Source organism: Astatotilapia calliptera, chromosome 18 (genome assembly GCF_964374335.1).
Source record: "Astatotilapia calliptera chromosome 18, fAstCal68.1, whole genome shotgun sequence".
NCBI classification, from domain to species: Eukaryota; Metazoa; Chordata; class Actinopteri; order Cichliformes; family Cichlidae; genus Astatotilapia; species Astatotilapia calliptera.
In genome coordinates, this window is record NC_137439.1 from 16473119 (window position 1) to 16543080 (window position 69962).

A 69962-nucleotide genomic window follows, 5' to 3' on the forward strand; every position below is an offset into this window, starting at 1 on the left:
CACTTACAGAATATAATGGACCAAATGACAAATGTTCAGTTATCTGGTGCAAGAAAACTCCTTTTTGCTCTTTGAGAAATCTATAATACTTTTGTTTGATTTCATTTAAACTGAGCAGCCTGCACTCTTCTTAAAATCGCCAAAATCAGGACGTTAATATATAGAATAAAACATTTAAATAAATAAATTAAAGCAAAGTGAAGTTTAAAGATAAAATATTTGTTGAAACAGTCAGAGATGTTTGTCACAGTGAGCTTAAGGAGGAATGGAAATTCATCTTCTTTAAGCTTCCTGTGTTTTTCATTTAAAATTATAGCGCTTGTCTTAACTCAGTCTTGCTGGCCCATAAAGACGTTTGTTTCTAACCGACCGACTGGCAGGGGTGCTGTTGCTCCTTATTGGCGACAGGTAAAAAGTCTTAAAGTTATTCACTCTGAATCCCAAAGGGAACCTAGAAAAACAAACCACCATGTTTGACCTTTGCAGAGACTCTTGTAGCAACAGGCTCCTCTTACAACACATATCAGCTTCCATTGAATTACAAACAAAGGCTCAGTAATAGTAACCAAATAGACAAACGGAGCAGAAGTCTGGCATGGGCTGGGGAACATGAACACGAGGTGAATCCAAACTTTATATTATAATTATAACCAAGCCCATGGCAAGTATTTGGGGTCTTTTAGGATCACTAATTTGATATTTTTCATTAAAAGCTACCTTTTCTTTTCTTTTTTTGAGGGTACACTCTGATCACATTTGATGCCAAAAGTCACAACTTTCCACAGTAACTCAGGAGAGGATGGTACTGCCAGGGGAGTAGCCCATTACAACTGATTTTATAAATATTTAGGCTTAGTCACATTAAGCTGATTTTGGTACTTTACTCTGCTGGTCTGCTGTGAACACTTGAGTATAAATCAGCTTAATTTGTTCTGTGCCACTCCGCGCGAGTTTTACATTCTCCTGAGATAATGTGAATGCAGATTTTCCAGTTATGTCATAACGCGTTTCTACTTATTTAAGAAGAAATTACTCGATGTTTTGCGACTTAATGATTGACGACATTTGCGTAGAATTTGATCTGGTGTTTTTCGAGCCTCTGAATAGAAAGAAAGGCTTCCTTCATCGAATGGGAAAGTCAGAGCAGATTTGCGATCATAGATTTGGGAAGCAAAGACCCTAGAAATGCTGGCAGTTGCGAGTTCTGGGTGGGTAAGTATCCAATACCAGGTTATTGTGGTGAGACAGCGGAGATGTTGCGGTCCAGGGCTAGGCCAGGCTCTCTGGGTGAAGAGCAGTGATCCTTGCGGTTGACTGAAAGAACAATTACTGGAAGATTAAAAAGGCCTTCAAGAGAAAACATGATCAGCATTATAAAGAGCTGAAATAGAGATGTTTGTTTTTCCACTGAATCGTCTGCCCCGTTTTTAGATTTTAGACATTTTTGTGGAGCTCGATCAAAAACGAGGATGCAGACGAGAAGACTGTGGTTCATCTTTAACCCCTGGTCTCAAGGTGCTTGCTTTGACCACAAGGCAAACTTATAAAATTAACCCAAAAGGGTGTGTTTCATACCAAGAACCTGACATCAAGTACAGTAGATATTAAAATACATTTCCCAGGGTAAGTTAAAACTTTGGCCTGGTCATGGCATTCAAGGTAAAAGCTAGATTCGATACTTTTGCATCTAAAGCATGGAAATCTGCATCAAAAGGCCGGACCAGCAAGCAGGTAGCCAGCCCAGCATCACTTTGCAATCAAATATTGCATGTTTGTCTTCCTGCAAAAAAAGGCAGCCAAAATATTTACAGTGATACCCATCAAAAGCCCCTCCTTTTCTGTGCATCAGTACTGTGATTTGATCTGCGGAGAGCCTATTAGCCTCGCTGCTCTCTCCCTCACTGAACCTACTATCTTGGGCAAAATTCTTAACACAGCCAATGACAAGCTGGTCACACAAGTATTATGTTTTATGTTTTCCCCATTGCTGTCTAATGTTTCACATTGAGGTTGGGACCATCAAGCAAACTACAGCTCACAAAAGAATGGGCCCATTGATTCTCAGAGGAATAATTTTAGTGGAGGGAGTATTTAGCACAGACCCAGCTAGAGAGACCTATTAGCTGCTTCTCCAGCGCTGTGATCCATGACTGGAGAGGCTCAGTGTGAGGAGAGAAAGAGGACCCTCGCTTGGCACGGCCTCTGCACTTGTTTCACCATGCAGCCACTTTGCTGAAGTCACGTTTCGTGGCTTATCTAAGTCATAAAAACATGGTTTCGGTTACATATTTTTTTTATCTGATTGCACAAATAAACATAGCTTTAAATTTCCAACATAATTTAAAAGCACTTTTATCTCTTGATATGATGGTAAAAGAAAAAAAAAATACTTGTAACGCTCTGTTGCACCTGAATAGCAAATTTGCATAGATATGAAATAAACACAGTTGTTGTTCAGGAAACCAGTTCTGCGCATAAACTGACCCTCTGAGATTGGGTCTGAATTCCTTGTTCTCAGGAGAAACCAAAGTGGTCCATCATTACTGCCTCCTCCCCTTTTCCCATTTCAGCACCACACTGAGCTAAGATATCAGCTAACACATTATCCTCTTAGCCCCGGAGACTGATAGCCAGCGAGGGCCTCGAGCCAGGAGCAGCCACACAGATCAGGGAATAAAACTGGCATTGCTGTTACGGCAACAGTAAATTTAACACAGATCAGATATTGCTCACTTGTTGATCTATTGAAAAGTTGCTTTAAAAAACCAAACAGATTCGTTTTCAGCCCCGTGTACTGTAAATACATCCCTCTTACAGTAAGAAAGTGAAAATTGGACTTTTGCGTTCAATAATAGCGCTTGGATTTATGAAAGCGGTAAAAATGCTCAGTTAGAAGTTAGCAGTGGGACTTTAAATGTAAAGCAGAAGCATTCATGCTGCAAAAAGTATTTTTCTAGTATTTACTCGTACACATGAGCCCCACCCTGCCCCTTGTAAGGTTACACTACCACAACAGAAAGACCATTAGTATCAGCGAGTAACATCAAACCATTATCCCAATATCACCGAATATCAAGTGACATTATCCTGTCTGCATTGCCCACCATGACTGGCTTTTTCAAGACCATTTGATTGTATTTCTTGGCCTCAGGCATCTCTGAGTCAACAAAGGAAGCCAAACCCACCAGGTTTTTACGATTAAGTGGACAAAGTCAGGAGGGTTTTATTCCAGGAAGGTTGCCAAGTCATTTTATATCAGTAAAACAAGCCAAAAACTGAACATATGAAATTACATTAATAGCTGTCAATGTAAAAGAAACAAAAGCTCGTAAGAGTTGAGGGATGTTTTACAGCAAATCCAGCATTTCTCAGGCACCGTGTTTTTATCATAGCTCAGAGGCATTTTATGTAATAGCTCAAGCCCTTAAACAGAGATGTCATGCAGCTAAAAAACATTACAGCAGCCACACATGCTGGCAGTGGCCCAAGATGCACCTGCATTGTCAATTACTCATCGAGTAGACTTCTCCCTGCTAGTCTAGACACCTGCTGCACATTAATCTGTAATGGTCTCCACTGCCGGATATTTCCAGTTAACAAGACAGCATTTGATTGCCACACCTTTCCCACCTGCCCCTCAGGACCACGCTGCTCTTTAAAGGGCCGCATGCTCAGCTTAACCAACTGATACTCATCACAGAGCGTGTGGTTCGGGGCTCTGAGGGGAAAAGCCAGGAAGGTGGCAGATCCGCTTCACGTGAATTTGCCTTTTTGGCAGCAGGATCGTCAGTTTGAATGAAACCGAACACCTCCATCCAGATTCACTGGAAGGTTACAGTGTTTCTGGAAGCGATCCATGGGTCTGGTCCTCGCCAGCCACCTTCTTCACCATCCACACAGTGATGTCATTATTCCCTGTAGGCAAAACTGAGAGCTACAAATTAAAAGCAATCACAATCTGAACTGCATACTCATATTTTAATGACCTCCAGTTTTTAAATATCACTAAACTCAGCAGGTATTCAGGTTTTGCTCATATAATTCATATTAGCGGTTCCAAGCAAGTGAAGTTTACTTTTATAAAGCTGATCTATATATATATAATATATATGATTACACACACACACACACACACACACACACACACACACACACACACACACACACACACACACACACACACACACACACACACACACACACACACACACACATATGTACATATAATATATAGTATATTTAACTTCTTGTTTTAAAGGCATAAAAACTCTGCAGGGATACAGAGTTAGATAAAAAAAAAAAAAAGGAAGAAAACAAACTTAGAACAGCACACTGCTGAAGAACGTAAAGCTCAGCAAGATCTCAAGTGAACAGCTGTGCACTTTTACAGGAATCAACACATTACTCTATGCGACTTGTATGAGCATTTTACCCAAATGTCATAGGTCACTTTACAGAAAATACACCTGCTTTATAATTAATTGTATTTTTTGGCCACATGAACAAGTGGAGTGCCCGAAGCTTGCAGCATCAGCGAAATGTTTAATAGCTTTAAAAAAAAAATGTCTGACTCCGTTTCACTTCCCTGGACTTCCCTGAATCGCAGTTGTAACGTCTGAGAGGATGCACTAATAAACAAATATACACATGCACACTGAACTAAACTAGCAGAATACTAATTGATCCGACTATATTAAAGTTCCAAGTCTCAGCTTTCATTTGAGAAGGTTTGTGCCACTATTGAAAGAATTTTGTGGGAAATATAGCCTTGGACGTAGCCTTGGCTCATGCACAACAGAGCTCATGTGTCTCAGAGCTGACTGAGACATGAAAGTTGCCCTTTAGAGTAAGGTGGAGTTGTCAGTAGGAAAAGTTTAAAGAGGTCATCGTACAAGTGAATAAGACAACAGCCAATTAAACCATTGCATTTGATTTCCACCACAAGGCTAAAAATGACGAGTTGCAGTGGAGTGCATGACTTGCATTTTAAGCATAAATACTGTAGAGATAGTGAAGATCGCTCTTTGTATTGTAGGCGTCCATGGCTTCTTGTCAATTCCAAGATCAATACGTCATGCACTCAAAAAAAAAAGATTCCTTGGACTCACAAACATGATGCAATAATTTGGAGTAAAGCGCATCTGAAATGTATCAAGTAAAATGTTTATTTATTCAAATAAATAATCAATTAAGGCAAATATAAAATTTACATGTAATCAGATAACTTTAATATTTATGCATTTTGAGCAGAAATATTTTTGGGGGAGTTCGATGGTATCTCAAAAGATGCATACCTGTGGTATGTCTCAAAACCAGAATAAAAAGAAAATGAAAAAATGTTTTATGAGCTGATGAAACTACAAATCAAATTTTATTAAAATTACACAAAGAGGAAGCTGTGGAGAAAAAACAATGAACAGCTCATTACCCAAAGTGCCACCCAGTCTGTCAAAAACAGTGGCGACCTTGCTATAGCTTGGGTGTGTGTGGCAGCTCGAGGAAATAACAAATAGATGATATCACTAATGATGAAAGCAAAAGGGTGAATGCAGATCTACACAGAAGAATTTGGTCAAATTAATAAAAACTCACCCGGTTACATTGCATCATTATGTAGGAAAGCAGGCCCAAAACAAACAACCAGTACAAGAGAGGTGAAATATCACATGAGCTGTGAGCCTGACCGAGCTGACCAGAAGAGGCCACAGAACAAGCAAAAGCTGAAATGGTCTCTTATAATTATCATTTGGAAATGTGTGCCTTTAATGGGGAAAACTGGCTTGACCACATTGGCTTGACATACAAAAGGACAGTATCAGTGCTATTTTTCTAAAAATTATATTATTATGAATAAAAAATAAATGGTTTGCTTTTTTCCTATGAAATAAATGTAAATATAATAGTTGTTCAGTACAAGGGGATTAACAGAAAGTGATAAAGCTCAACATATAGACCTTCTTGTTCTTGACATAGTGTAATGTTGGCTCTCTAACGCCGCACAGAAAATAAGAGTGACTGGCATGAACATCTGACAGCAAAACCAGAGTTGGGATCATTACTCACAAAAGCAATTAATTAAACTATCTAAGTTACTTTTCACTCCCATGAGAAATAAATGTGTTGCACTTCTCATTACGTTACTTTTGCATTTTTTTTACATAGCCTTCGATGTGCTGCCATTTAAAAAATATCTTAGGGTACAGTTCTACAGAGTGTGTAAGCAGTAAAACAAAGCTGGCAAAAAAATAGTCCAAAGAGTGTGTCACAGTAATCACTAAAGTGATTCTACTATAGAAACAGCCTGATTGCTGTTTTTGTTACCTGGAATCAGACTCCGGCTGCTTTGCTTGGGTCTGCATAGACTCAGCTTTAAAATTATTACGGGTTCTTCACTCTTAGCTTGGTGTTAGTATGCTGTATTAGCAGATGCTTGCAAAGAGTCATTGTTGTGTTAGCAGCAGTTGTCTTTTGAGGCAGTAAAAATGAAAGAAACACCTACATCTGCACATCTCAAAAGTTGTAGAGTTCTCATGCATTTTCCTCCTCCATGTATACATAAGACCCTGATCACATAGGCCTGTGAGCAATTGCTGGCTGTTTCTGAGTGAAATCAATTGTAAAGAATGCTCTGTACCCAAAACCTCCTTGTGATTGTATATTGTGCTCGCATATTGCCACAGTCGCCCATAGTTTGCATGGTAGACACTGACTTGTCTGACTTGCTAACTTACCACTGACCAGTAGGGAAACTTGTAAAAAATATAACACAAATGAGAAACAGAGAACATTGAAAGTTCTCTGAAACTTTGAACCAAAGTTTGGGCACCAGCTAGCAATTTGCCAGCAACCAAAGCAATCACAGAAAGTTTTGGTACACCACTGTGTATCTCTTTGCAACCAATTACACAGCAACTGCCAGCAACTGCTTGCCAAACCATTTGGGTGAATACACATTTATTCATGATGGCACTGATTTTAAGTCCTGTTCTTGCATAATTTGGCATTCCTCTGGCTTTTCTCCCCGTTTCCCTTCTTTAAAAGTGACTTCTTGATAGCCGCCCTTCCACTGAGATCATTTCTGATGAGATTTTCTCAAACAGGAGACGGACCAACTAAAAGGTCACAAATATCTCTCAGGTCCTGTGTGAGGTCTTTCCCCCCTTTTTTTGTAAAGAACTGTTCATCTCCTGCAGACAGTTTTCCAGGTTACTACTTTCTCTTTTGTCCTTCACTTTCCACAGATATTTTAAGCACACACTGCACACCATGTTGAGAAATGTTAAATTTCTGGCTAATAGCTCTTTCAAAATCTGCTTGCTGGTGCAAGAACAAATTGACTAAAGATCAGACATGGGCAGTTACAAGTAATGTGTTACTGTAGTCCGATTACTTTTTTCAAGTAACAAGTAATGTAAGGGATTACTATTTTCTGCTGCTTTATTTGCATCTATTTAAGTGAGTATAAACACAAAAAAATATTAAATTGTATATGCCAGAATATGCAGAAAATAGGTTTAAATGTTAAACAAATTTCTTCAAATCAAAGACTCTTGCATATAATTCAATTTTTGCTTGAGGCAATGTGCATAAAGTTAAAAGATTAAAACTCATAAAACAATTTTAAAAAATAGACTTTTTCACTTGATTACATTTTATATGATGGATTATGCAAAAGAATAGAATTGGGCTGAAAGGTCTATTGCTTTATTACCTATTCAGGTTGCGTATTATGTTTTTAAAAAGCAACTAAGTAACTAATTACTTTTGAAAATTAGTAATCAGTAATTAGTTATTAATTACTTTTTTTCAAGTAACTTGACCAACACTGCTAAAGATACAATTTAAAATTCACAGTTTTTTGCTAAGATGTCAGTTATGTGTAGAAACAATGCTGGTTTATCCCTTCACTGCAAAATCTCCAGTGTTAAATTGACACTAGAAAGTGTCTATATGTATCCACTCTTTTGAGTGTGAAATTAACACTTTTGACAGTGTTATATTTCTAACAGTAACCTAGTCAGTGTTAAAGATTAACAATGACTAACATTAGCAGTGTTGTTTTTCTAACACTGAAACATTACTAGCATTTTTAGTTATTTTCCAGTGATAGAAAATCAGCACTGCTCAGTGTTAGTCATTGTTAATCTTTAACACTGACTAGGTTACTGTTAGAAATATAACACTGTCAAAAGTGTTAATTTCACACTCAAAAGAGTTAATTTCACACTCAAAACAGTGGACACATAGACACTTTCTGGTGTCAATTTAACACTGGAGATTTTGCAGTGTTGAGTTAGGTGCCTTTTTTATGCTTGAATGACTCATGGGTCAGCGTTACGTGGTTTAACAAGCAAAAAGAAAGCAAAAAGAAATTCCTTTGAAAATAGTCAGTTTAAAGAACATGACTAAAAATGAGTGTAACAGCCAATGTCCAAAGACCTTCCAAATGCCTGGGGAACTATTGCTCAAGACTGCTTACAACAAAGCCTGGCTCCTTGGAAGCAAAACATAAAGTAACGAGTGGTGGTGCAAGACTTTTGCACAGTACTCTATATTTTCCTGCACTATTCCTTATAACTGCTTTTACCCATAAAATCAGATCTTCTAAGATTTGATAGACTGCGTTTTAGCTGCACTGTAAAACCGTCCACTGCATTCACTCAAAACATAGTAATGTGTAATTTAATACAACATATTTCATTGATGTAATTTTAAAGACGAACACCTTATCTTTCAACAGTAATTTAGACAAACTCCTCAGGTTCATGTTACATGGCTTGAGCAAACAAACAACTTTGTCACACAACAATCTAGAAAAAAAAATCAACTAGCTGGAGTAAATTAAACTTTTGTCTTTGGCCAACCAAAAAAAACCTTTTTTAAATCGATCTATTATTCGTGTCAGCAGGTGGATATCCATGTGGGCGTCTCACCCACAAATGAAAGCACATGAGATCTCCCTTAGTCAAAAGATTTAAAGCAGCCCGAGGCTTCTGCTTACATGGATTTCTTGCACATTTCCTACATTGTTTAAAACTTTAAAATGAGTATCCACCACTGGTTCCCGGGTCTGCCGTCCAACAAGATTCATACAAATATTTCTAACCACTACCTACATAAAGAGTCTGCTACTTTCTGCATTAAATGTTGGTGTTGGAATTATATCATAGGTGCCAAATTACAAAAGGATACGTGGGCATGTTTCTTGTGTCATTCAGCTGGTCAGGAGGAGAGGGGTGAACGATAAAGACTTGGGGTCAATGTGATTTGAGACTGCAAGGTGCAACCTTCTACCCTTGCTAGCTGCAGCCAAGTAATGGAGCACACACTGACAGCTGCAGCACAGTGTTGAATAAAGTGTATGCAAGGAAACACAGAGAGAAGGAGACAGTTGCTCAACCTGTCGACAGCTTCTCCATAATTCAATAAGTCAAGGTGGAGGACCATTCCTGAGAAGCTACAGCAGCTCCAGAAATAGCTGTCTAGTATGATGGGTGTTTTTTTTCCATGGTAATCTTGCTTGTCTCTCTCAACAAGACTGCTAAGATAATTGAAAACACACACGTGAAAAAAACACAAGTATCACTGACACCAGGAATGTTTCTTTGTCCTGAATGGTTCTGCTTTGACTGTCCTGTTTTAACATGTTCCAAGAATCTCTGAATCTGTCTACAGGTCAATATATTTGACAATGCAGCCCTTGTTCCATTATCTTTAAAATGAAATTATTCATCACTATTTTCATGCATGATGACAATGTGTCTCATGTTTGCATTGCCAACGAAATACTGGCCTGTCAGTGCGATATAAAGCAAAACATTTGTGTAAGATTTTTGGCATTGATTGTGAAGTTTTTGCAATTTGTCTTTTCAATAAGTCTGCCTAAAAAATGTACATGTACTTCCAAATGTGGCTGGCTGTTTTGTATTTCTGTTGTGAAATATCAAAATATTACTAAAAGCAAATTACAAAGTTTAGTGTAGAAAAACAGTAAATGACTTTTTAAGAAACCTACCGCAGACTGTTGCTTCAATTTCCTCTTCAAGTTCCCTCTTTTTGTCAAAGAAAAGCAGTATTTCAACTTTCCCACCATCTCCTCTCAATATATCTGCCCCGCTCCAATTGTGACTTAAGTCTCTGTTGGACCCCGGCCAGCATGTTAACTCCAGCTAAATCAGTGGATTAACAGTTTAGTCCAACCTCATCTCACACACACACACACACACACACACACACACACACACACACACACACACACACATGCACGCACCTTCAGCACCACCAATACTAATCTTAAGGAGCTGACCTCAGCCAACAAATGACCAAATTCACACAAAATGAAGACCCGCCCCCGTCACCAATATGGTCTTTCCTTTCTTCTGTCCTTATGAGAGGCTCCTATTGAAGCAGCCAACCACACTTGTTGAGATTGTGGTGACAGATCCTCAAGTGCCTCTCTCTTAAACTAAACCCCACTATCCTTTGGGATTCAATTTAGTTGGCAAATGCTTGTCACAAAAACAGCAAGGGTGGGAATCCAACTAAAGCAAACTATCTTGCATTTATAGACGGGATTACTATCTCCTTAGCTCATATTCCCACACCAAATTTGTCGTTTGTGGCATAACAGTTGAGGCGATGACTGAATGAATGATCGGCCTTTCCATATGCCTCGCACTTTTACCCTATTTGTGCTACTCTGTCTTAATTTGTATCCAATAGCAGCGGCTTCACCGCCTGCTGTTAGCAGGCTACGCTGGTTGTGACCCATGAGGTCAGCGTTACTGTTGAACCCGTGCCACAGCGTCTGGTACAGTCAAGCGGGCAATGTGCAGCTGTGTAGGACTCTGGGCTGGAGAGCCACTAACACACACCATGCTGTCACACTGTTTGTCATTCCACATGTCTGTCATACTGAGGTCTCTGAAGCCAACAGGAACACATTTTAGTAAGATGATGCAAAAGGAGAAGCACTGAGTCTTCCTGTGTCTGCATCAGTGTTTCCCATAGGCAAATACTCCAAGACCTACTCTAATGACACAGAATACATGCGGTTGGTTAGGCTTTATAGCACACGCAAAACCATTATGGCACCTGTTCTGACATAAACGGTAGTAACCAGACCAAAAAGCAGCGCACATTTCGGTGCTTTTTCGGTGCTTTTTTTTCCCTGAGATGTCATACACTTTGGATTCTAGCCAATCATTTTACCTTTACAAGGATAGTAGGCGGGCCCAGGTAGGTACGTTCTTTTAGAGCAGAGCTACAAATTAAAAATGCCCAAGGCGAAGCGGTCAGAAGTCTGGCTGTACTTCACAGCAAAAGATGCAAACTCAGCAGCCTGCAACAAGTGCTTTAAGGTGATACTGTGCAAAGGAGGTAAAACCTTGATTCTGACGACGAACCTGGCGACGTATAGCGTTTTGTTAAAAGCCAAGAAATGCAATGTATTTGATAGCTTGCTGCGAGACCTCACACCGGCACATCTACTGCGGGTGTGGTGCCTGTTATCGACCCGGAGTTAGCAACATCCCCCAAGAACCTGAAGAGTCCTGGCCCCTAGCCCTGCCAGTGTAGCAGAAATGATGACGGATGATGATGGCAGCAGCAGCCGTTCTTCTCTGCGTGAGTAGCTTAATGTTGTTCGAGTGTAATGAGTAGGCTAACCAGGTTATTAAATTAATGCCTGTAAGGTGAACTAGCAAACACCATCAACAACACCAGTTACATGCGGCTGTCTTCTTGTTTGTTGGCAGATACTCCCTTCACCCTGGCCAAAAAGGCTAAAATGACCAAGAAGAAGTGGAAAACAGCTAAACAGGTTTTTGGACAAAGTTTGAGTTTTATTTCCATTGTTTAAGCACTTCATCCAGCCAAGAGTGATACCATATATGCCCTATAGCTGCAGAAAAGGCTAACATTGTTATCTTTTTACAAAAAAGAGCTAAACATGAGAGGTTTTTGGACAAAGTTTGTGTTCTCCATTCTTTAACCACTGGTTCGAGCACCGTTTAAGCACCGGCACCGTTTCAAAAGTACCGGTTTGGCACCGGTATCGGATAAAACCTAAACGATACCCATCCCTACACATGACCTCCACAGTCATCTGATTTCAATCCAATGGAATGTGGTGGAACAGGAGAGTCTTATTATGGATGTGCAGCTGACAAATCAGTAGCAACTGTGTGCCGCTATCATGTAATTATGGAACAAAATCTCTGAGGGATGTTTCCAACACCTTGTTGAATCTGTGCCTTAAAGAATTAAGGCAGTTCTGCAGCCAAAAGGGGGTCCGATCCATTATAGCAAGGTGACTGTATGGTTCTTAATTCTCTGATTCTTTCTTTAACTTTGCAATGAAGTAATATGATTTCAAAGTATACAATAGCAATTTTCATTACAGAACATCTCCATACAATACTAGTGAGCATAATTAGTCTGCTTTGTTAAAGTGGTCTGTATAAATGATCTTGTAATTAGAGGACGATGCATGAAGCTAGAAAAATAAATAGGAAATTGAAGCTCACTCGTACTTTGTAATCCATCCCTGATAAGAAAACATCCTAGAAAGCTAAAGCTAAACATGAAGTTTCTATCCATTCAGCAGCTGTGGATAATGATGCCAATTAAGCCAACACTCTATAGCACAAAGTGAATGAAACATCAAGATGAGTAAATAAAGTCCTGCTTCCTTGTTAAATTGTCATATTTGTTCTATTAACTGTGAAGTGCTGTTCTAATTGAAAAAAATAACACATACAATCTCAACAGTACAACCAGCCTGTTCACTTCAATTAAATCGTATTTATAAAGCACCGATTCGCAACAACAGTCACCTCAAGGTGCTTTAAATCTTTTAAGCCCTACAATATCACAGAGAATCCTCCAACAATCAGTCGATCCCCTATGAGGTAGCACCTGGCAACAGTGGGAATCAAGAACTCTCTTTTAACAGGAAGAGACTTCTGGAAGAATGAGACTGAAAATGAAAGCAAACACTGAGTGCTAAAACCTTAAGTCATGTTTGTTTTGCCATCACCACTATGCCTCCTGGGTTGGTTGTTTTCTGTCTTTTGAAGAGGAAACCTTTCCATAAGTCATTTCAGGAATACTATTATTACTGGTTATTTAAGACGACAGGTACATATGACCTGAAAGATGGAGGCCTGATTGTGTTTTGGAGGTAAGCAAGTAAAATGAAGAAAGATGGGGGCAGCATGCAATTTAAGTCATCAGAATACAACCGCTGACTTTGCAGTTATCCAGGATCAGCATTATGCACTGGGTTATCAGAAAACCTTTGTTTTTATCATCATCACTCAACCCTTCTGGTAATTTAGCACATGTTCGTGTTGTGTTGCAATGGTGCAATAGCTAAGCCTTTAATACCTAAAGGTAGCAACAAACCCATGTTTTACGTTGGATGTTTTTGGCCTCCACAGCATCACCCGTCCATCCTTTTTCCTCCCATCTCATCTCATTCTGCATTCTCCGGGTCAGAGGCGCCTGGTCTAGCCACGGTGCCATGTATCCTAATCACATAAGCGCACAGGCTAATCCTTAGGACAGCTGGGGAATCTTTACTGCACAATTGAAGCATGAGCTGGACAGCAGCTTCATGGCCCATCTCTGTAAACCCCCACGCTTTCATTGGCCTGCCATTTTAACCCTCCATCCACCAACACACACATAGTCACCGCAAGTGCACCTAATTTCCCTAAATTACACACGCACAAATGAGTGTTTCGAAGGTCAGCGCAGCTGCTGATAGAAACTTCCAGATCTTCTTCAAATTGCAGTTGTACAACTTTCCCTTATGTGCTTATATAACATCAACATTTTGGGGGGAAAAACTAAACAGAATTTGTCCCAGTTGTTAATATTTCATACATCCCTGATGCACAAAACAGGTGGTGACCTGGTTAAAGGAAATTTCTCCTTCACAATTGTAAATGACTGTTCTATTCTGACATTTAATGTTATGTAGTTATGGTATTGAATATCCATTCACTGATCTCCAAAGTACTTACTGTCTAGGTGAATTGATGGACTGAGGAGTATATATCCATCGCATACATCCTACTGGTAATACATCAGAACACTGTCCTGTCTAGGATATCTACTTTGATGAACTGTTTTCCTGAAAACAGTCTCTGTTAGAGCAGTTAGCGCATCCATCTCCTCCGAGATTATGATGAATAATGGAGTAATACGAGGAATTTCCTCAAGAATAAAATGTTTCTAACCCTGCACCTCTCCTGGCTAGCAATACAATTCTCCTGGTGCAACTGATGTCCAACCCCCCCCACCCCCACCCCCCCCCCAAAAAAAAAAAAAAAAAAAAACCAGGCATCTCAACAGATCTATGTTTATCCCATCCCCCTAGAAACCCTGCTATGGGGTCTCTGGGGCTTTCCCTGGTCTTCAAGTATGTTTGCCAATGTAAGAAACATATGCTCCATTATTATTTATAGAACTATTTGTTTGTTTAGTATTCTATTTTTTCCAGAAGGTGAATGTCAACTCAGGTCTGCTCACTTTTTCTTTTTCTTTTTTCCTTTTTTTTTATTATTTACAATTTATGTGCCATATTAAATTCTTCATTTGTGCAGAGGTAGGAGTGGAGCATGTTATAACAGAAGGAGTGTTTTTTGACAAATGAGCTTAGTCATGTGAAGCTGACATTTTTATGATTGTGAGCAAGTGTTGAAAACCTCCCGAGCCAGTTATCATCATTATCCATCGCAGTTTGTGGAGAGGCCTCAGTCATGGTCTATGAGCTTTCCCCCTACTCACAGGTTTGAAAAAAAAAAAGCATGGGGACCTCCAGTACAGAGTGATTCATTCCAGTGAAAAAAACAACACTGATAGTTTTTACAGCAAATAGTATCACAAGACATATTAAAGATATATTACATGTCAGCGGTCATGATGGTGCTTAGTCATTTGTGCAGCCGGTTCATTTTCAGTGTTTTTTTTTTTTAATGTTTATCTGAATCTGAGTCACAGCTGCTTCCGGAGGGGATACTGAGGTGGTCCTAGGCCAGCAGAGCGATATCTCCAGCGAGTCTGTCCGGGGTCTATTCCAGTTGGTCCCGCCCTAAAAACCATACGATGAAGCTTCACAGACAGATACCCAAACTGTCTCACCTGGCTCCTGGATGCGGAAAGGCAGGAGCACTACTTTTGGTTCCTCCCGAATACCTAATCCCAAATCCTCACCCTGTCTCCAAGGTTTAGGCCAGACACCCCTCAGAGAAAACTAATTTCTGCAGCTTGTATCCACAGTCCTACTCTTTCAGTGTCCGCAGCTTACGGCCACAGGTGAAGGTAGGAACATAAATCCATGGGTAAAATAAAAGCTTCACCTTCAAGGTCACGTCTTCACCACAACAGAGCAGTGCTGCACTCTTGTGCAGGATTTGAATTCCTCCACTTCAGGCAAGAACTCATCCCTTACTCAGGTAGCAAATCCACAGTTTCATGACTTGACAACCTCATAGTTTAGATTGATTTTAAAACTAATTTGGTTACAGTTTTTACTGTAGAGCTCAGATCTGTGTTGTTTTTAAAACCTTTTGTATGACTGACCTCAACTTCCAGTGAAGAAAATTTTCCTGTGGTTGCACAGGTTTGTTAAATGTGCTGCTGATTGTAAAGGGTGAGTTGAAATCTTTTATCAGACTTGGTTCATTATATATGGAGTGTTAATCTTTATGTAAGCTGCCTTGCTTAAGGACACAGCCTCTCTAAACCTTTTCACTTGTCTTAACTGAAATTCTTCAAGCAATTCAACTAAAATCATCCTTGTACAAACAACAGATCTACACCACAAGATGTTCAGTACACATTATACTGAGTAATAATATTTTTCCATATTATGGTGCTTTTTTTAAAAAAAAAACATGTTTTGAGAGATTCTGAGCTCACATGTTTTTCCAGCATGAGGAACAAGCAGGAGCTTTGACAGGTGCTTAACAACAATCAAAAACAGTTATAAACAGGGTATGCTATTGGGCAGGGTGCAGGAAGAAGGCAAGAGGCACATACTCTTTAGACCCCTATCACACTTTCCAGAGAGGAACTCGCTTTTTCCCAACTTACTGAAAAAAAAAAAAACAGAAATCTGTGAGTTGCTCAGACCGGAGCTATGAGCTAAGGTGTTTTCACAGTGCTCAGCACATATGTTAAAGCAATGTTTTGATGTTTATAAAGCTAATGCTTGAAGATTAACTAATTATAGTAAATCTCATATTCCTTTATGCACTGATTTCGAGTGCCTTTACCTTTTAAAGTACGATGAAACTGTTCAGAGTATGACTTTGTAGCCAATGCAGTTGACCCTTGTCTAAGGGTCAAACACTTTAATAATATTTTTAACGTCAACTTAAAATTAACTATTAAAAAAAAATTAAAATTAAAAAAAATGTACTTGGTGTTGCAAATTAGTTGCATATGGATACAACTTTGTGGAGAACGGGCTCTTAATATTGTGACTAAGGGTCACTATTTACGTCCAAATCTCAACAGTATTGATGTCAACGCTCTTATTGGTATTGGATTGATACATCACTATAGGATTGTTACTTTGTTTCTATCCTGAAGTTCAGTATGTAGCCCACTGAATTTGTTGACCCAAAGTACTTTAGAGGCAGGCGTATTTATATTTAAGGTCTCTAAAAACCCAGTTTTAAAATACATAAAGAGCTGAAAGCTGTTTTTTGTTGCATTAACTAATTATTGTGGAAAGTAAAATGGAAAGTGGAAAGTAGAATTTGCAAACTGATGATGAGAAGTGTTCTCTCCCTTATAAAAGTTGCCCTTATAGGTTATTGGCAATACTGGCCCTGTACTTATTTGGTATTGGATCGATACCAAAATTTGCATTATCACACATCACTTATTTGTGACGTTCGTATTTATTTATCCTATTTCTTTATCCATTAAAACCACTCCACAATCAACACCTTTTAGTTAAGCCCTTTCAAGGCAGCATAAATGCACCGTGTGCAGAGAGGTGATGCTGGAAAAACAACTCATCTGCCACTTTCAGCAGTTCAAAAATAGTCTCTGCCTTTCTGCTTGACAGCCACAACCAGAGCAGACTAGGAGGATGACAGTGGGAATGGTAGGTTGTCAGGAGGAGGTGGGGAATGACGCTCTTTTCTACTTTTTTTCCACCTTGTGCTTTAGTTGCACCCTCTTCCTTCATGCTAACAGTTGTCAAAACGTTTTTTTATTACAGCAGACCGCAGAGTTGCAGTTCATATTAGAGGCTGGTACAGGGCAGGAAGTTTGGAGGAGTCCAGCAAGCGGGGCACATTAAAGCTTCCTAGTTTCTCAAAGCAAAGCAGCTAGGACCCAGGGGACGAATTGCTAACACCAAGAAGGTACTGCTCCCACGTTAATTTAGGTACACATGTCAGACATGTCAAAGGCTTTTGCGCTGATGTTTTAGGTGTTAGAGCAGATACTCTCGTAATTGTGTTTTGTTTTCACTACTGTATGTGAAGCTTCTATTAGCCTAAGATCACAGAACCACTTTCCTCTTGGATTAATTGAGCTTTAAGACTTACATGATGAGGCCTCCACATATTTGAAAGATTGTTGAAAGAGAAAACTCTGAAATCTCCACTCTGCTCGGGGGATAGAGCCTGTTGAAATAATATGAGTTCGACACGGTGATTCCCCAGCTGATAGCAAATGTCCGAACACGGTAAATCCAAAACAGAAATGTTTATGTCTTGCATTCAATAGTTTTAATGGTTACATTGTTTGGAGTTGATGTAAAAACATCAGTGTTACGGTAATATACAGTGTAATATGTCAGAGGCTTTTATAATCAGTTTACACTAAATCAATATAAATTGTCATAGCAATGGGGGAGCGGGGGGATACAGCATGAAACAGTGACGATCCAGCAAGGTTTGCATCAGATTCCCCAAAACACCTAACCTCAACCGTCTTATTACGTAGCAAAATCACTTTTCTTATTTAAAAGGTTGGTCTCAGGGATTTTATTTTCCCAACATTTCCCAGATGGAGACCTTCTGTGTCTCACATGTTATTTGCTGTTGTAGAACAGAGGAAAAGCTCTCAATACCGGCTTGATTTTGACTACTCACAGATAATAATTATACCAAAAAAAAGCAAACAATTTATTGAATCTTTATTTCTTTTTTCTCTTTTTTCTCCATTTTTGGAAATTTAAGCCAATACCATTCATTTAAAGAAATCTTTATTGAAATTGCTACAATTTAATGCCCGAGAAAAGCCACCCACTCAAATGTAACTGAACATTTAAAATTAAAAATTGCACTCACCTTCCTAGGCATTGAGAACTGCCTTAATTCTTTGCGTCATAACATCAGTGAGGTACTAGAAACATTGCGCAGAGATTTTGGTCCATATTAAATGTGTGTGTAAAATATACACCATACCATTACACCACCATCAGCAGCCTGAAAAGAGACAGAAGGCAGGATAGATCCATGTGTTCATTTGATTTATGCCATAACTTAACACTACCATCTAAATGGCATAGAAGGAATTGAGGCTTATCAGAACAAGCAATGTTTTTTCAATCTTCTATTGTTAAATGTTGGTGATTGTGTGCAAATTGTAGCTTACGTTTCCTGTCCCTAGCTTACAAGAGTAGCACCCAGTGTGGTCTTCTGCTGCTGTAGACAGGCTTCAAAGTTCGACATGTTTTGACATGCATTCACAGATGCTGTTCTGTAATAAGTGGTTATTTGGGTTAGTACTGGCTCTCTACTGCCATTCTCCTTTGACCTCTGGAGGACTGCTGATCATGATCAACTACCAGAAGTTTTCTCTATTTTGAATTATCCATCCATTCGCTTCCGCTTATCCTTATCAAGGTCGCGCAGGGCTGGAGCCTGACACGGCTACCATAAGGCAAGAGGTGGGGTACACCCTGGACAGCCAACGCAGAGAGACAGACAACCATGTAGGCAATTTAGAATAACCAATTAACTTAACCCCACTAACTGCATGTCTTTGAACTGCGGGAGGAAGTGGGGTACCTGAAGAGAACCCCCGCAGACAAACATGCAAACTCTACTGCTAGATGGTGGATTTGAACCCAGGTCTACTTTGGGCCATTCTCTGTAAACCCTAGAGATGGTTGTGTGGGTAAATCCCAGTTAATCAGCAGTTTATGAAATAGTCAGACCAGTCGGTCTGGCACCATGTCACCTTGTTTCAACTTCAGCACATTGTCTTGACTTGTTACGTGCCTAAATGCATTGAGCTGCTGCCATGTGATTGGCTGGTTACATATTTGCATTCATGAGCAGTTGAACATGTGTACCTAAGAAAGGAGCCAGGAATGAACATATTAATTTCTAGTGATGTGCGATACCACTGATTTCCTTTCCGATCCGATACCAAGTAAAATTCAGGGTGGTATCGACGATACTGATACGATACCGATACCCTATACAAAACGTATTTAATTTATTCTATCTCAAATTATAGCGTCATAATGATTACAGGACATCAGATTACTTGTTCTTATCACTTAATAGTGCAGAGTTCATCATATAGAAATAAAAAACTGAAGTTTTGCACTATTTGAACACCTTGCCTGCCTGCAGCACTAAAGGACTCAGTGAGAGACATCTGTCTCGCCCTAGCAGCACCTGTCCACTCCTCCTCTTCAGTTCGCCTCAACATATGCTCGTCATATTCTGTGATATGATTTACTCTGAGGTGTTTGACAAGGTCAGTGGTGTTGCCACAGCACCTCACTTTTTTGCCACATGTATCGTAAACCATGCCTCAGCTGTTTGTGGAGGTAAAATACGTCCGCACATGACTCCAATTACGCTCAGCCATTCTTGTGAGTGCGCACGCCAAGGGGCTGCGACACATTTATACAGCTATATTTCACACATGACTATGAAACCCGGAAGAGGAAGTTGTTCCTTCGAATGTAGACAATCCGAATGTTATAGTTTCTTTCCACTGTGTTCCTGTTAATGATAAACTACAAATTTACCCTAAATTACTAAAATATCGATATTTTAATGTGAGAATCGATTCTAGAACATAAATGATTGGTATCGGAGGAATCGATATTTCAGGATCGATCCGCACATCACTATTAATTTCACATTTTCAGAGGCTGAATCCAGCAAATATGTGTCATCAGTAATGGAAGAACTTTAAATTCAAGGCATGATATACTAATTAAACTTCAATGCTACCAAATAATGCACGTACATATTAAATAATTTAAAAATCCATTTATTATTTCAGATTTTTTCCGCCTTTGTTATACAAAGATGTTAAATAACTTAAATACATTCTTACCAGTCATTTGTGATCTGTTTAAACCTACAAGCTATACACATGAGGTAGAGGAAAATAATTTAGAGTTCCCATAAGACATGAATAAGTGAACATGGACAAAGCTTTGTTGGTGTAATATTATCACAAAGGACAATACATAGCTGGTGTATTTTATCTTTGTTTTACAAGCACAGCACAAATCCTAACAAAAAGTACATGTACATGTAAAGTGACCCTAAGGTGAACAAGTCCATACTGATCATCAGTCCTTTCACAAAACCGCTGATTATACAAGATTAAGTTCTATAAAATATTCTTGATAACTGTGATTTTCTTTGCATGCTTTCAGAAACTGCATTACCGCGAGTGAATTAAACCAACTAAAAGTGAGCTGATTTGAATTTTGTTAGGATTTGTTAGTGCTTAGATAACAATCTTGAGATATAAAATGAAATATGTTGATAGTATACACTGCTTCTCGAAGCCTCCACCCCAAAAGGAACAAACACCCAAAAAGAAAACAGAGTAAAAAATACAGGATATAAAATCAATTTAGACTTTGAAGTTATTTACACTAAACACATGCTCATAATATATTTAAAAAATAATTTATCTTTCTTTTCTCTACAACATAGAATTTTGTACATGATCCACTGATGACTAAACAGTGCAGAGTTTTGGATTTGAGAGCGTGGATGACTGTGACATCTAAAAACCCAGCGGACTGCTGCATCATGCTCCTCTTTTCTGGACTAAATTTCTACGCCTATGTACAATCTATAAACAAACAAAAATGCAATCTGTTTGCATTTCCTGTCGTGTCTGTTTTGAATCCGTTCAATGGTAGAGAACCTCACCATGTTTGGGCTGAGGCGGAGTGTGTGGCGCAAACACACACCAGAAGCTGTGGCAAGCAGGCATTTGTGCTTTGCGTCTCTGCATAGCTATTATGGTTTCCATGTAGCGTGCAAAGTTCTATGTATATGTTTTGACCAGTCTTTATTTGGCATGCCATCTCATATCAAAATGCTTGGAATTCATCTCCTTTAGACAAATAAGCCATGCACGGTTCTCTTCTTATCAGAGGGAGCTTTGATTTAAATCACTGTGAAACTCCTTTTTAAAAATGCACTGTGCAGCATTGATGATTGAAATCCGTAATCATCTCGTTTCAGCAGCTGTATGCCGTTTCAGCAAATGCTTCACTCATTTATTTAATTTCAATTTGTGTTTCAGATGCTTGTGAGAGTTGAACATGTGCCTCACTTTTGTCTCTATACCACAGGAGAAGAAACCTTTGCTATTTACATTTTTTAATAAAAAACAAGAAGAAAAAAAGATTCTGCACTGCACTGTATCCATAAATACAGATCTTTAAATACTTTAAAGGGCTTTTGGGCTTCAGTGCGTGAATGGTGCTATAATACAAAGCTGGGTCCCTCACTCAGTAGTTAATTCACACCAATCTAAAATATGGCCTATAAGGTCCTGTATTTGATAAAATATAATGTTTCTAAGCACTAAGTGCTGAGAATATGACAAAATTTTGTCTGCATTGTTTGTGTGCACAGAGGCATTTCTCATAAAACTGTAATGGAAACAATTTGCATGTTCTTCTTATCAGTCAGCTAGTTAGCTTTGCATAAACGCCGCAAACTTGGACACAGCGAGACTGAAATGTGCCCTAAGGTATCAAAAGCCACCTTTCAGTACCTTTAAGGTTCACTGATTAACAAGTTACATCCTGTCTGTTTAATATGTACAAAAAAGCGTAACAAAGACGAGGCGTGGTTTAACTTCCTGGATTAAACAAACAAGATATAGGAGGCCAAACAGTGAGTTTAGAGGTGCTGATGGGCAAATTTTGTTAAAAGTAGCAGTTTCCTCTGTTTCTTTATGATAGGCTAAGGAAAAACCAGACTGAAGTTTATTATTTCATACCACGTAGTACTTCCTGCAGTGTCAAACCGTCACTCTTGTATGGTGGGGTCAGCATGCTGCGTTGTGTTAACTGTGTCAAAAGGTGCTCAGCAATAAGATGAAAAGGTAAAGTTAACTTATAAAAACAACTTCACTGACTTCAGAAAGAAGACAGCCGATTAGTAAAACGTAGACATAAATTTGCGGAACAATTACACAAATATTAGTTTTATAATAGATCTTTATATTAGCTAAGAGGCTTGTGCTTTCATCTTCACTTGAACAAAAAGTCAGTCGCCCCATACTGTTTGAACTTCCACTGTACACACTGCGTGTCAATGTATTTCATATGGCTCAATCAAATTTGTGGAAGCAGAAGAGGAAGGAAGAATACGAAATGGCAGGGAGTTAAATTCCTCCAGTTCTCCACAGTTTTCTTTAGAACTACAAAGTAGATTTAAGCTTCACAAAGCTCTACACTTTTTGATCTGAGTCTCACGTGGGCCTTCTGCTGATCAAGAGATCACCTGTTGCTATGCTTTTGACTGTAATAACAAGGCCGCTGTCATCTCCACCTTGGATTCAGATGTTCTTTCTGGTTTAGTCAAACACATATAGTGGTTTAAGTTATTCCCTGAACACTGGCCGAGAATAGCCTAAACTGACTGGTTTAGTTATCTTCTGTTAATGTATGCACTAACAGCTTCATATTACAATATTACAAAAAAAGAAAAAATTAAAGATATTTTTGTTCCTCCTCATGAAGGAGTAGTCCCAAAGGATCTATAAATTATCCACAGAAAGATGTCAGACACAAGCGTGCTGCTTTCCAAAGGGCCTTGTCAACATGAATCAAAAAGAAAACTGAGCAAGAGCACACAAACAACAAAACATTTGTGTGGTTAGTGGTTTGTTTTAACATAGTTAGATAAGTGGCTTATATAATATCATTACAATATAACTGAATTTATGTACATATATATGCAAACACACAATGTGTGTGAGTGTAAATATGTGCGTGTAGAGTAATTCTTACACCCTGTCTTTTTCCTTTTTTTTTTCAGTTTCCGTATATGGTTTTGAATCGCCATAAAAAGTCGTCACTTAATTTTTCCGCTCCCCCCCCCCTCGCTATCTACCTCATGTTCACATGCTTACAAATACTGTACACACGTAAAAATTGACAAACACACACACACACCATTCCTCTTTGGGCAAAGCCCCAGAAATCAGTCTGTTGATGTAACTGTCCTTGTGTTGTATCCTCATTAACTGGGCGTTAATCGGTTTTCTTGTGAATTGATGACAAAGATTTTTGTTTTTCTTAAAGGAAAGTGAAAGCGTCTCTCTTCAAGGTAACGCTGTGATAAAGAGCTTGAGATGTTGACCCAGTTGTCTGAGAAAGTTTTTATTCTGCAGGACCTCTGAAACCCAACCCACAGAAATCCCTCAAAGTGCTTATTGCTTCTTGGCTCGCTCCTTTTTTGCTTGCAGAATGCTGCTCCGACACTGAAAGCAAAACTCTGCATGAGAAAAAAAAATGCTCCTCTTCAACACAACCACCTTCCTCAGACTGAAAGGGCTGAACGGTGCCCCGTTTACCCCTTGCAGGTGTAGACCTCCTCTCTCTGTGTGCACTGCTTGCATTCAACGTAGCAGCACCAGCGCACCTGGCATTGGCAAGGCCTGGTCACCTCCCTGCTTTGAGTGTTGTGGCCTCGCCCGCAACAGATAGCATCACAGTTTTTGTCCTTGTAGCACTTGCGGGCTGCGGTGCCCGGTGAATATTTGGTGGGTCTACAGAAACTGGGTGAGTCCTCGATGTGGAGCAAGTCCATAGTGCGGGGGATTTGATCGTTCAGGCCAGGCAGGGGCTGTTGTTGTTGCTGCTGCTGCTGCTGCTGGTTGCGGCCCGTGGAGATCTCTCCCTCCCCGGTGGCCTCGTTGGTGGAGCTGCCGACCTTGACGGAGGTCTCGTAACGCTGCTTCAGCTGCTTGCCGATCTCATGGAAGGGCTGGAGCTGCCTCCAACAGGTCTGGACGGTGCAGGAGCCAGATACGCCGTGGCATTTGCAAGTGGTCTCCACTCCAGCCTTGATTACCTGGACCAGAGACAGAGCAATACTGTTAACCACTGAGAACCAGTGAAGGCACACAATGAAAGGTATGCAATTTAACAAGCTTTTGTTTAGCAAACAGAACTTGAAAGAGCCAATTCATTAAAGTATTCTCACAACTAGATGAACTGGGTGGAGTACGGCGGCTTGGGAAGGTTATAGACATATATTTTACATTCATTGCTCTCTTTCATATCATAATTAAAGGGGAAAAACTTCACTTATTGCTTGTGAACTAAAGGAGAACAATGGCGTCTGAGGCTTCTTGTATAAAAGAAAAAGAGAATTATAGTTTGTGGGAGGATTGATTTTGTTATAATAACCACAGATGAAATTTTGATTAAACAGTTGTGGTTATTATGATAAGTGAGGGGAGGTTATGGGTAAGAAGAAGCCACAAAACAATCCATTCAGTCAACTATGGGAACCCTTCATACCTCCTCCTGTACTGGGTACTTTACTAAAATGTGTTTTTTAAGCCCAGAGTTGATCAACCCAGCGCTATAGTGCGGTCATTTTGGCATAACCCAGAGCAAAGTCACGCAAACGTTTGGGAAGAGAAAGAATATCGAAGAAACCGTTTTTTGTCTTACACAAAATCACACATAATTGCAAGTGAAACAGAGGAATTATCAGCTAAAGAGACCACAACACGTTACTTTAATATCACTTGACCCCCTAGCAGTCAGCCAGAGTTCATTTCTGCATCCACCACAATGTGTAAAGCAGAGTGTGTCCGCGAGAATCAATGACAATAACATATTGTCTTATACAGGGTTTGGAAACAATTTACAAATCTTTTCTCAGACTGTGAGCGAGATCGGGGAGCAGGAAGTGCATATTCATCACACCAGCAGGTCAAGAAAATTTGATAGGTCAGCCTTTAAAATGTCGGGGGGATGCAGAGGCTCGCACATTCCAATTTTGTCCTCGGCGTGGGAATTTATCCTGAGCGAATGCGATACACCTCGCTACATGTGCAAATTATGAAAAGAAAAAAACAAAGAAGGAGCCAAAACAATGTTGTAAATCTTTTATCACAAATAAAATCTCCAAGGAGGCTGGATTTAGGAGAGCCAAGTTGAAAAGGAAGAGCTCGCATTCGTTTGGGGGAGAGTTTTATATCTGTTAATATTTGGGAAGTGTGCTTTAGCTGTAATTCATTTTGAAACCAAAATGAAAAAGGCCACAACAGGCACAAAGCACAGTAAAAGAAATATATTCCAGACCATTAGTTTGCTTTGGCTTGACATATTAGGAGCATTTATTCTGCTATTAAAAACACTTCCAAGATGAAAAACCCGTATTTGCTCACCACAAACAATCACTGAATTCTACCAGAGCACAAATGAGACTCTTAGCCTATCTAATCTGAGAGAGAAAACCAAATATTGACTAATGAACACTTTCAGATTTCACTAAAATTTACAGCAGCATTACTCTGGGTTTCTTTTAAACTTGTGTGTTGGATTTTTGAAACACTTCACAATTTTCAATTGATTTTGCTCTCCCAAAATGCCCCAGTTAACATCATCCAGGTGTAGGGAAGTTCAGGTCCCATCTGGTGATCCTAATTACATATTTGGAGACAGTTAAGATGGAGCAGTTTGAGTCAAACAGCAGTGCTGTAATGTTTAAACTCCAGTACAAAAGCAAAAGCCAAGATATGGAAATGCAGTGTATCCGGGATATGGCGCAAAATGAATCGGTACTTCACATTGATGTTTGCCGACAAAAAGAACTCAGAGTATATTGTATTAATGCTATTTTCCCATCGTTTAAATGATTCATACAAGCAATTAGCAAACCTTTCTGTTTACATAATGTCTGTCTCGCCATATGAACTCTGACCCTCTTCAAACTGAAGTGTGTTTCCTAGTTAGATTCATGTGTATGGAATAACTCAAAGTCTGTAGAAATTGCAGCGTTAATAAAAGGCGAGTGAAGCTGACACTTTGGGTAAATATACTGCTATGAAATTAGAGTTTGATAAATCTTTCTTTTTCTTTGACTGTTACTCCTTAAAAGTTTTCCAACATCGCTGACATGTAGATGAATAACTGTCACAAATTAAAATGAAGTCGAATTTAATGTTTTCAATAAATTATTAGCTAATATTGTTGCTGTCACAGACCATCATATACCTCTAAGAGGCAACAATGTCGTAGAAGGAGTTGGAGATCTGAGATCAAAGCAGCAGATGTTGAGATATTTGCTTTTGTTGCGTCGGCTGACTTTTGGCTCGAAGCACGGGTCAAGCTCCAGAACGAATGAATCCCCCATTTCCCATGGTGCAGCTAGATCGCGTCATTGGATAGACCAAGTAAGTAAATAGTGCTATCGGTCGGTACGTCATGACCATTTGACGCACTTACCTTCATGCCCACGTTCGTATTGTGCATGTCCACACGTGCACGTAGATCCTTGTTCGAGCGTTTGCCCAGGAAGTCCTTGACAAACTTGTTTGCGTATTTGAGGTTGTCTCCGCAGCCTCCCCACTGCCACGCCTTACGGTTCTCCAGGTCGGGGGCCTCGTCGCATGTACAGCGCTCCATGCGTCCTGCGCTGCAAGCTTTGGCCATGGCATGAGTTAGACCCGCTGAGGAGATGGCGTACAAGAAGGCCGTCTCTTTAAATCCTAGAGAAGCCCGATGGAGAGTGGCAATTGGGAGACAGGAAAATAAAGGGTTTTCTAAAGAGTTGGCTCACTCACACATTAGGTTTTAAGTGCACAAGAATAAAATGCATATTCAAATGGGAAGAAAAGTAGTAATAATCACCTCTTTTTAATATGTTGGCTCGGTGGCGCCCCTCTAAGGTGCAGTTCCACCTCTCAAAGCGGAATTGGTACTGGCATTCTAGGGCGCTCATGGTGATGGCCTCTCTTAGAGTCTCCGCCACGCCCGGGTCTCGTCTGCACATCCTGCGCTGCTTCTTTTCTAGTTTGAGCCGGTCACACAGCTTGAAGTGGGCCCTGCCTATGCTCTCCTCTGGTAAAGAGTTCAGTGGCAGGACAGACAACGGTTCATTACCTGTCAACCTGGAAGAAAGCATCACAAGCCATTTGGAAACAGAAAGATACTGGGATTGTCTTGATAAAGTATTCAGACAGAACAACAGGATACTGACAAAGCTATACTGCATAAACAGCACAGGAAGCACAGCTGCTCACATAATGCTCAAAAGTTTGGTTAATGTTCAAATGAATTCAGCTGTTCAGTGGTTAATGTTCAGGGGAATTCAACATTTGCTGGAGATTGAGATCAACTCTCGGTGGAGGTGTGTCTGAGTAAGGAGCAAATTCTCTGCAGTGGTGGAAAAGTCAGGTTTACCATGTAATTCTTTTGAATTTTGGATACCTAAAAATCCCGTTGTAGAACAATGGAGTTATAATTAGCTTTTGTTTTAAAGCAAAGGAGAAACAAATTATACTGTTAGCATTTTTGTGAGAAGTTTTTATCCACGGGGAAATTTAAAAGATACGGGGCACTTAATGTAAGAGTGCCTCTGGAGTACTTTCAAAAAAGAAAATGTACTCAGTAACTTTTTATTTCAGAAGCAGGGAAATCAATATCTCTGCCCCTTACAATGTAAGTACACAGTATTATTAGTGGTGTGGGCTTTAAAAATACCTGTAGTTGTAATTAGTTTCTCCTCTCCTTTAAAACTGAAAAAAGGTTACTTACTATGTTTTTTTTACTGTAGTGACATTTTAAGTACCAGTAGGAACACAAGTCTTTGTACTGAAAATTGCAACCTATTCACAAAGATTTACATGGGCAACTGGACCGTAGGTTATGGGCTGTATATTGACGTTCTACCAAAGGTTCCTGAAATCAATTTTTTTTCCATTTTACAGCAATAAACTTACAGCATCAGCTGCATACTGAACACTTTAATACTGCAGTACGAGGTTATAATGTGCAGATGACAAGGCATTCAGTTAGTGTGGGGACATTTTAAACATTTGTACTCTGTGATCGTGTCTGTCGTGTTACAGTAAAACAGTAGCCAGCAAATGGTTGGTTAAATATTTATACCAGATCCTTCAGATGGGTGGCAGGTTGTACCTCGCTGTACAGATTTAAACATGGCACACAGTATTGCTGCTGTCATTATAAAAAGTCTTATATATCGTATAAAAGTCTTTACATCTGAAAATCTAGACTTTCTGTAGGGGACATAAAACGTGGTGATCTTTTTAGTTCTGTGTTTCTGTCCCACCTCACTCTGGGCTAAACTCTCATTTATGATGTCATCAAGGGGTTTCACTTAGGGGCAGACTGGAACAGCAATTTGACTCCATCCCACGCCACTCTGTTCATGCAAATTGTAATCGAGTACTACCTGGTCATCAGGCTTTTTACTACATAATTATTATGTCAAAAGATTATTGGACATCCACTTTGGAAACTGGAAAGTATGTTGATGGTGAAAGTGTCGGTATCTACAAAGAAAAAAATGAAATAAAATAAACTCTACAAAAGAACAACAAGTTAATTCATGTGCTCTTTTGTATTTTGTGATGTTGACATAATATCTTTATCTGATTTGACATAATGTCACAGTTATCATTAATTATGGTATGTAGCAAAACCCCGTCACTGAAACTGGCCCACTTATCTGGAATAAATGTTAACAACATTATAAACACAATGGGACCAACCAGCCAATCTCAACACTGAGGTTTTCAGGTATGCTAACAGTGCTCTCAAAATGCCCACAAAGAAAACCTTGAACTCTGCAGCTTTATTTTTTGACAAACAAAAGTATCAAACAAAATCCCCCGAAACTGAACTTAAGATACACCGCCACAAGAAGGGTGTGTGTTTAAGCTACAGTCCACCCAGACCCAGACCTTTTTTTTAACCTTTTATATTGAAGAAGACCTTCTTAACAGGTGTTACCTGTTAAGAAGCACTCCCTTGCAGAAAGCGAGAATGAGCAGATTCAAGTGCACATCTGTGCAAGTCTTTGGGGTGTGAACTCTGATGCTAAGCATGCTGTGGAGATGCATGCAGTCTGCGGGAGTCAAGGGTGTCTGAGATGACTGTCAAGATGACTGTTCACAGTAGCCCAAAGTGGCCCTCAGGCTACTGGGAAATGACACGGTGCTCCAGACAGCCAATGGTTAAAGTTAATCCCAGCGCTCTTGATGAAGCGAGTACAAGTTAGAAATTATATTTTTAAATAATGCTTAAACAAAATTTGTTGTTTATTATTACGCTCAGCAACATTTATGAATCAAACAAAGGCAGACCATCAGGAATGAGCTTAAGACTCTAAGAACAACTGCATAAATGAGGCACCTGTATTACTTGCTGTACTTTAAATACAGCAAGTAAGAATTTCAATTCTAAACATGGTATGGAGAACATGTGGCAGACTTGCACTCCTTTCGTCAGTTTATTTAAGGGATGCATATATAAAACACACAAAGCGGGGACTGCCACATAGCTGGCAAAACCTATAACCAGCGTTCTGAGGTTGTGATGGAGAGCGCAGGGCATTACTTTCATAAACACACACGGGGGACATGACTGTCAGCCTGTGACCATTTTGGTCACACCAACTGACAGGACTGGCACCCTAGTTGTTCATTATGTGTAATTTCTGGCCTCCTTTACACTGTTAAAGTGAAACTGAAGAATAAATGGATTTACTGAACTCACAAAATGCACAAGCTCTCTGGCCTGTGTGCTTTTTGCAGCCGGACTTCAGACTTTTGAAGGATACTCGTGCAAGGAGCGACACAGTATTTATCAATGAGATTATTTATCAATGATCTGGACTTCTGGCATTCAGTGTAGGCTGAATTTTCCAGTGCACTAAGGATTACAGCTTGCACATGTCAACACCAAGGCACAACATCTGAAAAAGCGTACTTGAGAGACAGTGAAGAATTATTTTATTTTGAAAAGAGAGCAATCGGAACTGCATTTATTTTTTGGGCCAATGTTTGCTGCTTTCAGCTGTGATGACAAAACATATTTAGCATTTAAGATTAACACTTTAATCCTTCATATTTCCACTATCACAGCACTAATATACCAACAGTCATAAATTGTTGTCCATCCGTTCCTGGTTGCTAAAAGTATGCATACAGCCAAACCAATTAAAAGAAGTCCAACTTTATAACTGTGAAGCGTAACCGCAGCAAATGGGAACGTTGCCTCACAGTTTACTACAGCCAAGCAGTCTGAAAAGAAGATGGAAATAAATTCTGCAATATTTTTGTAAAGGTGCAGAGCACCTGCTCACTGTCTACACCTGGTTAGTTAATGTACCAGAAGCGATGAGCGCTGATTCGCATTACTCACATTTTAGACTTCTTTATTATTTTTCAGAGAATATTCTGTCACCACTCATGATCACTTGAGTCACGAACAGAAGGTCACAGGATTTATTCAACACAAGATTTGTTTTATTAAGTCCAATAACCGACTGAAATGTTTCCCCTCGAGTGCTCAATTTAATATCAGTGAACTTAATAGTTCACAGATGTTATTTGATATTTTTCTTTACAATAAATTCATAGTCTGGTTGAGAATCCGTGTAGTCAAATCAAAAAAGGAGTCCTCGGGGTTTGCTTTCAGAATGGGTCGAACGGTTTTCTTTTTGCAAAGTGTGTTTGCCTATTCTTAACTTGTCTGACAGCAAGTTCAAATGGAAACCTGGCAAGCTGCGTCTTGACAGAGATCGCCCTCCCAACACACTTGGAGAATAAGAAAAATGTATGGTTTGAGGCGTACGCAGCGAGGCAAAGGGTGTCTTTCTCTGAACAACTGACATTTTCCTCTAAATTGTTTCACGCTTTGTTAAGACACTCTGATTGCAATGTCAAGGAAACAAACATAAAGTCTCTAAACAAACAAATCCAACGGGCCCGGCGTGTCGCGTACGATTGCCAACCTTTCCTCAGCACTTCTTTTGCAAGCGAATGTCAGGGATTGAATAACGCTGCAGAGCAAAGAACCTGTCATGTTAAAGAACATGTAAGACTTTTTTTAATGCACACAACATTTTGCTCATGCAAATGTCTGGAAATGAACACAGAGACATCGATTAAGTGTACTGCTTTGGAAAGACTGCTAATGGTAGCTGAAATATACGAATACCAATATGCTGTGGACATTCCTCAGAAAGACATGCACAGTAACACGTATCAGCTCAGACCTTCCCAAACCCCTACATGCCTGCAAGTATTAGAACGACAGGCCTCAGATGCCTCGGCAACGTCTACTTGTCTGAGACAAAAATGATGGTAAGCGTGAAGCTGGAGGGAAGCCAAAGATGACACGACACTGATCTCAGCACCATTGTCTCTTTTTCAAAGAAAGGTGGTGGGGGGGGGGGTTCTAGCTAGCTGCAAAGAAAGCCTGAAGGCAAAGCGAGGAGGAGAGGGACATTCGAGCAGAGAAATACTTCTTCACATCTCTGGAGAAGAAACTACTGGCCAAAGCTCACTCTTGTGCAATGTTTCCACTCTGTGGCAGACGAGAACGCAGTCAAATAGTATCGCAGATGTACCGTGCTTTATTTTCTTCTATATTTAAAAAAAAATGTTTACAAATGGATGCACTTTTTAATACTTGATGAGAGGAGCTGTTCATTTTAATCCGATTCAAATTCGCTGGATTCAAGATAATATTTTCCCTGGATGAAGGACAGTGACCCCTGCTATCACACAAAAGGGTCGCACACATTCCAATAAGATGATCTGAGAAAATAAATAAATAAATAAATCACACTGCTGTTTGCTGAAGAATGAACTCATTCAACTCGCTAAGAGGAAAAGAATTGGATAAGAGTTAACCTGGGTCAATCATAAAGTCGACTCTGAGACTCGGACAAAAAGGAATAACTGGAGTCTTCCTGCAACGGTGACAACAATCGCTCGCTCCATGAGAGCGTTTCTTAAAAAATATGGGACCACTTTTTCTAGAATAAATGTAATTCACAGAAAAGGTCAAAGGTGAACGACGCAAAGACAGCTGCTAATATACCGTGTAGATATCCAATTTTTTAAAGTTACCTATAATTAACCTTGTCAGATTCGTGTTCACATCAACACATCCAACAGTTTTCACTCCTACATGTCGTTTATATCACGTCCATTAAAAGCATCCATCCTGAATCCACGTGATTATCACGAAACGTGCGCGCTTCAAAGCAACGCGCATGCATCTTCGCAGTATCTTCCCCACAGTGAATAAGAAAGCACGAACATGTGTTTTCACATCACGGTCCATTTTCTGTCGTGTTTTTGTTTGAGGTGTTGGCACAGCAACACCAATTACACACGGAATATAACACCAACATATAAAACTCATTATTATCCCATGTGAGGTGGGATTCCTGCTGATGTTTGCTCAGCTTTGCTTTTTCCATTCACACTCTTGCCTCTACACACTGTGCAGACATCACTGACCTACTCTCACGCTGCACCTCCTCCACTGTCTTTCACTTGGTAACAGTGCAGTTTGTTTAGTCCTTTCTCTCCACCTGTCAGCACCTCCCATTGCCCGTGACATTTACTTTATATACATTTTCCAATGCAGCGGGTTCAGCGAAAACGGCCCATTTCACGCGGCGGAGCACGACAGTCAATCCTTCAAGGAAATCATTGACTAACTCTAAACTTTGCCATCATCACTCGCTCTCTGACTTTACATTGCACTCCTGGAAGTGACCCTCAGCTGGTAATTCTGCTCTTTCTTTATTAGTAAGGTATGTAGACAGCTAAGAATACCTACTATCTGTCATAGTCAGAAAAAAAATCCTATTACTTAAATGTGCTAGGCCTAAACAAATTCTTTCTCAGACTACAAACGCAGCTTGTTAATTACTCGTGGTGCTCATGTGCCCACAGAGACATATATTAACAGTCTCTGTATAGACATTAATCTCGAGATTCTAAAGTTGAAAACCTTAGAAAAAGCAAATCTAAATCAAGCAAACACGCCAAACATCTGGTTGTTGAATAAGAGGTTATTTTCTCCTTTTTGTTAATGTGCGTTTGAATTTTGAACAGTTGGCGGCCAAACAGAAATTTTTGCTGACGATACATAAGAAGGGATGAGTCTTAAAGAATTAAGAGAACGTACAGGGCTCGAGCTGCGGCTCTGTATGGATGCTTTCTATGTTAGGATCTGCAGCCTCTGTAGGAGATATCCATATTCAGTAAACATGATATTACAGATTGCTGACCTAGTGTGTAATCACCCCCTGGAGATAAGAAAACCACCTGCTGAGCAATATCATTGAAAATATGTTTTCTTAAATAAAACAACAAGTTAATACAGTAAAACAAACAAAAAAAACTTTCAGTTTTCTGTTTTTTGGGGTAAGAATTCACGCAGCTACACGCATGGATCTATGTGCACACGCACGTGGAGTCTTACAACCTTAAGTCAACACCTACAAGTTGTGGCTAAATGCGCCCAGACAGGAAAAAAAAAAAAAAAAGCACAAAAGCCACAATTTCTCCATCAGCCTCAACTTGCAGGTTGTGTGGTCTACTGTCTCCTAGATCACAACCAACCCCCCTCCTTCTTCTCCTCCTTTTTTCCCCTTTTCTCCAAACTTCCCCTATTCCCACTGGTCAGTTAGTCTAAACGAATGTCAATCATTCCAACCCAGCTGTTGGCTCAAAACAAAACGGTCTCTAGACAAAACTATTGCCGTCTACGACCTTAACCTACACAAGACAATGATAGACGTGAACATGTGTCCTGAAAAAGTTTAACTGTGATGAAGACAAACTGCCGTGCTCACCTGATATTAATATGTGCAATGTAAGAAAGCATATTACTCTGAAACTCTGAGTTTTTGCAGTAAATTAGGCTTACCATCGGCGATCCCTTTTTCTTTTCCTTTCACTTTTTCCTGCTGCCATAACAGCATTTAAAAATCCTCCTTTTGGGGGGGGAGAAAGTTGTGTGCTTTTCTCAGAAATGTTGGATGAACTTCAGACCACCCTGCCCAAGTCCCATCTGGTGTATCCCAGGCCATGCCAGAGGTAGTAGGAATGTGAGCGTGTGTAGTGTTTTCCCACTGGCCCTCTCTAACCATTGCTGACAATCTGCTCCACAGCTTAGACATGAATAATTGGAGAAACCATGTATCAGTGTCGAATGACTCTCTGGTTGCTGTTGTTCACCTCCAAGAAGAAGTGTAAGAGAAGAAATCCTACACTGACCTCAGGCGTTTTCTCCATGGTGAAAGAAACTGTTAATTCCCCGAATCATTAAAACAAAAACAAAAAATGGGGGAAAGAGTAAACGATTGTGTATATGGCTAAGATAAGATAAGTCCCTAGTTGAAAGCGCTGGGTGTTGTGATTGCTTCTAACAAGCTGTGACTGACACAGTGCAGTAACACGACAAAACAAAGTGGTACTGGCCTGGGACTTAAGTAAGTCATTATTAGTTGAGTAATGAGCCTTTCTGCGTAGTGGGAATGTCGTGCAATGTCTAGAAGTACTGCTGTTCACAAAGCTAGGGGGGGAAGTCCGCTATCTTGTATGACTTAACAGGATATGACCCAAAGTTATGTCATCTGCTGTCGTTTCTGGTCATTTACAACCCACAGAGGGTATGTCAGACTACTCCCATAAAGTATCTGAAGGAGACAGGACTCTGATATTTTAAATGTATATGATACATACAAAAAATCTAGTGTCCAGCCTAACTTTTTAATCCACGACTGTGAATGTGGAAACTGGTAGCCGAGTGGCAGCACTATAGGATCTGGCCCTGGGAATGGGAGTGCGGGGCATGGTAAGAGGTTTAACTGCTATGTGAGAACTCGAGGCTTCTAAGGTCAGCAGCTCAGTTATAGTCACTGTGTGACTGGCACAGATTGGGCGTGCAGCAGTGTCCGCATGACTCCCCAGTTCTAGCCCACACCATGGCACAGAGTAGCCCTGTACCAGCGCACTGACACACCAAACACACTCAGGCACACATACTGTACTCGGCTCTCACCGATTCCACGTGCTGAACCACACTGTGGCTATTTGGTGAGACTTTAAGGTCAGAGAAATTCAGCAAAGCAGATACAAACACAGTACTTTTTTTTTCCACATATAACATGTTATTCCTTTAAATCTCATTTCAAATATTAAAGCCCAAATACCTTTTGTCACAGCATTTTTCAAAGTTAAAGACGCGAAGTGTCGATTAACCGCGTCTGACAACGATTTTTTCGGCTGTTTTTGTGCTCACTCGTGACTCGTATGCTAACGGGAGTGAGAAAAGTTTGACTCTTGACAAGTGCTTGATGATTTAAAAAGCAGCTGAACGTCATGCAAATGGGCCACTTTCAACGTGAAATGAAATCTGCCCCAGGGTGAATCGCAGAACGTCTTCCGTGCCTTGGCCTGTTCACATCAGTGTGTGTCTCACTGTGTCCATTCTCAAACTAATATTCTGCCTTTATGGATAAATAAGCCTTTTGGGAGAATCTTAGAGTATATAAGCACACCCATCCCAGTGAAGCATCTGAGTGCACATCAGCTTAGTCTTCTATATGATCGTGTTTATGCAAGATAAACTCAGGTTACCCTGCAAACAGGTGGATGATACTAAAAAAAGGGTTTTATGCTGACTGCTGCAGAAATAATCTGTTTGATTTTTTTTTTAAAAGACACTAAATGTATCAAAATCTATTTTTCTTGGATGTGATAAAAGCAGATATTCTCTGGAAGGCCAAAGTTTTAAGTGAGGGTTTTGACAGTCTGCTAATCTTGTCACGTGTGAGGTGCCATGTCTCTTCTATCCCCACAAACTACGCAGAGAAAACTCGCCTGTGGTCAAGGATGGAAAACACAGGACATAGTGGTCACACTAACTAGCATCATCTCGTCAATGCCTGACCACTAAAAGTATCTTGAGTCTATATTAGTTTTCCTGTTTTGCAAATTGCCCATGTCTCCAGCTCCATCTGCAAAGATCATCATATGTTTGCATTTTAACCAAGAAGATTTTCCTCTCCGTATCTTCAAGCAATCCATCAATGAAATGTACGCCTGGACCTGCTGCCCTTTTATAATCAAGCGTCTCTTAATTGTGGTCTGTTTGGCATCCTGATGACACGAGAACTGTACCTCCTTCAAATGTGAGCACGCCAAACGCATTTTGAAAGCCTCTCCAAACCATTCAATCTTCAAAAATATCCATCACAACCATGTTATTACACAGTATGAGCCCCATAACAGCCCACATCAGGGGCCACCGAGCTCTTCTTAACAAAGGTGAGTACCAAGCTCTGTAATTACTGATGGTTCAACCCATAAAATCAGCAGCTACACTATGCATCTTCCAGTTTAAAGACATGTAAATTTGTGCAAAAAAAAAAAAAAAGTACAGCTTTGCTCTATAAGCTTAAGTTCAAAGACATTTTGAACCCATCATGCAGGATGACCACAAGTGGGCATAAGCCAAGTAAATGTTGCACTACATTTACATTTAATGTTTTCACGTTTTGTCTCCTATTTATACACAAGAAAGAGCTGATGGAAGACCATCCTGCACTCTCAGACAGTACTGCACCACCATGTGGTACCCACTAACATAGCAGGACTCCAGAAGGATGTAACAGGGTACAGAGCTCAAAGCAAAGCCTGGCTTAGCTCAAATCTGGATGTATCAAACAGAAATATAAAGAAAACAAAACTCTCTTTTAAGAGGGACGAGCGGTCAGCTATCTAAGCTTCCAGGTTCGCGTGATCTCACTACACTACACTGTCATGAGAATCCTATCTTCTTGGCTCATGCTAAAGTGATACCCTTTGAGGTGTGGCTTTGGCCACAGGATATCCTATGTAGTTGGGAAATCCCTCTATCAACGGTGCTCCCCGCCCTGCTGCACGTCAGGGCTAATCAGTCCTTAAGGCCTGGTAATGAGACGCTTGCCACCACTGTCTGCCAGGCAACGCCAGCCTGAGCCCGCACTAACTCTGCTCCTTCTAATGAGTGGTAATCACCCAGAAGCTCCCCACAAACCACTGCAGGGATGCCAGCACGCACATAAGGCAGGCAAGCCAGAAGACAGGAGGGTTGGGGGGGAGGAGGGAACCAAAGGAAATGGTTAGATGGAGCTGCTTAAAAAACAAATTTTAACATTTTTGCACTGTGCTCAAGAAGTAAGGCTCCTTTGAAACTTAAAAAAAATGCCGTTTGATACATGCCAGGAACTAAGTCAGCAAAATGATAAAATCCTCAGACGGGCTGCACACTGAAGAAAAAAGAAAAGAAACATCACTCCTCAATAAATTTACACACATCCCATTTGCTATCCTGTTGCTCTTGGCTTACTGCCTCACTTAATGGAGCGCTGAAAACAATAATTGCATCTGAAAGGAGCTCTACTCTTCAGGATCAAACCGATGATAGAGATTTTAAGGATATTGCAGCAATTAAATAGCAACCGCTATATTTGCTTCTTCCGGATGCTGCGGCGCGTCTGTGATTAGTAAATCCCAGTTGCATGACTGTGGGCAGCCTTCCTGTATATGTCGCATGTGTGCTAAAGAAAAACAAACCCTTGACTCAGTGTAAGGACTCACATCCAGCACAGTTTACAAGACCGCAGAATGACAAGCCTTTTACCAAAACTTAAATTTAAACCAACAGAGTCGTCTCAGAGAGCACTCTAAGCCCTCACGGGGTCACCTGAGCAAACAAATCATCCCCTTTGCTGACAGTTAACGCCATATCTAATCAAGGTGCTGTAACCTTAAGGTAAGTAAGGCAAGCTCAGTGAGCATCTCCAATTCAAGCTCTAATGATAACGGATTTAGCAGAACCAGCACCTGCCACAACAGGCTGAGGGAAAGAAAATGAGTGTTCACATTCTTGTGGCAAAGGATGACAATTTAAGCGGGTGCTTGGCTACGCCAGGAATCCCACCCCACCCTCAGCTACAGCAGACTAGAGGCAGGAGAGATTGTGTTTATGTTACACTTATGCTCCACCGCACTTTGGAAATTGGGTATGCAACATTGACCCTCTATTTTGAGTAAATCAGTACCCAGGGATGCCTCGTGCTCATGGAATACTTATTTGAACAGGTTTGTGTTAGTATGCCCCCTGGTCAAAGCTGAGCAAGACTGTGCTGGAGTGTCACCGGTGTCGAGTTTCTGGGAAGCCGGCCACGGGGCAGTCACATTTTGTATCTGTGTCACCTGCGCAGGCTCTTTCAGTATGTTTCATGTTCCTCAGCAGCAAGGCTAAATCATTCACTGACACTCATTCATATTCCTTTCTCCCTGGGCCACAGAATAATAAATCTGGAGTATTGTAATACCACATGTCTCTCTGCACTACACATGCCACAGATAGAGAACAGACTGACATAGGTAATTGAAAGCAAGTGCTAACTGAATAAGTAAATATGCATTACCATTAGAACCATTAGGGCTGATTTTGGTGCCAATTTGGCACGTCATCTTTAATACAAGTGCCTGCCAAAGGGCGACACTGCAACAGGAGGGGAGACAGAAACAGAGAGCAGTGATACATTTGTCCTTCTAATGCAATTTTAGAAATGAATTGAAACCAAAGACCAAGAGGCAGAGAGAGAAACTACTTGATACGTGCATGAGTATTAGACATGATGATGCTTTGCTCAGAAGGGGCTGAGATATTTCCATCACACGGAACTACTGCAGGTGTCATACAACTTGCTTGCATCACCCAGTTTCCAAAATTAGTGCCAACACTTTGTGCAACACTCCACCCCCACCCCCCAACAAAGAAAAAAATATTACCCAGAGATCTGAAAAACAGTTACTGTGAGATACATAGCGTTTTACTACTTCCAAAACTTCTTTTGCCTTGACTCAATAGCAAATACATACTATTCAGATAACATTTGCCTCCAGGAGAATGTAAAACCCACTTCAACAGGTCGGCAGGTCTGACATACTAGGCTAATGGGCCCTTAGGGGACAGTTCTTGTGCTCTCTTGCAGATTCACATCAGTTCCCAGATCACCTAACACTCCTGGATCCTGCACAACACCCATACCTACCATAAATTTGACTCTGCTGGCAAAGCTTCAAGTGTCATCACTCTGCAGTCTACAACCGTTTGTCTCTGTGTGTCTGTGTGTGTGTCTACCCTGTAGGGGAGCACTAATAGCACCCATCAACAGAGATATTTGTAGATAATACAGAAAAGCACCAAGATCTTAAATGTGTTTAATGTGCATTTCCACTTGCACAGGTACATTCCAGTCTGTGGGTTTCTTTTCGGATTAAAACTCTCCAGCTCCAGGTGAAATATGGCTGCGGTCCCACCTGACATGCTGACCTCATTTGAATGACCTTGGCTTCCCAGCACTGTTAATGTTCTTCTGTAACTAAGACAGAAAAGGAAGCTAAGAGTGTAGAGTGTACGAGTAAGCAAAGTGCAGCATGAGTAGCCACTCTGAAGTGGAGGTCATAGTGGGCTACACCTAAAATCCAAGGCGTTCCCTGGGAATGACTTACTTTGAAATATACACCCGTGTGCGCTTTCTAAATGAAACAATGTTAAGTGCGGGACGCGATTCACGAAACGCTAAATTTTTCAGATTAGTTTCCTGACACGTGTTCCAGCTGTTTTCGTTTCTCCCGTTTTTATCTGATGGAGGTAGCAGAAGAAGAAAAAAACTGCCAAAGTTGTGTGATGTTTTTGCTGGATGGGGGGATTTTTTCTGTGCAAGCTGAGCAGACGTTTCGGCCACCAGTTCAGTCAGTCAGATCGCTTTATTGTTACCAGCTGTTGAGTCTGAGGCATATACACTCACCTTTCGGCTCCACGGCTGTTTTCAGAGTCGACTAAGGATATGATTTTACAAGTGTTTCAGCAAAATAACCCCTTGACCGCTACCTGCCACTCAAACGTGCTGCGCTCACTGAACAGTGGGCGCTGGCTCAATTGTCAGGGAAAGAATGGAGGGGAGGGGGCTCTCACCGGTCAAAATCATACATACTTCCACCTATATTATATTAGATTATATTTGATTTAATGTCATTCTAAGATAACCAACACACTGCTACTTTTTTTTAATTAGCAGCACCTTCACTGAGGTAAATTCTTGAGCAGACAACCGGCTGCACACACCAGCTGTGAGGCCTCCAGGTGATACCTCGCTGACCCGAAATCAGTGCTTTAAAAAAATAAACTTCCTTATTCCACTTTCTAAACTCACTAAAGAGTTTTCAGTGACTTACGACATTTAAAAAAAAAATACCTGCTTTGAACCAATCAAATCAATGAAAAGTAGCATCATGGACTTAACAGTGCGTCTGTCATCTCTTACCCGAAATATGCTATGGTGGGTCCAGGCAAGTTGAGAAGATACACTATAACTGTGAACGATAACCATCCCAGGAGTAGGTGTCCATCCAGCATTTTGCTGCGGCTCCAGGGCAGATCATTTCGTTTCTCCTGAGTAGCTGTGTAAAATCCCTTGTTGAACGTTCAACACTTCTTATACAGAGAGGAGCTGCTCTGCGCTCCTCCCATCAGCGGAGAGAGAGGGGGGGGGGAGGGAGCAGCACCGCGATACATACAACCCAACTGATTCGCAATTCCCCTCTCATGTTTCAGAAAGATTATTCATCTCAGTGCGTCTTAATTTATGATTGGTGTGACAGTTTCTCCTCTGTGGGCGTTTTAAGCACCACGCAGTCGGTGTTTGTGCAGATTGAAGTCACTCTGAGCCGGACTGGACGGTGTGATAAAATACCTGCACTCAGTGACTGTTTATTTCCAGAATGGCAAACCAAGAATTGGTTTGAGTGCAGCACAAGCAGCACTGAAATATCGCAGCAGTGTTATTGTAGTCTATACACTGCCCTACATAGAAGTCCAGGTGTGTTTTTGTTTTGGATTTGGTGTTTTAAAATGTCTTTCATGTGCACGTGTTGGAAACTAGCTGAGGGTTATTGTTACAAGTACTCTACTCAGATACTCAAATACTATAAGTATACTTAAGTATGCACAGCTGATGAAAAACCCTTACCACAAGGGCACCGCTGACTACAGAGGAAGATCATGTGATTTTACTGAAAGCACCAGAGCAGCTTCTGGAGTAGTTTTTATTATTATTATTATTATTATTATTATTATTACAAGTGTATTTTGCATGGCAATTGTGTTATAAACTCATGTTTGATTTGTTTAGGTTAGAAGTTTTATATTGCTGTTATGGGCAATTCACTCACACTCATTTCTGATACTTTACAAGTATAATTTTACTCGTAGTATAATTTTACCTTAGAACTGAAGAAGCTTCTCGGATGAGAGGTGAAACGTCTTCAAGTAACTTAAAGAAGTCCAGACGCTTTTCTTTGCAAGCTCCTTTGACTATAATTTTACTCAGATTACTACTTACAATAATGTTGTTGTTGTTGTTTTGTTCTTTTTTGTATAAGAAAAAGATTGTGTGCATCCCTCTGTAGACATTTCTATCCTCCAAAGTGTGTCATACCTTGGTTCTGTAATCAGGATTTTGGGGTAGTTCACACATTTACAGCTTCCTGTTTTGTAGATCTTGCCTAAAGAGTGTCTACTGAAGTTAAATATCCGTCAGGTCTTGCCTTTTTGCAAGACGCGGTGATCAGTTCTGCTAAACCAGCTGCGCTGAGGTGAGTTCACCCGCAGTTCACAATGAAGTAAATTTGTCCGCAAATATAACTGTAGGCGATTTCACAAGAAATCTGAAAGCAGAAGATGAAACCTTTAATCGCTTTGCAAAATATCATATTGAGCATCATAAATCAATTGGCAAGCTATCAATCGTTCAAGGAAGTAATGTGAACCTTTTGGCAGGCCTGCTCCTGAAAAATATTTACTCTTCCTACGCACCGATTGCTCAAGATTTTGAGATTACCAAAAGTTTTGGTTATTGTCACAGAATGCCTTCTTTAACATGCGATCACCTCTGCCTCACTGGTGTTTGAAACATGTATGCTTGTAGAACATATATGGCCCATGAACATATACAACTTTATTTAATGAATGCACATTTTATCCTCTGATGATACACAATTAGGTTGTTATTTATTTTTCCCAGAAACACCCGGCTGATAAAACAACAGCGTTCATAGATTTCTACACAATCAGTGCAATTACAGTGGGAGTGAGAAGCAGCACTGGTTGATATAGCTGACCTCTTGATTTGTAAATAATATCCACTTACTGTTTGCCAGCTGAGAATATCTTTAGGCAGGGACAACCCTTCTTAACTCCTGTGTAAACACCTTTCAATCGCTCAGCTACCAACTAACATCTTTTGTGTCCACACACACCTTGATTTTTGGCACGTAAACAGAGAGAGGGATCTGAACTTGGGACGAGTCCAGGTTTTGCTCAGCTACACCTGGGGAGCACTCCTGCCAGGATTCAAGATGAAGTCTATTCATTCCCAATCTCAAACAATATCCAGCGCATTCAGCGCAGATGGGCCAAGTGACTTCACCGAGCCAACTTTCTACTTACTGTGTGTAAACACAACAGCACCTCAAATTAAAGATTAAAGCCAGCAAGTTTTAAAATTATCATTGCACGCTCTGGGTGATATTGGATCTGTGCTGATCACTCCCCAAAAAGACACATCAGCAGTTATTAATCTTTCAAATTTTTTGCGCAATTAATCTTTCGTTCAGAGGTTTTAAGCACTGACTGAACTAGTGTGGAAAAGTATTTATGAGCAGAACTTTGGTATTTTGGGTTAAATGCTTATTAGCTTTCTAGGAGAATATGCAGCTGGTTACCTTAGCTGAACAGAATACAAGCTTAGCTTACATTTGGCTGACCAAAGGTTAAAAAAAAAAATTTAAATCCACCTACCAGCACCTCTAAATATCACATATTGGTTTAACAATCCATAGAAAAATCAAGGTAGTTTGACATTTTACATTGATTTATGTGTTGGAAGAACACCACCACAGTCCACAATAAAACTACGTGTTGATGTTTTTATACTCTAGTTTTTGCAATCAGCTAAAGCTTCAGAAAGAGAAGGAGATTGTGTTGTATTTAAAATATACCTCCCTGTTTCCACCCTTTTTATTTAGGCGATGCTGAATATAAAGATTAAAAGATCTTCTCATCTTACTGCCCATCTGAATGCATATTTCTAGTCACTTTGTCAAAGCAGGTTAATCAAGACAGCTCAAGCTGTAGTTCTTGCAAGTTTATTTTTTGCATGATTTCCCTTTCAGTTTGGACAGTGCTCAATATAATCTGAAAATTCGCACAGGTGAGCACATGAAAGCACAGGAATGCGCTTTTTTTTCATCATTATAAGCTTGTCAGTCCTTCCTAAAGGGCAGTTATTCAAAAGCCTATAGGCCCCCTGTAAGGGCCTTGCTTCTTAATAACACCTGGTGTTAAGGAGATCAGCGGGAGGGTTTGTCAGTACATGACAAGAATGGACACTAATCCCAAGCAATACCCACTGGTCCTGCATGTCTCTTGAGTGGGATAATTGATTCCCACACCCTTCTTAAAACATGCTCGCCCCCTCTTCTCAGACCGAGCAACCGAGAAAACAGAGCTTGTTTCATTCTGGCGTCGAGGGAACACCGCTATGAGGACAAAAGCGTGTGCTTTTTCTTTTTCTTTTTTACTTTCTTTTTTCCCCCTAAAGCTCCTATGAGAGTTGAACTGAAGGCTGTCATAAGTGTTGTAGGTGGTAGTAGAAATTTGTTTGGTAATAGACCCTAATCTCTTCAGGTTGTCTGGAATATTCCTCTCTTTGCTGTTGCAGATCCCGTAGCTAGGCCTCCTCCTGCTTCACAGACCTTCTCTCAGAGGAAAACATGCATATAAGGGAACTAAATGCATTTTTTTAATAGATTAAGACAAGTAATACAATGCAGAAAAAGAAACAAAAGCACACAAAAAAATTCCACCAACTTTGTTTCAGCTCCAAGTGTGACCAGAATACTCATTTCAGATTAGAGTGTTAGACTGCAGTGTTACATTTCTTTGCAATTACAATGAGGTTCCCTTTGGGCTTTGAGGTTAGTCTGACCATTGAAATAAGTTGGAATGTAGTGTAGGATGTAAATCGAGTCTGGGGTATTTCCTTGAGAAGGCGAATGCATTCAAAACATCTCAGTGTTACGGCACATATTTTAAGAAACAGGGTATACAAGGCAAATTAGACAATAGGAGGTGATCTAGAAAGATGTAGGCAATTAGCTTAATTCAAGGCAGATTGCATCTCGTAAAAGGTATGCAAAGTTCACGCAGAAATATGGTTTTGCATTCTATATAAAATGTCATTTTGAGTAAAGAGCAAAGATTAGATTCCTCCTCCCTCTCCTCGGAGACTTGTGTATTAGCCTTGGTCTGACCTTGTCTTGATATCACATCCCTGGAGAGGAATGTAAATCGTATCCGTCCAATCCCAACCCAGTTACCACCAAACTCCTTGTTCTCACCACCTCTACTCCGCTGCAGGGCCACATGATCTTTTCCATGTACCAGACATAATTTGTGGCTTAGGTTTGGAGGCTGACGGTGCGTCTGCGCCACTCTGCTGTTTCAGGCAACCGGCGCACCATCTGCAGCAGTTCTCAGCATTCAGGATACATACAGGAAGAGTCCGTCTTCGTGGGCTATCACGAGAGCTCTGGAAACCTCCAATCGCATCCGAGACAGCAACAGTTTGGGGATTACTGATCAATACATTTAACATGTTTTTCTTCCACTAGGAAGATTTTTTTTGCAAGTTAAAAAATAAAGGAGCAAAAAGCCCCACTAAAAAACACGCCGCTCTTAATTTAGGAGACACCATGATTGTTGTCTAATTCTCACTCTTGGATTTCTTGTGCAAAAACAAAACAGTAGCTGCTCTCTCTGTTGTGGAACTTAATCCCAGTCCTTCATTTGTGGCAGTTAACCTATCATCCATGCACATTTTCTAGTGAAGTGTTATGACACACCTGAACCAAATTGTATGCGAGCGTGTTGTGGCCTGAAAATGTTTAAGTATGCACATCTAAGCCACTGCTGCCATGCAACTGCATAATGGATACTTTCCTTCCAAAAGGCATATTTTGGATTGTTTCATTGTATAACAAATTTGTTATGTAACAGCTGTATTAAAACAGTTTTGCTCACGCAAGCCTACATTATGTTTTCTTGTAAACAATGACATTAATATCAGACCGCAGGCTGCTATTGCCCAAGCAGCTTGAAACAATCCACCTCATGGTTTTCCAGCCACGTGTGAAACACCCAGCCTGAGAGGTGTTTGCAGAATTGCAGTTTTCTATTTGCCCTTGAACAAGCATTGCTATTCATCTAGGTTGACTTCATTCGACTGAAGAGAGCACCTAGAATGACACAAAGCAGTCTCAACAGTAAAAGCCAAGACATGTCAGCAGTTCTGTGCCAGGAAACTACAGGTTGCTGTACATAGACAGACGGGATGGTAAATGTATAGTGAATGGGTCGCGGTCCTGACCGGCAGGTGTTGTTGATGGAACGGTATGATCTGCTTTGCTTAGCATTAATGAAACAAGACAGAGTCCAGCCGAGCAGCTGCAGCCGGTGCAAGTCTCCCCCTCTGCTGATTGCAACCTGGGATGACCCCAGGAAAAAGTGTCAATGTGTGGGAAAAGATGAGTGAAGAAGATCAAGAAGACAGAGGAGAAATGAAGACTTTGTCGTTTTCTCAGCAGCTGATAAAAAGCACTGCTCCCTGATATGACATGCAAGGCTGTTCCTGTAACGAAAGCTGTTTTGTCTCTTCGTGCTTTCTGGCCCCCAGAGCTTCATCTCACTGCCCTAATGTGTGACTTCACCACTAAGACAATTATCTGAGTCACTCTGAGGAAAAATCTTATAACCAAAGACCTCCACCAAAGACTGATTTAGACTTGCTTTGACCCACACAGAGAGACAATCATCTATTTGCTTCTCAAGGTTTCAGATCGTGACCTCCTAGGGAGTTGTTTTATTACATTTAGATCAAATTCAGCTTGACTTTAACTCTATGTCTACATATGTGTGTAACAGAACCCTGTATATCCTCTAGTACCCCTTTCACCGATGTGTTTTTGTCTTTTAGGCAATTTTAGTATTAGATATGTTTCCCTTTTATGCTAATACTTCTCTAAAGGACTTCTCTTTGAAGCTCTAATAATGTCTTTTAGATAAACTAAGCAGTTAGTTTTAGATTTGTGACTCTACACTCAGTCAAAATCCTCAAACTTTGCAGCATGAACTTTCTGGGTGACATCTGATAACTAGAGTAATTTGAATTCATTTGAAGTTACTTGTCCAATTTTTCTCCAATTTGCAAAGCAGATTCCTCCCTCACTATATTTATAACTGGCTTCTAGGTTGAGATCTGGTGACTGAAGGCTATAACACACAGTATTCTCACTCATGTTTGCTTCTATTAGTTTATCCTTTCAAAAATGTCTTTAATCTTTTCGTTGCATCTGCTTGGCCCTCCATTCTACTGATCGGCTAAGATGCCATATTACAATAAATGACGTGCTTTAGGTGTGTAGTTAAACACAGCAAATGTGACGTCAACATGAGTTTGAAGTTCCTGATTTCCCTTATCAGGAGGCTTTTTACACCCTGTATTGCCAAGAGGCAAGCGGGGCAGATAGAAACGTCAACGCCTGTGGTAATGCCCATCCTGAAGATAAAGTCAAAGCAGGGGCAGAGCCTTAGCTTTGTTTCCCATGTCTGGAGATCGTCAGAGAAGCACAAGGGAAAGTGATGAGTTGTTTCCAGGTGTGAGCTCGTGGGGCGTGTCACATCTTATTGAGGCAGCACACAGCAAACATGTGGTATTGTTTTTAATGATCATTTACAGGAAAGAGCATTTGTGGTTGCGACACAGCACAACAGATGATGATGATGAGAGAGATCAGTGCAGGCTGTCGCAAATGCTCAGCTTACATCTGTTTTGTTTGTTTTCTTCTGTGCTCGCCAGAACAATCAGAAAACATTATCAAAGTGAACCACCACAGATCAAGTCTGATTTGATAGAAATATTCAATAATGTCAACGACGCAGCTACATAGCTCTTTATTTCCTGACGTTTAACTTGTATTTGTTATCTGTTACTGCATTTCCAACCAATTGGGGTTTTTTTTAATCTAACTTTATTGAATAGATTTATCTTTGATTTTATCTTCTTTTATATTGCTTGACATCAACCTCCCTTCCTTAGAGATATAAAAGTGCTTGCCTTTTTTAAATTTCAGATCTTTACAAAAGCAACCAAAATGTGTGCATACGCGCTTCAAATTTAGATTTTTTTTTCTGTTAAAAGCTCAGCAGTGATAGAAGAGCGGATCACAATTCCACTACAGCGGTGACATCTAGTGGTGCTTTTGCATTTTCACGTAGCACAGACCTAGTTGAGTGCAGTAGCTGCATTAAATCCTTAAAATCCTTTAAATCCTTGTTGTATTTGTTACATCTTATGTAAACACTTTAGTGTAAGAATTAGCATTAACAGCTTCATGTTACACCAGGAAAATATTTGTGGAAAATTGAGTGAAGTAATGAAAATGTGATTAGTTCAGATATTTTTCTATGGCATGATGTTAGCGTGGCTGTGTTTTGTCAAACAGGGGGAGGCCGATGATGCAGAGCAATGACAAGACTCACTTGTCAGACACGACTCCCTTCTAAGGGTGCTTTTCTAAATGTCATCACCATCAGAGTGAGGTCACCATGGGCACACAGAGGTGCCCTGATGTCCTTCTGCTCGCTCCGGGGGAAAACCTGACTAGATGGGCTGCAGGGAATGAAGTAGAGCTGTGAAAGATGGAGAAAAGAAACTGAACACAACCTCATTTACGTTTTGTTAGTGAGCCGGTTATTATAAGAAGACATGTTGATCGTGTGACTATGTAGAAATAACAACATGTTTGCACTCAAATCTTTAAGGAGCTATTTCCACTTCCTGGTAAGTCTTCTATATTCAGGTGCCATAAGCTTAGCAGGCATCACATTTTTCTCATGTATTTAACATTCACTGGCTTGGCCTCAGTACCAGTGCTGACAGCTACTGACTCAGTCCATAGCTGCTCCAAATTCCAGATTTCCACCTCTGCGGTTGCCTAAAACCCACTGACTGTACAGTGCATTTCTCATTTTTATTTAGTGTTTGGTTTTATTTATTTATTAGCAAACAATTTATATTTATGGTAATAGTAGATGAGTTATTTAAAGCAGCAACGACAGTAGGATCCGCAACATTTATCTGACAGTTTGCCATCGTTTTGCTTTAAGAACTGCTTTAATTCTTCAAGGCATAGATTCAATAAGGTGCTGCAATCATACCTCAGAGATGTTCTATATTGATGTGATGACATCACACAGTTGCTGCAGATTGTTGGCTGTACATCCATGACATGAATTTCATTTTCCACCACTTCCCAGAGGTGTTTTATTGGACTGACATCTGGAGACTGTGGAGGTCATTTGAGGCTGTGGTGTTTAAACTGTGTTCACTTTGTACTAAGGGGCTTAAAGTTTGCCAAGAAAATATCCTCCAGACCATTGCACCACCACCAGCCTGAACCCTTGATGCAGGGCTGGATTTATCTGTGCTGTCTTGGTGTTTATGCCAACTGTGTTTAAGAAAAATCCCAGTAGATCACCAGTTTCAGAAATACTGAAACCAGACAGCCTGGCAACAACAACGAAATCAGTAAGATCACCTTTCTTCACCATTTTGATGCTAGGTTTGAGCTTCAGCAGGTCAACTTGTCCGTGTCTACATGCACACAGTTGCTTGCAAAGTTGCATTAATGAGTGGTTGAACATAACAAAGTGACTAGTGAATACATACTGTAGACTAATGCTGCTACTATTATGACTAATGATACATAATAACAACATGATAATAGTAATAATCCGATTTTGATTAATGTCCAAGGAAATAGCAATCTTCAGTTACTGTGGGGAAATATATCCTCTGCTCTTGTTTGAGATTTTTACTTAACATGAGAAAGTTCTCCTGTAGTACATGTGTTGTAAGCAAGTACATGCGGTACTTAAAATAAAAAAAAATAATAAATTTAAAAAAACTACTTCTTCTGTGGCATCATTCCTGTTTTAACTATAATAGCACATATACATACAAATCCATACACCAGTTAAGTCCAGGCAAGGAGTAAAAAGAACAAAAAAAAACCCAAAACGCAGAAACTGTATAAACTTCAGTGTCAGTAAAGAATGAATACTTTAGTAAAAGTAATTGTCTAATGATCATATTCAGGCAAAACATTTACAGACTTAACTGCATTCAAGTCATTTAAAGCTGCCTTACATTCATCAAGTGAGACTCGCTCCTTTAGTTTTAGATGATTCCAGGAGGAAGGAGCTAGGTGCAAATCTTAAGGCTGTTTTTCCAAATTCATTGTAGCAGATAGAAGGAATAACTCTTGGGTATATAAGACAATAAATTCCCACACTTATTGAATATAAGTCTGTAATTAAGATGGGAACAAACCAAGAATAGCCTTCTAAATAGGAATAAACCAGTGCTTGGGTCTATGACGCGACAATGCAGACAATCCAACCTAACGTGCAGTGGTGAGTAAGAGCTTTAAAGTTTGTACTGAATCTTAGTGCTCCGTGATAATGGTATTGCAGTTGATGTTGTAAAGTTAGTTTTATTTGAAAAGATGTGATTACCCTTTGCTTGACTTGCAATGTACAACGATGTCAACTAGATGGCGGTAACATCTAGTCTTCGACCCCATTAAAGGTGTTTTTTTCGTTCTGCGCTGGCTTTCAGCCTTCTGCGCCTTCGGTTTGCCAGCAACGTGAGGAAATTTGAAAATAATGGCAGGCAAAGCTGAGTGGCCACTATGTAGCCAATTAACGAGTCACTGAACCGGCCAGGGAACGGCAAAATGAACGCACCGGGTATACTTATTTTGCAGCAGACCAAGTATGACGGTGTGGAGACCGTAAGAAAGTGTGCAAGACGCACATGGAACAGCTGCATTTGTGCAGTAAAGCAAATAAAACCTTCACTTTGTGCAAGCGTATTTTCTGTACAGGGTAGTCACAGCTATCAAACAATCCATGGCTGGGCATGTGTTGATGCTGCTGCAGCTGAAGCTGCCGTACATTAATCCAGTTTTTTAATTTTTCCTGTTGTTGAACAAATTCCCCCCAAATTCCAAAAAAAGCAATAATAATGCATGTGGATGTTTACTGAAACTGAACTCACTACTCTCGTAGTTACGATCATCTTCATAGCAACGACAGGTGCTGACTAAAACACTGAAGTGACTGAACTTAACTAAAACTTGAAGTAGTGAATTTGTTCCCCCCTCTGTATCGCGTCACCAGCCTCTGATATTGCACAACAGGCAGCTTTTTCCTTTCTTCCTTTTTTAACTCCAACGACAAGCATCACTGCCTGTAGATAAAAGACCGGTCCACCTCATATCAGCTATCAACAGCCACTTGACACTGAGAAGGGAAAAACCGACAGTCAGCTTTTTAGAGTCAGTGTTGCGGCCAATTTTATCGGATATTTTCGTTGGAATGGCAATCTGACAGCTCATCATACAGATAGTAATATTCTTAAGTGTGTAGCATTAGAAGTGGATGAGGTAATACCTTTTGGGAATAAAAGAAAATGTTGCTAATCAGTGGCTTTTAAACGCCAAGGTGCGCCTAATTTATCGGCTGATAAAATTTCAGAAACTATATGCTGCTGACAGAAATCCTGAGGTTTTATATATTTTTCAGATTTTAAACTATATAAAAAGATATTAGCTGTTTATTTGTAGGGAATTTAAATAAAATTTTGTTTTTGCTATTTTTTTTTTTATTATGGCCAGATTTATTAAATTAAGCCAACCCTTCAGCTTGTTAGAAGCACTTCCAAACCTCTAATTTTACATTCATGACAAAGAGGCGCACATAAAGGACTGGAGAGGCTTAATTGTGGTCTGAAGCAATTCACACATATTTATTTCTGCATTTTAGAAGCTTCAAGCCAGGGAGTGAAATCCGGACAGGTTGTTATAGCTACGCAATCCACAGGGGTTCCGATGTCTATTTAAAAACCTTCAGACCCTCCCTCTCTCCTTTAAACAACATTATATATCACACACACGCTGCATGCTAATGCCGAGCAATTCTCAGTGAGCACTAAAACACATCTTAAAATTAGCTCATTCTGGTGTTTGAGTTCAAGCTCCCTGACATGGCAACAGAGGGAACATATCATCAGAATTCCCCCTTTGGCAATACCTGCTGATTGGGTCCTAAAAAAAAAAAAAAAAAAAAAAAAAAGCAAGCGGCTTTTAACTTTTAATATTTGGCTCTGAGAGTTCTGCCACGAGCACTCGCGAAAGAGAGAGTTGCCTCTGATTTTTCTTCTTTCATTTTTTTTCTTTTGGAGAAGAGAAATAAAAAATTGCCAGTGCAGCTTCGTTTTCGTCTTTTGTTTTTCTTTTCTTTTTTCTTAGCACTTCGGTTAAAATCCGTACGCGGATGAGTGCGCATGTAGGCATTCTGCTTGAGATGTTTTACGAAACTTTAAGGATGATATACCTTGGATGTTTCCTGTTGCTCTGTGGGCTTACGCATGTCATGGCAAGCTATCCTATCTGGTGGTAAGTTTAATTTTCATTATTTCCCGGACAAGAAGTGACACATTAAAAAACATGCGGGGATTGTGGATGACCTGTAATTTTGAGTTGTTATAGTTGTGACTGCTTGTCTGTCAGCTGCAGAGCTTTAGCGTGTGGTGACGGTGATCTTTTAACGTTACTTTTTATAATATTATAAGACATGCACAGTGTGACTTTCTAATCGGGTCATTAAAATGACATTTAGTAACCCATGGAAACCGAAAGTATACAGGCGAAAGGATGGGCTGAATTGTAAATGCAAGAGATGAACGAAACGTGCAACTTTGCAAATCGGGAGCAATTTTGATCTCCAGAATGCAGCAGGTGCAAACTTTATGTGCTTGGAAGCGTGTGTCTATGTGTGCTCGTGCGTCCAGTGTGTGCGTGTGTCTGTGTGCGCGCGCGAGCGTGGTGATGGTGATGTTGTCATTGTATGTTGCCATGTGTTGTCATTTTTGCACTTAGCTCCCGACTTCATGTTTTCAGTCTTTCTGCCATGTAAATGCCAAAAAGAACCAAATGCGTGACGCTGACATTAATGAAGCAGAGCAGAGCTGCGTTAAAATTACGATAGTGTAATTAGTTAAAAAAAAAACTACAGGATTATTGTATTTTGGTATGTTGTGCTGTTTTGTAATATTTCAGCTTCATCCATCAGTCTTAGCTGTTATCAAAGCACAGAAATATACACACATATATATATATATATATATATATATATATATATATATATATATATATATATATATATATATATATACACATATATATATATATATATATTTCTGCCTGATTTCTAATAAATCATTCAATATTTGGAGGACGCTTAATCTACTTTTCTTAATGGGTCCCCTGGTGGTAAGACTGATGAGAAACTAATTACATGCTCAGCTGGAAGGAAATCCTGATATAAAAGTGGGCCCTCTGGATGGAGCGATGGGGGGACTGCACAAACTACTTTTTTTTTTTTTTTTTTTTCCAGTGTAATTGAATGTTTGGTTTACTTTATTTATTTGATGCCAGTGCAAGATAAAGTTTTGCATTTTTTTTCTTGGTACTTTGGCAAACACAGCCAGGGAAAACCTTGAAATTCACCCTTCATAAGAGTTTTCTTTCTTCTTTTTTTGTGGAGCTTGTTATGAATGACACAATGGAAGAACAGTTTTCCATTCTGTCATAGCTGAAACCCTGCAGCAAGCCCAGAGCTAACTTCTGTGTTGATTGTTTGATTTTGGAGGGTGCCAGTGATTGAAGGGTCTAACAACAGGGGTAAACATAATGGAAGCAAATTTTGCTGCATCACTCCCGCCTATACAAATAATGTCTAAGTGCAAAAGTAACTCATGAAATCACTTTTCAGTTCTTTCATTCCTGACACAATGCTGAACTTTTTTTTAACTTGAAAGATTACTTGAGTGATTTTTCTGTCTCATGGCAACTCATCCCAAGTCAAATAATGTGGTTCCTTTGGGATTGCACTTAGCATGCCTGCATTGTCTTTCCGTTTGCTAACAGCATGCCAGCCATCTATGATCTAGACCTTCTGTGAAAAGCAGCTTACGATGTTTTGCTGACAGAAGCTTGCCTTCAAGCAGCCATGGGAGCTGCATCACTCTCAACCCCTGCACCGCAGTCGTTCTTGGGGATACGGCTCTGCACTAAGACAGGTTCATGTCTGTCTATTCTCGACCTGCCATGACATAGCCTGGCTGCACCCGCCACCCCACCACCTTCTTCACTGGTCCACCCCACCTTAGAAGATAAATACCTGGAGGTGAAAGCTTGCCGCACATTCCTTTTCCCAAACATATTCTCTTGATGTCAAAGTCGGCTCCAAGGCCTCAGGGCCCACAAGTAAAGTGGTAATTCTAAGGCACCCTGCTTGGGCTTGCTGAAATATGCATTAAACTTGTACTGGATAAACTTAGATGAGTGGGGGAAACTTTGTACTGAGGCAAAAAGTCATATACATCGTATATATTTTGCTTAATTTATCTGTAACAGTTATCACTAAGGTGCTCCTTTGAAAACAATAGCCTTAAGAGCATGAGTGAATCCTGTGTTTCCTCATTAGTTGTACTAAACATCACATGTGCAACATCTCTGCAAAGCAGGAGAAAATCAGTGGATTTCTTTTTTTTTAGAAAGAATTAAAGAGATTAAAGTTGCCAAGACTCAATAAATACCTAAAATCTAAATAATACAGCAGGTATTTTAAAATAGTTGTTGGAATTAGTATCCAACAACACAGTCTTTTGTGCAATAACTTCTTAAAAAATCATAAATCATCCATGGTGAAACATGCCCCGCCGCCTCTCACGGGCCATTTCCTAACACAGAAAAGAGGTGGCAGGGATTACTCAGCCCCAATGAGACAGGCATGGAGACTCTTGAGCCAAGCAGCCTAAGCACACTGACTCACATTGAGCTTGTGGGGTACAGTTCAAGACAGTGACAGGGCAGAAATACCTCTGCTGACCCTCATTGGTGTGAGTACAAGGACCTTTAAAGTTGCTGGTTTTCCCAAGATGATATTGCCACTGACCTTCATGATTACCTGCTGTTGAGATGCACACTTGCCAAAAAAATTTGAATGCAGGTTCAAGAAGAGACAGAGAAAGAGCTACAACTGACAACTCCCTTCAAATCCATTAAAAAAAAGAGAGCTCTGCTCCTAACCTGAACATCTGTACCAGTTCTCTTTGGCTGATGAACTTTCACCAGTAAAAAAGAGGTCAATTGTAGTAGGAAACTGCCTTGTGTATTGTTGTTTGTAGCAGACAAAAGGCAGATAAATGCGATATGTTCTGAAGAGGTTTTTAGCATGCCATTGCTCACTTACTGGCTGTCTCATTTATGATGAATTAGGCTGGTGTAGTCTGTAGAAATTAGGCAAGAAATTCTGTTGAAACCAATGTGACTCATTGCTTTGATGTTTTCTTGGGAGAAATAACAGGAGTAACTCATTGGGTCAGTTCATGGCTCAGGAGCACCTTTGACACCTGGCAGACATCCTTAATAATTACAGAGAGCTGAAAATCAACCTTTGAATGTAAAACCTAATTGAGGTATTAAAGGTTGGTACGATGAAAGCCATCAGAAACCGTCAACATGTGGGGTCATTTGACTGTGAGGCTCTTTCTTTTCTTCAGGTTAAAAAAAACCCTGCCTGAGGGCCAAAGTCAGGAATTTGGTAATCTTGTTTTGATCAGCGATTAGTCCTTGAACAGCAGTGAACAGGTCAGCAGATAGTGAGCTAACTGCAAAGCAAAACACTGCACACCTGCTCTTAAGCTGCATTTATAGAGAATCTACATTAACCATTATGACTCCAGCATCGCCCAGGGGATGACAAACTGAACACTCCTTCCAGCGTTCAGTCCTTAATAGACAGTTGATGTAAATTAAGGGCTTGTCTTGATTGCCAGCAAGCTACTTTGTAGCTACTCCAAAAGGTATTTGCCAAAGATAACAGGAACTGTGCTATTCAGTAATTTGGCTGTTCTGTGCCATTATGAAAGAGTCAAAGTGCTGATTTGATAATTTACCATAGAAGGCAATTACTGCAGGCCAGTTATTCATGCATTAAAAGAAAAAATGTCATTTTCATCCATCTGTTTTCCATCCATGCTTCTATCCAGCTTATCCCGGCCAATTTATTAATTTTTATAGATATATATATATATAATCAAATGTATTTAAAAGGAGAGTTCAGAATCCAAATTCAAACCTGTTAACTGCTTTTATATTGGTAGAAGAGAAGAATTAGAAGCCGGAAGTAAATATTTGATTTGCTTTGGAAATCTGTTTTTTAAGTCATTGAGGGGCAGAGCTTTGCTGTTTTTAGGCTAAAGACAAATCGAATCAGCCTCCAACACTTTTTGCACTGCTTGGTTAGAATTCTAAGAAAACTATATAAAATTTTAAACAAAATGGCATAAATCAGTATGCCTTTTGTGCAATGCGGAAATTCCAAAACATGGCCATGCAAGCACCCTGCAGCGTCTTTTTAAGTCCTTCTTAAAAATGGGTCATTCATAAAATGGATATCCAATATCTGTGATTACTACCTGCTAAAAGTCTTAATTGAGAGGACACAGAAAATAAAGACAAAGAGAAAGCAATACAGGCACAAAGAGAGCAAGAGAGAGAGAGAGAGAGATGTAATCAGTGAACCAAGTTTGCACTTGTTGTATCCCAGAATACCTTCCTCAAAAGAAAAAAGGAGGGGAGGTTCAGCGTTACTCTTAATACACTCTCTGAAGTTTCAGCGTAGGGTTTGCACTCTTATTACCCTAAGCTGAAGGCCTGTTAAGTGTGCGGACAGTTAATAACAAGGTGCAGTTTTCCAAGTTGTCAGCTTAAGGTCTATGAAGACCTCTGGATGCATAACGGACTTTCATCTTAAACAGAAACACTGCCTGCTTCTGAGACTGCAGGGCTGCAATTTCAATACACACAAAGGCCAGGTGCCTGCAGAGAGGGTAGTTGAAGGGATAAAGAATGGATGTCTAATGGTAGCATCTGATACAGAAAAATAAACACACACAATCAAACGTACTCAGACGTAAAATTACACTGCACCAGGAGGGAAATTAGTCCCCCACTTGAGTGGTGTTATATCAGTAGATAAAGATGCAGACAGATAAGATATAATTATCCAAATGCACTGACAACACGACTTCCTTTCTGCTTGTAGGTCACTAGCAGTCGGCCACCAGTACTCATCACTGGGCACTCAACCTATCCTTTGTGGCAGCATACCAGGCCTAGTGCCCAAGCAGCTGCGTTTCTGCCGGAACTATGTGGAAATCATGCCGAGTGTGGCTGAGGGGGTGAAGATTGGCATCCAGGAGTGTCAGCACCAGTTCAGAGGCCGACGCTGGAACTGCACCACGATCAATGACAGTCTGGCCATTTTTGGTCCAGTGTTAGATAAAGGTAATGTTACAAAGCACACAGAGTTTTCTTTCCTGCTACTTTTCTGTCAAAAAATAACAATTTGTAGAGTCCTTAAGTCTATAAAGATATTTTCTTGAAGAAATGCCACTTATCAGTAAAAAGTAGGCAACACTTTTTGCAGAAAGAAAAACAAACTATGCCTTTCTTTGACAGGAAAAGATGACCAGAGTAAAGTAGTATTATTAGCTTATGATGACTCCACTGTCTTTGAATATGTATTTGAGAATGTCTTAATCTCTGCAAAGTTCTTGGAAGTATTTAGCTCTTTAAACCGACTGAAAAAAAAGAGCAATAAAAGTGACTTATCATGTCTCTCTCCTGATTAACTCTCCCATTAACAATTCTATATTCCCTTTGTCTTATATTTGCATTAGAAGAGCTGCACTCCCAGCATGCATCATTCATTATGCTGATTCAAATCCTTGTTTAAATAGACTTTAGACTGAACAAGTCTCGGGGGTCTGCATGCATGCAACGATGTACACGACTAGCCTAAGTCGAGTGAGTTCTGTCTTGTTGGAGTTTTCTTTAGGAGGGGATCCCCTGTGATTGCTGGTATTTTCTTCTGATGTACTTTACCCAAGAGATGAACTGAACTGAAGCATAGAGGTTTTCCAAAATACATTTTAGCTTATGCAGTGATAATTTTCAGGCATGTGTCTAATCATGAGCTCAGGCAAGAGAAATCCCCATTGCCCAGAAAACTAGCCATAAAACCAAGAAAGAAAGAAAGATGATATATGTGTATATTTAATAGTTAATGCAGTTGATCATAATAAAAATTTTAAAGAGTGAAATATTTCTTAGTAATTAATGAGGGGCTAGTGCAATATTTAGAGTGCAGACATAAGTGTGATCTTTTTACTTTATTCCATCTCCCAGCAGGAAAGCAAATGAGACTGTTTCCCAAAACATCAGATTCACACTTTGATTGGATAGATGAATTCTTCTTCCTGATTTCTGAAATGAGTTAAAATCAAGAATCCATGCAGGCCCCAGTGGCTGAGGGTCGTGATCCAAACTCATCATCTAGTTTACGGAAGACTGATGTAAACACAAGGGGGCCGGGGGTCATGTAGGGCAATTGCTTTTAATAAACTCTTGAGCCAGTTGATAGAAGAGGCTGGAGTTGAAGTAGGTGGCTAACGATAGGGGTTCTCAATCCCACTGCTATTGTGGTGCAAAATGCCACCACGTCTTTCCCTCTGCATCCCCTCCCAGGCCTAAATTGCAGGGGTGCTGACTGGAAAGAGAAGGCGGCTACTGGGCTCTAGTAAATCATTTTGATTGGATTAAGGTCACTCAGGCCCTTAATAATGTGAGAGGTCAAAGTGGCTGGATTAAGTGCCTTTGTCAAAGGCTGAGGAGAGTAGCTCAGGGGCTCACAGGCCTTTGATAGGACTTAGTAGGAGAGAGCTTCCATTTCATTGGATTTGATTGATGCTAGTGTTTGTCCATGCAACCAGGCCATTGTCCTCACTGGTGTCAGTTTGTCTGAAATTCAGATTCTTGTTAGTCAGTTTCCTCCTTCCTTTTTGTTGCCAGATTTGAAAGGAAGAGTAGGCACCTTTATTTGCTACAGAGGCTTAGTTACTGTCAGTTCAGTGCATCACTGCCCGTGTCCACTTCAACTCCACTGAGAACATTAGAAGTTTGTTTTAAAGAAGTGGATTAAGAGGGACTAAAGGAGTAAAGCCTTTACAAAAAAGAAGGCAATGTAGTAAACGGAGTTGAACTACAACTAAAAAATCAATTGAAATGAACAGGTTGTGCATTTTGAAGATAAGTTTAATGGGTTACATTAAACTATATGCACATAAAAATGCTCTTACTCAATGTGAGCATACATTAGTTGACCACACAAACACTCATCTAAGAGTATTATTACTTTAGAAAAAAGCATATCTTATATCATGTTCTCTCCTTACACATGGTCTAAACCTCTTTTTTTCTCCACACCCCTGCCTCCAGGCTATGTCTGCGTCAGTGCTCATTAATTTACATTAACTAAAGTGTCAAAACATGCACCACTGGAATCTGCCTGTGATGAAAGGTAATAGAAAGCTGCACAGGTGTTCCTCAGTCTGCAGAGCCGATCCCAGAGCTATTTCGGCATTCTTGGTATTTACAGAAAACCTGAATGCTATATGGGTATAATCAGTCTCCAGTTTATGACTCATGTGATGGGATTAGGTTTCTTTGCTATAAAAAGTGGACAGTCACAGTTTCACAAGTCTTAACACCCGTACAGGAAGTCAATGCACCGTCATTTTTCTTTTTGAAGATAATGAAGTTCACTGGAAATTCCTATTATGTAATTTGTTAGCGATACTGAAAAGTTTGACACTATTGTAGCTCTAGCTTGTCTTCATTCACTGTGGGCACGTTTGCACTGGGCAGGATGCTTTGTTTGCCAGGAAATACAGATACCTAAATTGATCTAAATTATTAAGTTCCATCTAAACTAACCAGGAAAAGGCCAGGGGATGTGGGTTGTGACCTATGACCTGAGGATGAGAAAGAGTAACTATTTAGGATGAGCCAAAAGGTCCCTGCATTTCATGAGACGTATGTCTCTCCATGCTGGGGGAGGGAAGCTGGCTCACCAGTATATCATTAACTCTGTGCAAGAAAGAAAGAAGGGATGTGGTAAATGGAGTTGATGGGGGGACCTTAGCCCCACTCCCCGCTGGGCACTGCTCAGAGCACAATATCTTCGCAACCATGAGATTAAGCAGGAGAAAAAGTGCTTTTCCCCATTCACACGCCCTTTAGATTGTTTTATTAAACCATTTGAATAGGGATTTCCCTGTCTGCCGACAAGCAGGGTCCAGCCAATGCATAGTTCTCTGTTGCTATGACTTAACTTGGTCCCCACTAATCACTAGCCAGGGCAAATTTCATATAAAATATCTGGGGCTATTGTGGGACTAACACAGCGTGACAGTGGCAACACAATAGGGGATTCAACCCCCCAGCAGGTTGTAGGGACCGCTTGGCCTGCCAGAGTCTGGCAAAGTTTGGTGGAAAAGCATTGTCTGAGAAGAAATACCACAAATTGGTCATAAAACTAAGGAAAAGCAGTGGAGCTAATGTCACAGGTGGAGTTTCCAGGTACAGTGAATGCTGTCAGAGGTGGATTTAAATCCAAATGAAAACACGCGTTTAAAAAAATGGGTGATTGTTCTGATTAAGTTTTCATTAGTACCTTCCAGTGAGTTTTTACTGTCATGTATAAATGGGTCACACAAACACAGAACAGTGATACCATACCATCGAAACTAAATTTAGAATGTGTTGTATGTTTATAGTCAATATCAACAAAAAAGGTAATCTGATGAATCAGAAGCTTGCAGGTGGGGCAAATGGGGCAAATTTTCAGCAAAGCTCTTCAAAATTTTAGAGATATTTCCATTTTCTTGAATGCTTATTCATTTGATAACACCAGGCTTTGTGAAGATCTTGTAAAGTAGCTTGTGAAAATTGTAAATACTATATAAGAAATCTATTATTTCACACAGAAATGCCAGGATATTTTTCGTGTGCTTCAATCCTTCTCCACTGACTATTTTACCACAACATTGCACTCCCCTCACATAATTCTATGACAAGTTCACAGAATATCTATGCTGATGGCTGTGCGCTCTTTTTAGTAGCACAGAAGTATGTTCAAAGATATTTTCAGACACAAATGTTAGTTCCAAAATCCTTTTTCGGCATTTGAAATTAAATCTGTTTTCTAAGTCACTTCAGATTTAATGTAAGCCAAACACCTTAGATATTCACTCAAACTGAAAACACAAAGCTCATGCTCAGTCAGCTTTAGATGAAGCATGGTGATGTGTAATTAATCACTGTAGACAGTTCCTTCATGGCGCAGTCTTTGGCTACTTTGACTTTTCACGAAAATGAAACAACACCAAATAAAAAGAAACGTGTTGGATTCACAAAGTGGGATTTGAGGAAGGAGAGCATTAGTTCAAATATATTTGAACATTAGTAACCTTGTGTGTATACAGTAGTGGTAATGAAATGGGTGGTGAGGGATGCCAGTAGACCTTTTCTCTTGCATCATTGTTTCTAATGCCCTTTAGTCCTGGAACTGGTTGGAACCTGCTGTAAGGGAGGAGCTCGTTCTCCCCTCAGCTTTATATGCCTTTACTTTTTTTCTTTTCTTTCTTTCTTTATCATTTTTTGTTCTTCAGACAGAAACGTGCACTGTTTCTATCAAACACATACTCAAACACATCTCACGCAGACAGCGCAAGATTTCAATATTGATCTTAAACCATTTCTTTTACTCTTTTTTTTTATCTTTAGTGTGTTCAGTTCATGTTTACTCCTGAAGTTTCCACTTCATCCTGTCTCTTCTCCTTCTTTGTCTTTGCTTGTGTTTTTGCAAGACCATACAAGTACATATATTCAAAGCAAACACTCCGTCTAATGATTCATGTTAAAGCAGCAAGGAAAGGATAGAAGGAAAGTCTTTCCCTTTTTGGAATGGTATATCTGTTCGCTAAAGACCCATCTCCATGTTGTGTCTATGAGCTGTCCCCTCAGTGTGAGGCTGTTTCCTAACCTTTCAAAAGCTTAATTGAGTCTCTTAATTATAGGCCTGTCAGGCCCGTCTCTTCCTCTCATCTCTCTGGAAGATCCTGATCCCTCTGACTCATCAGTTAGCTATGTCAGACAGAGACGTAGAGGCCTTGCTGGCCTTATTTAGAGACAGGACGATTGATGTCTGGTTAAATTAACCCACACACTGTTGCGATATAGTAGATACAACCCAAATACAAGCAGCAGACAGGAGTAAAGGTCTACTTAGTTTGTTTGATGCTTTCTTGTTTTGTTTGGTTGAAGATGTTTGCTGCCAGCATATCTTACATATTATTAAATTTACACATTGTATATATTATATATTATGTATTAAAGCTATATCTTTCTTATTCATTTTTATTTAAATTTAATATAAATTGAATTCTGGAAATACTCAAGAGATACATTATCCAAGTGATGCTTGTCTGTCTTTGTCTTTCCAGCCACTCGAGAGTCAGCTTTTGTTCACGCTATTGCCTCAGCGGGAGTGGCGTTTGCGGTGACCCGTGCCTGTGCCGAGGGTTCAGCCAACATCTGTGGATGTGATACACGTCACAAAGGCCCCCCTGGTGAGGGCTGGAAGTGGGGTGGCTGCAGTGAGGATTTGGAGTTTGGAAGCATGGTGTCCCGGGAGTTTGCTGATGCAAGAGAGAATCGGCCTGACGCACGCTCAGCAATGAACCGCCATAACAATGAAGCAGGGAGAGTGGTTAGTTCTCTTATTCATGTTTTTGCTGTGTCTGTGGTAGCAGTTCTTCTGCTTTTAAAAGTTATATTAACTAAACTTTATTTTTTTTAATCTGTAGTCTCTCAACGACAACATGTTTCTGAAGTGTAAGTGCCATGGACTCTCTGGCAGCTGCGAGGTCAAGACATGCTGGTGGTCTCAGCCTGACTTCCGAGTTGTTGGGGACTACATGAAGGACAAGTATGACAGCGCTTCTGAGATGGTGGTTGAGAAACATAAGGAGTCCCGTGGATGGGTGGAGACCCTGAGACCCAAGTACAACTACTTCAAACCCCCTACAGAGCGCGACCTGGTTTATTATGAAAGTTCACCCAATTTCTGTGACCCCAATCCTGAGACCGGCTCCTTTGGCACTCGGGATCGCATCTGCAACCTGACGTCCCACGGCATAGACGGGTGTGACCTCTTGTGCTGCGGCAGAGGTCACAACACGAGGACTGAGAAAAGAAAGGAGAAGTGTCACTGTATTTTCCACTGGTGCTGCTATGTCAGCTGTCAAGAGTGCGTGAGGGTGTACGATGTGCACACCTGCAAATAGAGAGGTTTTTGTCTTTTCTCACCAAAACATAATGACTTCACTGGGTTGAAGAAGAAATGCAGATTCCCACCTGCAAGACCAGAGAGACTGTAAAGCTCTGTGACATGTGCGCGGACAAAGACACAACTGCCTCGTGTTTTTGTTTTGATGCTACAAAGAGTGAGTCTCTGCCTAAATTAACTGAAACAGCTGAGTAGGTGTCAAAGTCCACGAACGTCACCCTGATGGATGGATAGTTGTGATGATGGCAATAATGTTGATATCCTTACCGAGCATGAAAAAGGTGTCCTGATGTAGGAAAGGAGAACTTGACAAACACCATATTGGTGATTTTTTTCCCAGTGTAGTTACTTTTAATCAAGAATAGTCCAGCACTACCAATGCTTTCAAATCTGCAAGGCAAAAAAAAAAAAACATTAAAAAAAGGCATTTCGTTGAAAGTGAACGTTTCCTTCAGTGTGTAATCATCGCTTGTTTTTGCAGTGAAAAGTAACAAGAGTTGTGAGCAGGTCACATGATCAGACACTCAACAGCATGTTTTCTCCTCCTCGACATGACTACTTTATTTGCGTATTTTTGAACACTAACACGATCATTGTGTGCGTGAGTGTTTCTTTTACAAAGTGTTATATGTTACTGATGTTTGGGTAAGAATGCACTTGCACCTGAGTGAATGTAGTTGTTTGCTGTGATGTGTTTACATTCTCAATCTCTTAAGCTAACCAGTTAATATCTGCTTTAAACCACTAATTTTATTCGCGAGTAGAAAGGAAGCCACATCCAACAAGCGTCGGCAAAACGAGAATATAGTACGCAGTCTGCACATTTCCTGAAAGGCCAGAGAACACCTGGATCAAAAAAACCATCAAGAGTTATGACCAAAGACCAGAAAAGAGCCTCCCCATCCACCGCATGAGGCTGTGATAGTCAGTACCATTGATGAATATGAAGCATGTTCTCCTTATTCTTAACAGTATTAGTGATGTGCCACGTGACTCGGTGTGGGGAAAGCTGTTATTTATTAAAGGTGTATTCCCATATACACATATAATATAATATTTAATCAAATAGAAGCATACTCCCTGGTAAACACAGCACAAATGGTAATTTAAAAAAGCAAAAAAAGAAAGCAGACAAAGCTGTATTTTATAAGCTCTCAATATTGCAGTGTAATTTGCAGTAATGTGATGACCAAAACGTGTGTATGCGATCATCCTCAGCCGTGGCTTTTTGTTCCCAAACTAAACAACAAGCAGCATCACTGAAACTATCAATACTTCCTTTGTTTTAATGCTGCTACGATAATATGTGTACGTGTTTAGGTCCTTACACACAGTTTGTCCTCGTCTGTCTGTTTAATATGTGTATTCTTTGGCATGTATTGATTCTTTCTGTGAAAGAAATCTATTATAAGTAGTTTGGGTTAAAAAAAAAAGTGAAGTTTTACTAATTTTTGCATACAGTTTAACCAAATAGACCAGAATAGAGTTTAATATGTTATTTTAGTCATCTGTTACCTTGTAGTCATGCTAAAACACCAGGGCTAAGATGAAACACGTTGTGCTCTCTTAATTTGAGAAGAAATACAAAATAAAAATTCTTTTTTTACTTACGTGGAAAATATAAAACTACTGAAAGCTGAGACAGAAAGTTACACAAAGTTTATGAAAAGTGCGTTTCACTGATCGCCTCCACTGTGGAGGAGTGTGTAGAGTTTCTCATTAATGTTTACAGCTAATGTAATGCTACGTCTCAGGCGTGCGCGTTTAATTCAAAAATGCCCACCCAGGATTCGATAACGTCACGACTGAAAATATCAATAAACAGCCATAACCAGTTTCACATTTTAGATCATTTTTAGCAAACTACGCAACAACCAGCATTCATACTAAAAGAGCTGTTACAGTACACTTTTTCTGTGAGTGATCGCCTGTATGGATAATTTGGTTCGTTCTAATTTGTTTTTGTTAAGTCTTTAAATCCAAAGTTTTGTACAAACTAGTTCTGTGTTTTTATGAATTTCTAAAAGCCGATGTTTTTTTATAATTATTTATTTTATGCTATGTACATATTAGTAATTAAAAGTATATATTTGCGGAAATACATGTTTTGAAATGGTGTTGTGTGACTTGTAACTTGTAGCCTTTTTACCTCATCTCTGTTGTTCCACTGACTGGATACAGGTGTTTGTCCTACTGCCTGTAGTAGATTTCTAAACGTTAACTCTGTAACACCAAAATAAAATAAAAAATATTTTAAAAAAGAAAAAAAAGAGACAATGTTTCTTTTTCTGTGGTTGAAGATTTTTATTACAGTTTTTCTCAGTCGCTTTGGTGCGTTTCTCAGATCAGAATTGAAATTCTCATAACTATTAGTTCAACCTCCACAACACTCAGTCATTTGTGCACATCATAGTAGCAATTTCTCCTCTCTCTGAACAAACTTCAAATGATTTTGGACATGAATCAGTTGCTTCCATACATTTCCCTGCTGCTTTCTGACATTTCCATTTGCTTATGTCATGTCAGTCAAAAGTAATCATACCTATGGATGCTGAATAGTCGTTCCCAATAAAACTAATAGTCATACATCCATTGCTTGAGTCATCACACACAAAATTGTTGAACTAGTTATCACATGCCAAATATTGGCCATCTGTCAAGCAAATCTTATACCTTTCTGTATCATTTTTCCTGGAAATGTCTCCGAAATTGAACAATTGATCTCAGGTGAATTACAGCTGTCACTCATGAGGAGGCGTGTGAAAGTTTAGTTGTAACCAATGACAAACAACTTGTTCACTGTCAATTATGGATGAATCCTGTGAATCCCCAATTGGCAAGCATATATAAACTGCGCAGGAGCTAGTGTGTACCATTTCTACACTTCTGTGACACAAAATGGAAGGTCAGCACCGTGGAAGAGGGGTGAGGATGCGGGGAGGAAGGGGAAGGGGAAGAGGGAGAAGAGGCAGAAATAGGCAGATTCCTAATGAAATAAGGGCTACAATTGTGGACCATGTTGTCAATCACGGCCTCACCATGGAGGAGTCTGGTCGAAGGGTGCAACCCAATATTGGAAGAACTACTGTCAGTTCAATCATTCAAACATTCCGTAGGGAAAACAGGTATGCAAACAGTAATACACTGTACTGTACTGTGCCATCTCAGACACATCACATGTTACTGTACTGTATTTGCAATTTCACAAAAAGTTCACTCTGCACCACATAGGATTGTAAGATAACCTCGCGGAGACGGAAGAGGGCCCCTTTTTACCCCACAGCAAAAAGAAGCCATTTGTGCAATGGTCATTGCAAACAATGCAATAAAGCTGAGAGACATACAAAGCACTGTCATAGAGAATTACACGGTATTTGGCAATATTGAATCTGTTTCAATTTCAACAATTGACAGAGTACTCAAGAAAAATGAAATCCACATGAAGCAATTGTATAAAGTGCCATTTGAACGAAACAGTGACAGGGTGAAGGAGATCCGTCACCAGTATGTGCAGGTAAAGCTGGTCTTCTATGTTCTGCACTGCAAACTGTTTTACAGTACTTCGTAGTTTCATGCAGTACACTTGCAATTCCACAGCACATACTCTACAATGTGTTTTACTAAATGCATGCATTACTGTTTGTTACTGTACACAGGCATATTGTGACATTGCATTTCTGTCTCTCTCTAAAGCGTGTACTGGAGCTGGAAGCCAGGGAAACACTGCACACATTCATATATGTTGATGAGGCAGGTTTCAATCTGGCCAAAGGCAGAAGGCGTGGAAGAAATCGCATTGGACAGAGGGCAACCACTGAAGTCCCTGGTCAGCGCGGAGGGAATATTACCATGTGTGCAGCCATCTCAGACAACGGCGTCCTCACCCATATCGCCCTTCTTGGTCCATACAATACCCAACATCTCCTGACATTTTTAGACACTCTTTACAGGGACCTAGTCCCTGAGAATGAGAGAGGTGGAGGCCAACTCAGCAAGTATGTTGTTGTCTGGGATAATGTCCGTTTTCACCACTCCCATCAGGTCAGAGAGTGGTTTGCAGCACATGACAGAATTCTGGTTGAATATCTCCCTCCATATTCCCCATTCCTTAATCCAATAGAGGAGTTTTTCTCTGCCTGGAGGTGGAAAGTTTATGACCGGCATCCACATGAGCAAATGGCCCTGCTAGCAGCCATGGATGCAGCATGTGACGACATCACAGCAGGGTCCTGCAGAGGATGGATTCGCCACTCCAGGAGATACTTTCCTCGCTGCATTGCGAGGGATAACATCTGTTGTGATGTAGATGAAAATATGTGGCCAGACAGACAGGAACGTCTGGATGTGCCAGAATGATTTACTGCACTGTTACATGTGCTGTTTATTGTTCACATTAGTGCACAGCTCTACCAAATGGGTGATTTTATGTTTACATGTATTCTACAGTGAACAAGTGACTGTAGCATATTTTTCTTTTGCACAATTCTGTAGGATTACAAACACTTCTACACAATGGAAATGTGAAACGTACGTATTCAGTGTCTCAGTTACTCCCAAGACTCCCATAACATCTACAGTGACTTTACTGCACATTTCAGATGGCTGTACAGGTAGGCCATAGTGCTGTCGTCAGCATTTTCAGGTGTCACCAATTGTTTTTGCAATGGGAAACACTGAAATTATAAACTGTCATAGTGGAAACATGACAATGCCATTTGACTATCTTGTTCATAAAGATGGTGTCAAGACTTTTCATTTTGATGGCACTGACAGTTTCATTGACATGGATACTTGCTTTTGAGGTATGGATAATCAATTCTGTGCATGTGACGTGCTTTTGCAGGCTATCCACTAGGTTTTGCAGTTTGCACTAATTGTTTTGGGAAATGCACTAACTGCTGTGCAAATGTTAGTGGTGTTCTGAGGAACGCACCAAAGCGACTGAGAAAAACTGTAAAAACATGCACAACTGGTGTAGAGCACCCTGAATTACGTTGTACATGTACAACTACAATAAAGGCTATTCTATTCTAAAACAGGGGCGTGGCCAATTCATTTCCCCAAAGGGTCAGATTGGACTGGGACTCTCTAGATTAATTTTATCTCTTCATAGACTTATTGGGGCATGTGCTCATTTTGGCCCTTGGGAAAATGCCAACCCATTATCAAAGATAAAAGTGAAAGATAGATAGATAGATAGATAGATAGATAGATAGATAGATAGATAGATAGATAGATAGATAGATAGATAGATAGATAGATAGATAGATAGATAGATAGATAGATAGATAGATAGATAGATAGATAGATAGATAGATAGATAGATAGATAGATAGATAGATAGATAGATAGATTTATCTTTTAAGCAGAAAATTAAAAATTGGTATGTTGAGTTAGTCATAAACACCAATAGATTCAGATCCTAATGCCCAACCACAGGCTTTGGATTTGTTGTGGGACAAAAGAAGAAAAAATAAGGCTGGACTCATAATTTGATTCCTTTGAGAAACTGCAGAGGCCAGCTGTGCTTTTTAAGAAACAATAATGGCAAAAAAAATTCTTAGTAATGAGAGTTTAGAATAAGATGGAGCTTTGTTGAGGAGAAAGACCTTATCTCAAGATAGATTAGGAGTTGGGTGTGAATAGAGCCCACCAGTGTTCCAGCTCAGCTGCTGGACCCCTGATAGTCTTTGAGCCCGGCAACAATGTCACCACCAGAGGCCAGGTCTCAGTGCTATCTAACCCTATTATCACACAGAAAGATTGATACACACCCCCTCCAGAGTGGAAGCACCACAAAAAAGTGATACCCTTCCGTTGTCATTCATGTGAATTTACTAGTGTGCTCACCTCCACATCGAGCTATATTTTAAGCTTTCTGTCCCAGTTTAACTCATTACGCGGGTGCACTCAGACACTCATTAGAGTGCTGCAGCTTCTAAACCCCTCCCCATGACTGAAAATGAATAAAGACAAGTTGAAAACTCTGTTGTGTATGAACCTGGGAGCCAGCCAGGTTCAGGAGTTATCTAACGGCCTGGAGGGTGTCGGCAGCTCATTCCACAATGCAACCTTTGACATTTTTCACACCAGCTCAATAGGCGAATGAGTAGAGAACATGAAACACATCACAGGATGAACAGAAACTCGGGCCCTGCAGCAACAGTGTGCTTTCGTTTAAGGAAATAGCCCCTTCAGTCAGACCCTCCTTGCTGCTTTGTCACACAAGTGAGATGAACATTGTTAGCAGATAGTTGTCAGAGGAGGCTGCAGAAGCTGCACTGAGTGAGATGGCATCCTGACTGTGAGAACTTTGACGCGACCAGACTGCAAGTGCCGCCACCCAATAACCATATAAATGGAAGACAATGGACCTAATTGCAATCAGTGTCCTCTTTTTAGTTTTTGTCCTTAGTTTCACCCTGGCATTCAGTCGAGACCGCTGCATGCATCTCAATAAAGCCATGTTGTTGTGAGGAGACCAGAGCGACATATATGCAGCGGAGCAGCGCAAAGGCCCACACTCTCATGACACAATGCAAATACTCCCACAGAAGTCACACTTTGGTTACAGCCAGTTTCTGTTTTCCTCATTCTGCATCTGTTTGATCTTTATTCCAACACAAGAATCACAAATGCTCAGCTATAAGTCGGGATTATTACTCCTTATTGTGATACGCTCAATTTGATCTTTGATCTGTCTTGAAATATATTTAAAGGTAGATTTAAATCTTAGAAACTTAGCAAATCAGAATTTGAACCTGAAATGTTCTGGGGCAAAGCTTGTCGCTTTAAAGAATGATTCTCAAAGCTGTTCTTTGTAGGCCGTACACAGCAGAGGTGACAGACCAAAATTGAGCTACAGAGAAGAGTGAAGTGTGTGGGCGCTTCATTATGTAACTGACTTTGAAGCCGGTCTTTTGATGTCTGGGTGTTCTTCTCTCTGGATTCAGATCACTCCCTTGGATTCACGCATTTAACATAGCAGCGCGTGCGGATGTAGAACAGACGTTAAACTATTTTATATGTATGGATATTAGAAACATTTGTGGTGTACTGCTACAGGGCCTGACAGCCAATGAATGAATTTAAGACACACATCATAAGTCTCGTCTTGATA

General features: G+C 40.1%; 2 protein-coding genes across 2 annotated transcripts; one reads left to right on the plus strand and one right to left on the minus strand.

Annotated features, from left to right (window-relative positions):
• Positions 1-23437: 23437 nt before the first annotated feature.
• Positions 23438-40843, minus strand: wnt9a (wingless-type MMTV integration site family, member 9A). Its single transcript, XM_026150162.2, has 4 exons — positions 40665-40843; positions 27134-27393; positions 26729-26991; positions 23438-24338 (listed from the first exon to the last, which is right to left on the minus strand). The coding sequence occupies exons 1-4, from the start codon at positions 40754-40756 to the stop codon at positions 23835-23837; spliced, it is 1119 nt and encodes a 372-aa protein (XP_026005947.1). The 5' UTR covers positions 40757-40843; the 3' UTR covers positions 23438-23834.
• A 10225-nt stretch (positions 40844-51068) lies between these two features.
• Positions 51069-65112, plus strand: wnt3a (wingless-type MMTV integration site family, member 3A). The gene is made up of 4 exons (XM_026150682.2): positions 51069-51978; positions 56696-56937; positions 61998-62263; positions 62361-65112. Exons 1-4 carry the CDS (start codon positions 51857-51859, stop codon positions 62838-62840), a joined length of 1110 nt encoding a protein of 369 aa, XP_026006467.1. The 5' UTR covers positions 51069-51856; the 3' UTR covers positions 62841-65112.
• Positions 65113-69962: the final 4850 nt, after the last annotated feature.

Excerpts from the sequence above, each read along its gene's own strand:
- wnt9a (XM_026150162.2), bottom strand. The coding sequence starts at position 40,756 with ATGCTGGATGGACACCTACTCCTGGGATGGTTATCGTTCACAGTTATA. Across the intron at positions 26,992-27,133 it reads AGCCAACATATTAAAAAGAG|GATTTAAAGAGACGGCCTTC; the intron begins GTGATTATTACT and ends GGGCTTCTCTAG. Across the intron at positions 24,339-26,728 it reads ATACGAACGTGGGCATGAAG|GTAATCAAGGCTGGAGTGGA; the intron begins GTAAGTGCGTCA and ends TCTCTGGTCCAG.
- wnt3a (XM_026150682.2), top strand. The coding sequence starts at position 51,857 with ATGAGTGCGCATGTAGGCATTCTGCTTGAGATGTTTTACGAAACTTTA. Across the intron at positions 56,938-61,997 it reads TGGTCCAGTGTTAGATAAAG|CCACTCGAGAGTCAGCTTTT; the intron begins GTAATGTTACAA and ends TTGTCTTTCCAG. Across the intron at positions 62,264-62,360 it reads ACAATGAAGCAGGGAGAGTG|TCTCTCAACGACAACATGTT; the intron begins GTTAGTTCTCTT and ends TTTAATCTGTAG.